Source organism: Saccopteryx bilineata, chromosome 1 (genome assembly GCF_036850765.1).
Source record: "Saccopteryx bilineata isolate mSacBil1 chromosome 1, mSacBil1_pri_phased_curated, whole genome shotgun sequence".
In the NCBI taxonomy this organism is placed as follows: Eukaryota; Metazoa; Chordata; class Mammalia; order Chiroptera; family Emballonuridae; genus Saccopteryx; species Saccopteryx bilineata.
Window position 1 is genome coordinate 308,575,364 of NC_089490.1, and position 71,881 is coordinate 308,647,244.

At 43.2% G+C, this 71,881-nt stretch overlaps 1 protein-coding gene and 1 pseudogene across 1 annotated transcript; one reads left to right on the forward strand and one right to left on the reverse strand.

Annotated features, from left to right (window-relative positions):
• Positions 1 to 3,446: 3,446 nt before the first annotated feature.
• BTG4 (BTG anti-proliferation factor 4) lies at positions 3,447 to 52,115 on the forward strand. The gene is made up of 8 exons (XM_066253649.1): positions 3,447 to 3,520; positions 8,596 to 8,796; positions 9,249 to 9,386; positions 9,944 to 10,139; positions 11,843 to 11,997; positions 31,079 to 31,209; positions 51,813 to 51,914; positions 52,084 to 52,115. The coding sequence occupies exons 2-6, from the start codon at positions 8,624 to 8,626 to the stop codon at positions 31,086 to 31,088; spliced, it is 672 nt and encodes a 223-aa protein (XP_066109746.1). The 5' UTR covers positions 3,447 to 3,520; positions 8,596 to 8,623; the 3' UTR covers positions 31,089 to 31,209; positions 51,813 to 51,914; positions 52,084 to 52,115.
• LOC136337745 (U3 small nucleolar RNA-associated protein 4 homolog pseudogene) lies at positions 16,374 to 18,437 on the reverse strand (annotated as a pseudogene).
• Positions 52,116 to 71,881: the final 19,766 nt, after the last annotated feature.

The window sequence follows — 71,881 nt, forward strand, 5'->3', positions numbered from 1 at the left end:
AATTCACATTATCTTTCTCCTCTCAGCTCATCTATAGCTTGTTTAAATCTCATGCTCAAATCCTATTTCTTGGGGGTAAAATTTTCCTTGGTGCCTTTAGCTCATCTTGATCTTTTCCTCCTCTAATTCCTTTTGTCTTTAGTCTATTTACTCTGCGATTAGTATCTTCCATTAGCAAGGGAGCATTATTCTTCAATATCTAATTGTATTTTGAAAGAAAGCATTTGTAATAGTAGAGTGCGCTGGTATATATAACACACAATTATTATATTAGCACAGCATATTGTCTATACATTTTCTTACACCCTGAATTCTTTTTAGTGGACTACCTTTCTTTTCATATTGATGCACACAATGCCATTTACGTTATGAGTGCTCAATAATTCACACAGAAGATTCAAATAGTCAGAAAAATGCTTACCATAAATAAAGCACTGTATGGTAATTTTATGAGAAAGAAGGATTGTGTAGTTTAAGGTTCATTTATCATTATGAGTTTCACTTAGATTTGGCAGCTCTACTTTAATTTCTTTTGGGTTCAAGTCAACATTGCCTGACTGTACAATTTTACTAGGTAACATTTGGGTGTATGGATTTTGTTTCAATAATTAATGTAACTTCCTTAATATGTGATTTGAACACAATGGGATTGAGTTTATGCATGGGTTGCAGAATATTTCATCACTATATAAAATAGTGTTACTTAGTTGCTTTAATCAAAAAATACATTTTTCTGTCTGAAATAAGATTTTTGCTAAAACATCTGCATTTTTTCTCTCATTAGCAATGACACGCACTTGCAAATGGGTGGATGAGCCTAGGGATATAATTTACAACTTAAGGAAGGGAAGCTAATGAAATCAGAGGTCTGATTATAAGACTAGTTATGATAATCAAAAGTCCAGTGAATCTAATGTTTAATTTTTAGATGACATTTTAAATTATTTTTTATTTTTTTAGTGAGAGCGAGAGAAAGAGGGACTGACAGGGACAGACAGACAGAAAAGGAAGATGATGAAAAGTATTAACTTTGTTGTGGCACTTTAGTTGTTCATTGATTAGTTTCTCATATGTGCCTTGACCAGGGGCTCCAGCTGAGCCAGTGACCCCTTGCTCAAGCCAGTGCCATCTGGGCTCATGTCAGCAACCTTGGGCTTCAAATCAGTGACCTTTGGGCTCAAACCAGTGACCCTGGAATTATGTGTATGATCCCACACTCAAGCTGGTGACCTGGCACTTGAGCCAGGTAAGCTTGTGCTCAAGCTGGGTTTTCAAACCTGGGCCCTCAGCATCCCAGATCGATGCTCTATCCACTGCACCACCATCTGGTCAGGCTATTTTGTCTATTTTTAACTGTTATGTGCAAAAATATTTTCATTTTATAGCTGAAGTTTAGATAAAGCCAAGAAGGCAAATGTGGAATGAAATTTTCAAGGTTTAACCTTTATTGATGAATCTTGTGGGGCTTGAAGATAGGTTTGCAGTCAAATTGAATTCATATTAAAATAAAGAAATGCAATTCTAAAAACTGTTACTTGTACAAGGTCATTCTGGTCACTTTCATGTTTTATACCATTTGATTTTTTGTTACAGGAGGTAGAATGCCTTTGATACTCCCCTTGGTTCTGTTCTTCATCTTCACTCCGAATGGCCAGAGAGATCCCATGTTTCTCGTTTTCTATGGTGCCTCCTGCCTCCACCAGAGTTCCTCCCCTCTTCTCAACATCTCCAGAAACAGCATGATCCTTTCATTCTATTATGGATAACTCATTTGACACTTCCAAAAGGAAATCCTGAAAAGACAATGTTAATCAAGGGAATAAATGTCTTATAATCAGACTATTTGGCCTCACATAAAAATGGTGGAAAGCTATTTTCCTTGTTCAAATTTTAGCAGCCATTGGCTATTCTATCTGTATATAAGGCTGGCTTAGGCTGGCTCAGGCTAGACATTATGCTAAATTCTAATATTTAGCATAATGGACATTTTTTTCAATGGACATCACTACCTAGATGTTTCATTGCCATTGAACACTCAGTATACCTTAATCTGAACCAACCATTGTTCTTTTTATCTTGGCTCTTCTTCTGAATTTGATTATTTCAGTGATAACATTATTGTCTTGGTTACTAATGCTTGAAACTTGGAGTAATTTTTGAGTATTGGATTTCTCAAACTCCATATTCAAAAGCTGCTGTGTGCATATCTGATTTCCTTCTCTAGATTATAAACCTCTTAAAAGGCAGATATATATTTTTTCAACTCTATAGCACTTAGCAGAGTCTAGTATGTGGTTAATGGTCAGTAAATAGTCACTGAGTAAAGGTTAATTATAACAGAAGGGTTGGTTGTCACTAATGTGTAAGAGGTGATTTAAATAAAGTGTTTAAAATCATCATAAACAAGTAACTGAAGGAAGTCTTGTGTTACGTTTAGTTTCTCTTTGCTTGTTCTTCCCTGAAATCTAAGTGCATTGTTATCCTACTTCCTATTTCTACTTCCAAGGCCTGCCTGGGCCTGTTCAGAAAATAATGGTAGGAGAGTGTTCAAAAGCTTATCAGCTAATGTGATTCACTAACTCAAAGTACAATAGAACAGTATGGCATCTGGGAAGGGGAAAGAATAAAAGAAATATTAAATATTTGACACAATTTAAATATTATCCATGCAAACACGAATCATTTGAAACAGAAGAATGTATGTGCTAGTGTAGATGTTGCCTTGATTTCTGAAGCAAATTATATTTAAGCAATATATGAGTAGCCTTGACTTTCAATTTTGTTATTTCCAATATAAATTTAAAAAGTCTCTTAGCAAAAGTGATCCTAGCAAAGGTGTGGATAAAAAGAGAAGATGCAAATTTTTTATAATAATATTTGTTAGGCTTATGGCATTACTAAGCAATCAAAAGTATAAAGTAATTCAATTTTTTTTTGACAGCTGGGAGAGCTCTAGCTTAACAATATTTTACCTTTGCTGCACATTAGAACTACATGGGGAGTTTTTAAAATCCTGATGCCCAGGCTACACTTTAACCCAGTTAAATCAGAATGTCTGGGAGTAGGACTCAGGCATCAGTATTTTAAAAAGATATTTAGGTGATTTCAAATTGCAATTTGGGAACCCAGGCACCTGAGGAAGGGGAGCAAGTAATATATCATGGAAAGCTGAAATAAGATGCTATGAAAGGGGAAGATCAAAAAGGCCTTAGTCACACACTTGTTTTTGTTTTATATGTCCTGGGTATATAGTACTTAAACACTTACTGAATTGAACTTGCCATATTAAGTCATGTCATTATTTGATGACAGCCACTGTGTTTCTATAGTCCATATATTATCATTTTTCTTAAACATTCAAGCTATTACACTAGCCAATGCACCCCCTAGTATCTGTATTTTGTTTTCATCACTGATGAGAGTTTTAACACTTACATTACCACTCCAGCATGTTGGGAGCCATCCATATCCATTCACACTCTACTACCATGAGCAGTGAGGTTTTTATTCCAGCCAGCAGGTGAGTAATCCAGCTCCCAAATCCCATATTAGTGCCAGCTTTCTTAAGACATTCCCAGTACAAACTGTATTAGATTGGGTTTCATAGAAACAAACTCTGAGATCAGCGTTGCATGCAGAGGTTTACTGGGGAGTTTTCTTGAGAGATATACCTATGAATAAGTGAGAAAGAGAAGATTGAGTAGAGGGAGAGATGGACCAGTGGTTGCAATGAAAGCCTTAGCCTATTTTATGAAGAGCTCTGGAAATGAATGGCCCTTCAGAATTGTTGCAAGCTGAAGCAAGAGGACCAGGTTTCTGTTTGTCTTTGTTAGTTGGTCAATGGCTGCAGGCTACCCCTTGGGAGAGGGGCAGATAACTTTACTCTGAGGTAGTTTCTCTGAGCCATGCCCTAGGAGGTGGCAGCTAAGAGCCAACAGTATCTGTTAGTTCCATCTGCTGGAAGATGGTTGTGTTGACCCTGAAGAGGGGAACTGTTATAAAGTTCAAAATGACTTATCTTTGGCAAAAGGGAGTGCTTCCTTTTTGGGTTCTTGTGTCTTCTGACACTATCCTTTGGTTTTGTATAGCTTCCTTGCTTTCTGGTTTAAAATTTGCCAGGTTCTTCTAGTATATTACCTGCACTAGAACTGGAATCAGCTATTTCTCCAAGGACTTATTTTTTAAGAGGTATTTAGAGACCACCAAAATAAATGTTAGGATTCATTAATTTTAGACCTTCCCAATGGACAGAACTAAAAAAAAAATTTTTTTTTTAAAGAAAAATCAGAAGTTCATATTCATATTGCCATCTCAAATTTAACATTATGGGATTTTTATTTAATTTCTTTGATTTTATACTTTAAAAAAGGATTTTATTGTTCAATTCCCAGCCAGGGCTCACAGGAGAAGTGTCCATCTGCTTCTCCACCCTTCCCCCTCTTTTTTTCTCTCTATCTCTCTCTTCCCCTCTGCAGCCAAAGCTCCACTGGAGCAAAGTTGGCCTAGGCTCTGAGGATGGCTCCATGCCCGTTGCCTCAGGTGCTAGAACGGCTCCAGTTGCAACGAGCAATGCCCCAGATGGGCAGAGCATCACCCCCTAGTGGGCATGCTGGATGGATTTCTGGTTAGGTGCATATGGGAGTCTGTCTCTCTGCCTCCCAGCTTCTCACCTCAGAAAAATTAAAAAAAAATAAGATTTTATTTATTGATTTTGCAGAGAGAGGAGAGAGAGGGACAGGAAACAAGGAGTATCAACTCACAGTTGTTTCACTTCAGTTGTTTATTGATTGATTGCTTTTTGTATGTATTTTGATGGCACAAGCTCAGGGCTTTGAACCGGCAACCTGAGCATTTCAAGTCGATGCTTTATCCACTGCACCACTACAAGTCAGGCTGATTTTATACTTTTTATCTTCCTTTCCTTCTATTAAAAATCTTTGTTCATAATATTAAATATTTGTATTTCCTTATTCTCTCCCATCTCATATATGTTTCAAAAAAGTAATGCTGCTATTCCTGTAAACAACTAGTCTACAAAATAACTTTAAAAAAATAACCCTTGCAGCTATCTCTAGAATATGTTCCAATGGGTTTTAGAGTCACTAGATTGTGTGAAAGCACTCTGCTTGATTTTATCCTCTTCAGTTTTTTTTTTTTTCTTTTTTTTTTCATTTTTCTGAAGCTGGAAATGGGGAGAGACAGTCTGACAGACTCCCGCATGCGCCCGACCGGGATCCACCCGGCACGCCCACCAGGGGCGACGCTCTGCCCACCAGGGGGCGATGCTCTGCCCATCCTGGGCGTCACCATGTTGCGACCAGAGCCACTCTAGCGCCTGGGGCAGAGGCCACAGAGCCATCCCCAGCGCCCGGGCCATCTTTGCTCCAATGGAGCCTTGGCTGCGGGAGGGGAAGAGAGAGACAGAGAGGAAAGCGCGGCGGAGGGGTGGAGAAGCAAATGGGCGCTTCTCCTGTGTGCCCTGGCTGGGAATCGAACCCGGGTCCTCCGCACGCTAGGCCGACGCTCTACCGCTGAGCCAACCGGCCAGGGCCTCTTCAGTTTTTTAATTCATTATTTGTAGCAGGACACATTCTTGTCAAATTTACAAAACAGGCAGCCAAAAAGATAAAAGAATTTATTAGAAGACAAAAATGAGGGTCACAGATAATATGGATTCTTTTTACTGATGGTCTAAATTTAGTTCAATGAGATATGATAGGTTTAACTGCATTTAGGTAGTTTTATACTCCACTTAATCCACAAAGCATTGGAAAAGACCTATAATAAAATGATAAACAAATTTATTGAAAAGAAAGGCTACCACTCTTTGAGAACATACTATATGCCAGACACTCTGCTAAATGCTTCATATAATTTTTAAATTTAATATTGGTGAGAACCTCATAAGGCAATAGCAGTAGTATGAACACTAAACTATACTACAACTAGTAGTAATGTCTAGCATTTGCAGATTATTTCTTGAGTACCAGGTGCTGTTTGAGGCAGTTTATACTTCAACAACCACACAGATTGGGTACTATTGTTATTTCCTTTATATAGATTAGAAAATTGAGGCACAGAGAAGTTAAAAATCTTGCTAAGATCACACAGTATATTGAGTTAGGATCCAAATCCAGCAGTTGGATTCTGTGGCCTTAAGTATACCTCTTTCATGAGAAACGATGACAGTATCATTTACAACAACATGGCTGGACCTTGAGAACATTATACTGAGTGAAATATGTAAATCATAAAAAGCTAAGAATTGTATGATTCCACACATAGGTGGGATATAAAACTGAGACTCATGGACATAGATAAGAGTGCAGTGGTTACCAGGGGGAGGGGGAAGGGAGAAGAAAGAGAGGGATGGGGAGGGGTGGGCATAATGAGGGACAAATATAAGGTGACAGAGGATGATTTGATTTTGGATGATGGGTTTAAAAGATAATCAACTGTCCAAATGATGTGGAGTGTTTGCCCAAAATCTATGTACTCTTGTTGACCAATGTCACCCTGTTAAATTTAATCATCTAAATTAAAAAAAAAAGGTATACTTCTTCCCCCTCTTATAGATGAGATTCTGAAGATTAGAGAGGTTGAGAAATTCCACGAAGCCTCTTGTAAACTCAAGATTGGGATTAAATTCCCTGGCACTTGATTGAACAGCTGGTTTCTTAACTGCTCCACTGTAATGCCTTCCTAAAACTATGAGGTAACTAGTAGTTACAGCAGGTGCTTCGACTATTATTGGTTCTAATCTTGATAACAACCCTAGAAGGTTACTATTTCATGGACAGGAAACTGAAAGGCCAGGAGGTTAAGTTGCTCCAGGTGACAGTTGTTAAGTTTATATCAAGGTCTGACTCCAAAGCCCATATTCTTAAACATTATACTGTGCAGGAAGATACAAATGTAATTAAATAATAGCTTTAGTAAAAAAGACTACTTGCAAGTTCAATGTGAGGCAGTGGTATGATGCTACTGCCACCAAGGTATTCAGAGCAAGAGAGGAGACAGTCCCACTCTATTCTGTAATGGCAGAGCACACCTGGAGTATTGTCTGTGATTCTGGGCTCCACATTTTAAAAGCTTCACTGACACGCCTGAAACACAGCCAGAAGTGAGTGCTGAGCGTGGTGAAGGCTTTGTAACATCTAGAAGAAGAACTGTTAAAAAGCTGAGAATAGGTCCCAAAGAGGAGATTCAGAGAAGGCTGAAGAGCTAGTATTTCAAGTGTCTTTATGAAGCAGAGGATTAGATACAACCCAGAGGAACAAACTGGGCTGCATATATAATCAAAGAGTGGATTTGGCTCCTCATAGATTGTTTGGAGCTTTGTAGAGATGAAGTAGGCTTCCTGGTCAGAGAATGAATTCTTTTTCATCGACAAGAACCTGAATGACCACTTACTGTGGGTGTTAAAGACTTAGATGTCAGGTGCAATAGTTCTTCAATTTTAGGGCATATACAAATCAACAGGGGAAGGAACTTGTTAAATGCTGATTTCCAGGCCTCACTTTTAGAAGTATTGACTCAGTAGATCTGGGATAACGTCCAAGAATCTGCCCTTTTAACAAGTAGCCTGCTGGATCCAAACCAGGTGGTCAGTGACCGCCTACACTTTGAGAACCAGTGAGACTAGATAAACTCTGACATCTCTTCCACTTAATTTGCAAATAAACATTTTTTAGTAAAAAATATGTGTTGTCAACTTATAACTTTTCAAAGAAAGCTGTAAGTTTCATCAGGATTCAAGACAAAATTCTTTAATATGTTAGTTATAATTAGAAACAAAATTTTGGGGATGTGGGATATAATATTAGGATATGAAAAGAGAATGCTTGATTCTCAACCTGTCAAAAATATGACTTTGAAAGTAAAATAGAAGATACAAATCCAGTTTGATAATCTTTTAAAAAAAAAACCCAGCTACATCCAACAAGGAGCAATTCATGAGGAACTTTAAAAAACTAATTATCCTAAATGACAGCACCTGAGTAAGGTTAAAATCTACCAGGCTTTGGGGCCCACGCTTATATAAATTTCAGCCTGAAACTAACAAAACTGATGTGGGTGAAAGTTAGAAACTTAAAACATAGCTGGTTTCTAACTTGCCCTCTTTTTGTTGGGGCTAAAGAATTTTTGCTTGCAGGTATAGTTTATTTAATTAATCTTAACTTCTACTTAAAGCATGCAACCTGAGAGGCACATTTTAAAACTATACTGTATCCTGAATGGTTTTTTGCTCTCTGTAAATATGTTTTTAAAAAGTGTAATTACTGTCCTCTATAAGGGCTTTTCCTTTTACTTATGTTGTGAAATAATGTTTTATTTGTTTCTTAAGAGTATTAAAGTTAAAAAAAGATGTATTTCCTTTGAAAATTGTTAAAAAAAACTGGCTAGTTGAGGAAGTGCTGCTTTGGGCTGTTTTGTTGATTGATAGTATTAATGTGCTTATTTAGTTTATTAAAACTGGCGAATAATTTCTGTTTTAAATTTAAGGTGCATAAAATTTCTGAATAACAATGACAGGTCGGTAAGTTAGGCCCTTGTTTCTATTTAATTGCTTCTTCTTCCTTTCAATGGTTGCAGACCTCCTCGTAGACTTTTTTCTTGAATCATGAGAGATGAAATTGCAACAGCAGTCTTTTTTGTCACAAGATTGGTGAAAAAGCATAACAAATTGAGTAAGCAACAGATAGAAAACTTTGCAGAAAAGCTGATGACTATTTTGTTTGAAACATATAGAAGTCACTGGCACTCTGATTGCCCTTCTAAAGGGCAAGCCTTCAGGTGAGATCTAGTGTGTGGCATGGCAAAGGGAGGTGACAAGTATCGGCAATGATTTTGTTGGCAGTTTGTGGGATGTAAGCTTTATGGACTCAAATTTATTAGTTTCAGTAGGGACTTGAAAGAGTTGCATAGGTAATAGAGCAGTTGATTATTATAGCACAAACCCTCTAATGTGAGGTGGATGAAGCAGTTTCTAACTTGTGTTTATGAAAGCTAATGCAGTGAACCTTTGGTGAACTAATTGTGTGGCTTAGTGATGCAACTCACATTCTGAGTTGCTGTGAGAAAAGTTGATGATTCACTCTTATTTGTACAACTGTGGAAGGCGAGGAAGGGGTGGGGGAAGACTGGGGTGAGGTGAGAGCTGTGTGTATGGCAGCAGTGTGCCTACAGCAGGATTCTGCTAAAGCTCCTGTCACCGTGCCTTTGTTCCCCTACCCTTGTTTTTAAAGGTGTATCAGGATAAACAATAACCAGAATAAAGATCCCATTCTACAAAGGGCTTGTGCTGAAAGTAATGTGGAATTTTCTCACCTGGGACTTCCAAAAGAGATGACCTTATGGGTAGATCCCTTTGAAGTTTGCTGTAGGTGAGTAATCTAATTGGAAGTAAGAGTTTGTGTTCTCTCTGACAACTGGAAACTTTAGGTTTATGAAAGGTGATGCTCCCAAACCCCAGGTTAGCAGGGAGGGCAATGGTTGGTTAAGACTTTAGATGCAAACTTTATTAGATAACACAGACTTCCAGCAGGAGTGGGAAGTACAAAGATTTGGCATATTTTAACTTGATTTTCATCCCTGCACCCTATTGCCAATAGTAGATTATAATGTTTAAGTATTACAGGCAGTATCAAGGGGGAAGGAGACTTATCTACCATGGGGCAATTCAGTCCGTTAGCTGAATCAAAAGAAATTAGCCTTTGTCTTTTTCTGAGCGATTAACCAGGATAGCTCTTACAGAATACCCAATAACTATAAGTGTAGTAGTTGAAGGTCTCTCAAATGGCTTTGCTCTCAAGTTATTTCAATTTGTTTCTCAAAAGCAATTCTTTTCTTTAAGTTAGTGAGTGGTTTCCAGAAAAGCTGAGAGATAAAACTGAGAGACCTTGAATCTCAAACAGATACTTTATTTTCCTTTCCTACTTAGGTATGGTGAGAAAAATCATCCATTTACAGTTGCTTCTTTCAAAGGCAGATGGAAGGAACGGGAGATCTCCCAACAGATCTTTCATGCTGTCAGTAGAGCCACACTAGACTATTCCAGCACTTCCTCGGGTGAAGAAAGTTGTAGCAAAGAACCTCAGACAATTCCTAAAGTCAGCAATCCAAAGAGTGTTTACCAGGTAAAGTGTGTTTCAGTTTTTCTGTATATTTTTATTCCTATTCTAATTCTACCAAGGATATGTCCACTGTAAAAGCAAAGAAACAACAGTTGGAAAACATGGAAAAAACAGAACTAACTACAAAGATTAAAGTCACAATATTTAATATGGTGACAAAATGTTTTTTGTTTTCTTCTATATGTGATTCCTCTACTTGGCTGAGTGCTCAGGATCGAACCATCTTTCGCAGTCACATTTTTCCATATAGTATGTGAAAGCTTCCTTTCACCTAAATTTCTTTAGAATTAATAGTAAAATTAGTGGGCTTTTTTGACAACAGAAAAATAACATACCACTTACAGGTAATTTGGAATACTAAGGAATAATCAAGGTCTGCAATCTCATCAGCAGAGCAGTTTTTATAAAAAAATATTTTTATTACCACAATCCATAGAAAGATAGGCACAGCTATATATTAGAAATAGGTTTCCTGAAACAGTACTTACCCTTAGTAGATACAGTGCTCCCAACACTTTGCATCAAGTTAATTGGATTAAATTCAACCACCTAAATTGATTTCATGACTCACTAATAGTGCAACTCACAGTTTGAAAAACACTGATCTAGAGAGATCTGTGTTGATGCTTTCTATGTATATACTTGTATGTTTTCTTAAAATAACCACTTAAGTATTAACATGTTAAAGCAATACTTAAAATTTTAGTATGCATTTGCTTTCCTATTAATTTACTTAGTTAATCTGCTATTGGCAGATGTCTAGACACTTTCTACATTGTTGTGATATAAAAAGGCTGATATGGTCCTGGCCGGTTGGCTCAGCGGTAGAGCGTCGGCCTGGCGTGCGGGGGACCCGGGTTCAATTCCCGGCCAGGGCACACAGGAGAAGCGCCCATTTGCTTCTCCACCGCCCCCCCCCCCTTCCTCTCTTTCTCTCTCTTCCCCTCCCGCAGCCGAGGCTCCATTGGAGCAAAGATGGCCCAGGCGCTGGGGATGGCTCCTTGGCCTCTGCCCCAGGCGCTAGAGTGGCTCTGGTCTCAAAAGAGCGACACCCCGGAGGGGCAGAGCATTGCCCCCTGGTGGGCAGAGCATCGCCCCTGGTGGGCGTGCCGGGTGGATCCCGGTCGGGCGCATGCGGGAGTCTGTCTCTCCCCGTTTCCAGCTTCAGAAAAATACAAAAAAAAAAAAAAAAAAAAAAAAAAAGGCTGATAATTTGTACAGCAATATTTGAATTTTAAATTATTTCTAGAGACTTGATTCTCAGACAAGTTCTTTCAAAGCAATATCCTTTCAAAGTATAGTCTGCAAAACATCTATATTGGTCATTTGAGATGTTTAGAATGGATATTTCTAGACATCAGCCTTAGAGATCATGATTAGACAATTTTGGGTTTGGCCAGTCAGATGGGGTGAGTTAGGGAGAAATTAAGAATCTATAGAAATTTGCATAAATGTGTTTTTCATGGTTTTAGTTTGATTGAATAATTAATTTTGTTAAAAGGTATGAAGTTGACTTACTTTATACCCCCAATAATGTTAGCCAATTTTCCAGAGATGATTATCCACTTTTATTTCTCTTCATTTGTATTTCTTATACTTTGAAAAGTTTAACTTCTGAGTTATTGGTTTTATTTCATCCATAAAGCTATCTTATTAGTTTCCAGAAGATCTTTATACCACGCCTTTTTCATTTTTTTTTTTTCCAGGTTGGAAAGTTGAAACGGCCCTTTCAATCTTGGTTCCAAATTCCTCACAAAAAATATATGGCAGATGGCCACCTGGGCCTCCTAGGAAGTGTTTATCACGTGTTGCCTAAGAACCCTAAAGGTCACAACCTCGCTTCTGGATGCCAGGTGGACAGGTACCACTGGTTCAACACAAACCGATAAAGTAGTGCTGGACACTCAGTGGGACAGAGCTCACAGGAGCCACTTTATTTTAACCAAAATGAAACTAATCTAAGATTGAAAGTCCCATGAAACAGAAAAAATACATTAGGAGCCAGTGTGCATGATGGTGAATCCTCTCACTCAAATTATAACTTTTCTGAGCTGTACTTTTAATTCTTATATAATTTTATATGAAGTTTTATGTAGCACTAAGTTTTTTATGTAATAGTTTTATGTATCACAAATGTACTCAATAAGGTAATAAAATGAAGATATTGAGGTATGATTAAGATTCAATGAATCATGAAAAGTAAGTTTAAATAAACATTATGTTTTTAATATATTCCTTGTTTATTTTGTTTTAAGAAAACTTTAAAAGTTTGTGTGTTTCTTCATTAGCCGTTTTAAAAAAAAGTAGATCTTTATTTCAGGAGGAGGAATCTTTATAATACAGTTTTCTAGTTTCTGTTTTGTACTGGCTGTTATTTTTATTTCATAAGGCCAATGAGAGCTTGTTTAAAAATTACTTAAGATACATACTTCCTTTTTTAAAAAATTGGTTTATTTCTAAACCTCTTAATAAACTTAATAATTATGATGATAATAATTAAGAGTGATACATGCTCACCATAAAGAATTTAAGCCAAGCAGAAAAACACAGCGCCAAGAAATTAAAAATCAATCACATCTAGCCAGAAATTACCATTATTAACATCAAATGGTGACCATTTTTCCAGCCATCCTCTTATACACACAGATGGAAGAATATACAGACAATTTGATAAGAAAACCACTCTACAGAAGCTGCTTGTTAAACAATAGATCTTAGCAAAATGAAGAAACCTAAACTGAAACAAAGAATTATTAAAATGGTCATGATTTTCTATCACAAAATATTTTATTTCCTGAAAGTTTTATTTTCATTTTTTAAAGGAAAACACCAAGAGGTTGCAACAGTATTTATTTATTTATTTATTTATTTATTTTTATTCTATTTTTGTATTTTTATGAAGTGAGAAGCAGGGAGGCAGAGGGACAGACTCCTGCATGTGCCCGACATGAATCTACCCAGCAAAACCACTAGGGGCAATACTCTTCCCATCTGGGGTGTTGCTCTGTTGCAACCAGAGCCATTCTAGCCCCTGAAGCGAGTTCATAGAGCTGTCCTCAGCACCCAGGCCAACTTTGCTCCAATGGAGCCTTAGCTGCAGAAAGGGAAGAGAGATAGGGAAGAAGAAGAGGGGGGAAGGGTAGAGAAGCAGATGGGTGCTTCTCCTGTGTGCTCTGACGGGGAATCGAACCTGAGACATCTGCATGCTGGGCCGATGCTCTACCACTAAGCCAACTGTCCAGGGCCTATGTAGCAGTCTTTAAAACTTAAATATTTTTATACAATATTGATTATTTATTGCTATGTAAGCTGTAGAAATTAGCACTCTTAATTTTTTCCTTGTCCCTTATTTCTCATGTCATTTTTTAAAACCGAGATGTAATTGACAGATAACATTATTTTCAGGTATACAACATGATTTGGATATTTGTATACCCTGTTAAATAATCACCACAATAAGTCTAGTTAAGATCCACCACCATACGTAGTTATAAAAGTTTATCTTCTGGTGAGAACTTTAAATATTTACTCTCTCGGAAACTTTCAAACATGTGACATTATTATTATTATTATTTAGTGAGAAAGATAGAGGGAGAGAGATGAGAAGCGTCAACTCGTAGTTGCGGCTCCCCAGTTGTTCATTGATTAATCTCTCATATGTGCTTTGACTGGGAGGCTACAGCAGACCGAGTGACCCCTTGTTTGAGTCAGCGACCTTGGGCTCAAACTGGTGAGCCTTGCTCAAACCAGATGAGACCATTCTTAAGCTGGCGACCTTGGGGACCCAAACCCGGGTCCTCCACATCTCAGTCCGACGCTCTATCCACACTGCGCCACTGCCTGGTCAGGCAATATTGATTCTTTAATCAGCATTTTGAAATTGTTAGCATGCAAATCCTATACAGTACTTGAGATTTATACCAAGAATTTCATTTTAGAGTAGTTAAAAGAGGTGTTATATTTTTACATTTTGGTATTTATCCATGTATTTACTGGTCATAGAGATAGAGATATGCTTATCTTTTATTTGGTCATCTTAATGAACTCATTAATTCCAAAAATTATTTTTAACTTTTTGTACATTCCATGGGATTTTCTATGTAGACAATAATGATATCTGTATATAGGGATAGATTTATTTCTTCCTTCTCAATCTGGATGTCCTTTCTTTTTCTTCCCTTGTTGTAGTGGCTAGAACTTCTAACACTGTGTTAAATGAGAGTAGTGGGGACATCCTTACCTTGTTCTAATCTTAGGGGAGAGCAGACAGTCTTTTACCATTATGTAGATTCTTACCAGTTTTGTAGATGTTCTTATATCACATTGAAGAAGTTTCCTTCTATTTCTATTTTTCTAACAGTTTTCAATATAAATGGGTCACATTTTGTCAAATACTTTTTCTGTATTCATTGTTATAAACTTGAGATTTTTCTGCCTTAACCTGTTGATATGTGAATTACATTGCTGCTTTTGAATATTGAACCAACTTTGCACCTATGGAATAAAGCCCACTTGATTGTGGTGGATAATTATTTTTATATATACATATGTTATAAATATATATAAATATAATATATACATACATTATAAAAACTTCACAATGTAATTTGGAGAGTGATCCCTCTTCTGTTTTCTGGAAAAGATTATGTACAATTTGTGTTAATTTCTGTTTTTAAATATTTGGTAGATTTATATGGTGAAGTCATCTGCACCTGGAAAATTCTTCTTTGGGAATTTTAAAATTATGAGTTTAAGTTTCTTAATAATTATAAGGCTATTCAAGTGATTTATTTTATGTTGGGTGAGTTGTAGTAGTTTGTTTTTTGATGAATTGGTCCGTATTATCTGTTGAATTATTTTTGTAGAGTTGTTGTTTGTTTCCTTATGATTTTTTAAATGTCTGTAGTAATACCTCTCCATTGATTCCTGATATTGGTATTTGTGTTTTCTCTCTCTTTTTCACTGTCAGTCTTGTTAGAGGTTTGTCAGTTTTATTGGCCTTTCTAATAAAAACAGATCTTTACTTTATTGAGTTTTTTCTTATTGTTTTTCTGTTTTCAATTACGTTGATTTCTGCTGTTTATTATTTTCTTCCTTCCACTTGTTTTTGGTTTATTTTGCTCTTCTTTTTCTAGGTTTTTGAGTTAAAAGCTTAGATTATTGATTTGAGAGTTTACCTGTTTCCTAATATATGTGCTATAAATTAGTGTTATATATTTTCCTCTCAGCAAACTTTGATATGTTCATTCTTCATTGTCATTCAATTCAATGAATTGAAACAAATGTTGAGATGACTTCCTTGACTCTTTGATTATTTAGAAGTGTATTGTTAAGTTTCTAAGTGTTTTGAGATTTACTTTTATTTTTCTGTTAGTGATTTCTAGCGTAATTCTATCCTGGTAGGAAAATACACAATTTACATCTTCAATTCTTTCAAATTTGTTTTATACCTCAGGATATCTTGATACATGTTTATTGGGCATGTATAAAGAATGTATTTGGATGTTGTTGTAGGACAGAGTTCCAGAAGTGTTAATTAGTACTATTGGTTGATAGATTGTATTGAGTTCTTCTATATTCTTGATGATTTTTCTATGTAGTTTTATGAATTGTGGGGGGGAGGTGTTGAAAATTCCAACAATAATTGTAATATGTCTATTTCTCCTTTCACTTCTAGCTGTTTTTGTTTTACATATGGTATAGCTCTATTGTTTTATGTATACACATTTAAGACTGCTATGTCTTCTTTGTAGTTAATCCTTTTATCATTAATATCCCTCTTTGTCTCTGGTAATTTACTTTGCCCTGATGTCCTTTTACCTGATATTAATATAACCACTCTTGGTTTCTTTTTATTAATGAGCACATGGTATATCTTTTCCTTCTTTTTATTTGCAACTTGCTTATATTGTTATATTTAAAGTGAGTTTCTTACAGATAGCATACAGTTGAGTCATTCCTTGTCTTTCAGGTGGTGTATTTGGAATATTTATATTTATTATAGATATGTTAGGTCTTAAGTCTTATCATTTAATTTCTGTTTTCTGTTTGTTCTCTCTGTTTTTTTATTTGTTTTCTTTTCCTTGCCTTTCTGTGGGTTACTTGAACATTTGTTAGAATTACATTTTAGCTTATGTATACTATTTTTTCTTAAAGAAAAACTTTGTTTCATTATCATTATTTGTGAAAACAAACAAGGTAAAACAATTCAAGAAAGTACACAGGCAATGCCCTGTTTTAGGTCCCAAATTTCTTCTTTTTTGATGGGTGTAGGAGCTGAGCAATGATGTCAAGAGGTCTTCTGCTACCACCAATGTTCTTTCATCCAAAAGATCCAGGAAGAACAGAAGCTTATATATCTTAGAAATTTTAAAGGCAGGGACTGTGTGCCTCCTGATGACATCTGATTCATTTATGAGAGGAAGTAGATGGTAGAGCAGGTTTTGTCATTTGGAAGAGATAGTGACTTGATAATTCAGAATGTGTAGGCATCATGGAGAAGAATGTGCATTGATTTCTTGAAATAAAAATTGATGTATTTGGTGGGAGTATGCCTTTGAAGCCAAGAATGATGAAACACCTGCTTCTGGGTGGTCTGGCTCTACTCTGTATAGTGTTTGTCTAGGATGCTGTATTCAAATATCCACTGGTCAGAATGAGCAGTGACAAAGTTGTTGGTATTGGGGATGATGGTCAGAGCAGATACAGGGAAACTAACTGTAGGCAAGCACCTGACAATGAAGCTTTAGATGTTTTACATGCTCACATGGACTCCCCACTGGTACCTGATACGGCTAGCCAATTCCTACCTAGGCTGGCTGCCAAAAGACGCATGGACTCCACTGGCCCTGAGTAAAGCTGGAAAGTAGGCAGGTGTTTGAAGCATCATTCTAACAACTGAATCATGTGTAGAGACCCTTGATTTGATGGCATGAGAGCTTTGCTGAATCTTTTTTGTTTTTGTTGAAGCTTGAGAAAAAATCTGAAGGTCAGAGTAAAAGAACACTGGCATTTTGGAAACCCCTTTGGAGGCTTAAATTGTCGTGTTCATAATCCAATTGATAGAGAAAAAACTGAGAAGCTGTAGAATAGGCTATCCAACTTCTATGTGGGAAGATATTGCTACAGATAATGTTCTCAGGGTTCCTTTGTCTTGAGGTGCAATAAATGATCTGCATCTTTAGAGAGTGGAAGAGTATCCTCATGCTTTCCTGTTGCAACTGTAGATCCTAGTCACCAAAGACCCAAGAGATAAGAAAACTGGAAGAGGAGAGGCTGCCTCCTTTTTGAACAAGAAATGAAGTATCGATGGGGAAAAATGGTATTTCAGAGAGCAGCATCATCATAATTCTTCATCTTCATTTTCTCCAGGATAGGAAAAATGACTAAGTGGGTGTCAGCGCTTCCAGATGTCACTGCTGTAGGGCTGCAGGCCATGGTTTGAACATCTTGGGTAGGATGCTGGAATGTTTTTGCTCACTGTTTCTCACTGCTCTTGGAAGTCACAGAGACCACCTGATAATGAAATACTGTCCTTTCAGCTGTGCTCACCACAAAATTGTCTTCTTGATCAGTACTGCAATAGGCTGCATGTCAGCACTTGCAATGAGATGAATCTTCACAAGAGTCCCAGTAGCTGGCTCCCAGAACTGCACCTTTCCAGCAGAGTCCACACTTATGACAGTACCATCTGACAAGAAAGCAATGCCCTATTTGATACACTTCTGCTTAGATATACCCATGTGTTGCCTATCCAGAAGCATCTTATGAATAATGCTACCTGATTTGACGTCAAACACACTAATGTACTCTATGAGCCAGCGGCAATGTGGGTATGAGAGGGATGCCAGCTGAGACTCAGGATGTGAGTTTCCTATCAAAATTTCTTTCAAACTGGGTTTTGGATGATATGAAATAGTTTCACAGTACCATCTTCATAGTCAACCACTTTGGGTTGTGAGAGCCAGTGGGGCTGGAAGCTATGCTCCAAGTGGATCCTCCAAAGGCATCCACAGAATACTTGAGGTTTACTGCTTGCGATCCATATCCACCAATCTCTGTTTAACCTAGCACTAAAGAATTGCTGTCCTTTTGGCCAACACAGAGCTTCTGTAGCTCAAGACTCACAAGCTGGGAAATATTTCTCCTGAAAGTAGTTTACTGACAAGTTATAAATTTTCACAGTGCCATCTGTTCTTGAAACAGCCAATCTGTTTGACTGGTTATTGTAAGCCACACAGCAAATCCCTGATGAAACATAACTAAACAAACGTGATGGACAATAAATTCACCTATTTTCATGGATGGGTGTTCCCTTCTTTCTATCCTAGTCCTATGGGAGTGTGCTTTCCCATGGTCTTACCAGAAGTGCTCAGTGCCTATATATAGTATTTTTAAAAAAATTTAATTAATTGTGTTTACATAGATTCTAGGGTCACCCCGAATGCCTCCTCCATTCCCCCTTGCCCCCCTCCCTACAGCGCCCTCCCCCTTCCCTTCAGGTTTATCCCATCCTATCATCCCCTTTCCCTCTGTCCTCTTTTCCTCTGGTCTCTTTGATCCCTTCTCTGTCTCAATTCCGTTCCTCAGTTCTCATTATTCCTTGGATTCCTCAAATGAGTGAGGTCATATGATATTTTTCTTTCTCTGCCTGGCTTATTTCACTCAACATAATAGTTTCCAGGTACATTCATGTTATTGCAAAAGGTAATATTTCATTCTTTTTCATAGCCCCATAGTATTCCATTGTATATATGTACCACAGCTTTTTAATCCACTCGTCCACTGATGGACACTTGGGCTGTTTCCAGATCTTTGCTATTGTGAACAATGCTGCCATAAACATGGGGGTGCATTTTTTTTTCAGTCGGTGATATGGTGTCCTTGGGATATATTCCTAGTATATAAGTGAGATGGCTGGGGAAAACAGTATGGAGATTCCTCAAAAAATTAGATATTTATAGTATTTTTTAATATAGACTTTTGAGTCTCTTTGTATTGCTTTTATAGTGGTTGCTTTAGGTATTGCATTATTTACATGTCATGGGCCACCAGTGTAGTCATTTTATCAGTTCATGTGAAGTATTGAAACCTGAATCCCCTTATTGTTTTTTATCCTTCTCCCTTTCTAATATAATTGTATTAAATATTTCCTCTACATATATTTAGAGCCACATCAACAGTATTAAAATTTTTACTTCAGCTGTTAAACATAATTTAGAAGTCTATTATATTTATCCTTATTATTGCTTGCCATGATTTTCCTTCCTGGTGTTCCAACATTTTTTCTTTTGTTTCCTTTCTTTTTAAAGAATTTCCTTTAGCCTTCCTCTCAGGTTAGGTAGGGCTATAACATATTCTTCGTTTTTCTATACCTATAAATGTCTTGATTTTTCTCTTCATTCCTAAAGAATATTTTCATTGGATATAGAATTCTAGATTGATTGTTTCCTTTTTTTTTCAGTTCTAGAAAAATGTGCCACTTCTTCCTAGCTTCTATGGTTTCTAATAAAAAATATGTCATCAAAATTATTTTTGACTATAGGTAAGATGTCATACTTCTCTGGCTGCTTTCAAGATTTTTTTCTCTGCTTTTAGTTTTCGGAAGTTTGCGATACATTGTAGTGTGGATTGCTTTGGATTTATCCTGTTTGGAATTCAGTCAGCTCTTTGAATCTATATCTATAGATTTTTGTCTTTTCCCAAATTTTAGTAGTTTTCACCCACTTTCCTTGAGTACTTTTACAGCCTTCCTACTTTCTCTTCTCTTTCTGAGACTCTGATGACTTGAACACCAGACTATTATTTTATAGTATCATATGTTCCCAAGGCACTATACATTCTTTTGTCCAGTTTTTTTCTCTGTTTTTTGGAATGGTTAGTTTCTATTGTTCTATCTAAAAATCCACTGACTTCCCTTTCCCTACCCCCAATTCCTTCCATTTTACTGTTAAGCTTATCCAATGAACTTTTTATTTTGGTTTTTTTATTTTTCCATTTTCAATTTTTCATTTGGTTCTTCTTTGTTTTCTCCTTTGCTTGGGGATTTATAGTTCCTTGCTGAGACTTTTTATTTTTTAAATTTGTTTTGAGCATGTTCATAATTGCTTAATGAAACACTTCTATGATGGCTCCTTTTAAGTCATTGTCATATAATTCAATATACAGTGTGTCCGTAAAGTCATGGTGCACTTTGACTGGTCATAGGAAAGCAACAAAAGATGATAGAAATGTGAAATCTGCACCAAATAAAAGGAAAACTCTCCCAGTTTCATACCTATTCAGTGCAGTTCAATGTGAGCTCACGCACAGATGTTTTAGGGCTCCTTAGGTAGCTATCCCATATAGCCTCTACAGACTTGTCACTGCCCGATGGCCTACCGAAACGGGGTTTCTCCACCAAACTGCCGGTTTCCTTCAACTGCTTATCCCACCGAGTAATGTCATTCCTATGTGATGGCACTTCGTTATAAACGCACCAATATTCAAGTTGCACTTTGGTTACAGATTCTAATTTAGCGAGCCACAGAACACACTGAACTTTTCTCTGTACTGTCCACATCTCAACTGGCAGGGCTAGTGGGCTGCTCTGCTGTATACATGGTGTTATGTCATCATCTGTACATGCGCAAATGCTGCCACATCATCCTACAGAAACTGGGAGGGTTTTCCTTCTATTTCAGTGGTTCTATTTGGTGCAGATTTCACATTTCTATCGTCTTTTGTTGCTTTCCTGTGACCGGTCAAAAGTGCACCATGACTTTACGGACACACTGTATTTGTCATTTTTGTGTTGGTATCTATTTATTGTATTTTTTTCACTCATTTTATTTCTGGCTTTTAGTATGATAAATGATTATAAGATTTGAAATCTTATTTAAATTTTGTGTTGGCTAATTTCCTTTGACACCATTCCAATGTGGCATGTAGGGGGACCAGAGGGTGCTGCCTTGTTATTGCCTTGTAGAAGACAAAAGTCCAGGTTCTCCACTTGGCTTTCACTAATACTTTAGGAAGGCATTCTTCATATCTGTTAGATAGGTACAGTAGTTCCAGCTTCCCATGTGGTTTCCACTAATACAATGGTAAGGGTAGCCTTATTACCACTGGGCAATGGTAAAGTTCTAACTCTTCACTTGGTCTCTGATGATGTTACTCCAATGGGAAGGTGGTGGTGAGGGGACTTATTACTGCCATATGTTGGTAGCTGTCTAGATTTCCCACGTGTTCTCCAGTGGCATCATGGGGTGTACAGGGGTTTGTTACTGCCCTGTGGGATGAAAGGGTGAAAATTCCCAGCTCTCTGCTTGGTTTCTCTGGCATCACTACAGGAGAAAGTTGGGGTACCTGGTTATAGGCTGGCAAGAGGGAAAGTCTAGATTCCCCACTTAACTTTTGCTGGTGTGAGTGTAGACAGAGGTGTGTGTGTGTGTGTGTGTGTGTGTGTGTGTGATTGTTGGCTGGAGTAAAGCAGTCATTATCTAAAAATTTTCTGTCTTGCTAGGCAGCCCTTTTCTTAGTCCTTTTGCTAGAAAGAAAAGACTTTTGTGGAACTCTTTTGGTCTGTGCTCATTGGTTTGTTCATTTGTTTTAATTGCTAAGTCTGGAATACATAAAGAAAAAAGAGAATTTGTGAAATTTACTACCTTGTGTCCTGCCTTGTGTTCTGAGGTCCTGCCTTGTGTTCTGAGGTCCCAGGCTGTTCTGTTTCCTTCTGTACATCTTTCAGAACCTTCTTATTTGTTTTAATATATAATGTCTGGGAATTTGGGTTGTGTTTGGTGGGAGAAGTAAGAAAAAATATGACTACTCATCTTCTTGGAAACTGAAGTCTATGTACCATTTTTGAAATTAAAAACCAAATCTTCTTAAAATAACTAAGTATTATATTGTTGGGAAAGGGTTCTTTTTGTCAATAGTTGGTGAAATATGGCTTCTATATGCCTTGCGGGCACACATTCAATATTTATCATATTATCTCAAGGTACTGGAAAAATCCTTAATCCTATAAAGTTATGCATTGATTAGGGGGTGTGTTCTGTACAAGAAATTCTAGTTCATGGAGAAGACAGGAGAACAGCTGCCTAATAGACCATTTTATGTGTGTCTGTGCTGCAAAGGCAGTCAGTGATTTTAATGGAGATAGTAATTAAATAAAATATAAGGCTGATAAATTTGGTACTTACTTTGCCTAATGTCAAATCTAATAATTTAACCAGAATGGCTGCTTAAGATGACTAAGTAACCAACTTCTAGTAGCAAAGAAATGAGAACTCAAGGTCAGTATTTGATGGTAGAAATGAGAGAATTAGATGTAGTACATTGACTTTGAGCAGAAGTTCTTTATGGCTTGATTTAAAACTTTTTGATAACCTTAATTGCAAATCTTCTTGACTTATTGTCTCACAGTGTGTTTTAATTTATTTTCTCATTTAATTTATTATTAGTATTTTGGTTGAATTTAGAGTTAAATCTTTAGCCATGTGTGGACATATATTAATTATGACAAAGCCTGCAGAGCTAAAAAATGTTGCATTTGAACTGGATATTGCGTTCACTATTTAGTTATTATTTATTATCTACCCACATAGTATTTGTTTAAATTAAAGTTTTCTTTACTAGCCTGTCTTCCTTGGATTGTTTGAGATACTCAATAACAATTGTTATATTTAAAAATTAATTTAATTGTTATATTAAAAATATAATTATTAATTAATTGTTATATTTAAAAAAATCCCATTTAAAAAAAACTCTGAATGGGAATCATCGTGGAGCACGATAAAGGGAATTATCCTTGTGCAAAGCAGCTTAAATTGCTGGCATTGAATTTGTAATTTGAGCCCTGTTAGGATTTGGAATTTGTATTTGAAAACATTTTTTTTTGGCTTACATTGGTTCATGTGATGGTTTCATCTCTCCTGATGAGCACCCAAATACACCCTGAAACTGTGGTTTCTGATGACTGCTTCTCTCTCTGAGGTGTGCAACCAGGACCTCCAAAGTGAATTTTGTGTATGCCACATGGACTATATTTTATGTACTCTCTTAATCCTCATTACCAAATATTGTGCAAATATATCTAACTTCTTTGAGTGACTTGGCAACAGACAATTTTAGGTTAGTAGTCAGCTGGACAAATGATAATATATACAAATTTTACATTTCTAGAAAGAGATTCAGTCAGTATCTTTAATTAGTGAATACTTTAATGAAATACATGGTCTAATGATCTTTTAGTCATAGTGAAAATGTCAGCATGTTCTTTATCTTTTGGGCCAAATATTAGTCTCTGTTGTTTTATATCACCCAAGATTATAATATACATATATATGATTCACACACAAATGTTAGATTTTTTTTTTTTGTATTTTTCTGAAGCTGGAAACGGGAAGAGACAGTCAGACAGACTCCCGCATGCGCCCGACTGGGATCCACCCGGCACGCCCACCAGGGGGCGACGCTCTGCCCACCAGGGGGCGATGCTCTGCTCCTCCGGGGTGTCGCTCTGTTGCGACCAGAGCCACTCCAGCGCCTGGGGCAGAGGCCAAGGAGCCATCCCCAGTGCCTGGGCCATCTTTTGCTCCAATGGAGCCTCGGCTGTGGGAGGGGAAGAGAGAGACAGAGAGGAAGGAGAAGGGGAGGGGTGGAGAAGCAGATGGGCGCTTCTCCTGTGTGTCCTGGCCGGGACTTCCGCACGCCAGGCCAACACTCTACCACTGAGCCAACCGGCCAGGGCCCACAAATGTTAGATTTTTAAAAATTGTTTTATCAGCTTCATCAGATGTTGTATTGACATATTTAATACCATTTAATCATGCAGACTGAAATGAGGTCATCATTTTCTTTTTAGGTCTAAAACAAAAAAAAGAAACACATGTAGTTGTTTTTATTTATTATTATTATTATTATTATTATTATTTTTACAGAGACAGAGAGAGAGTCAGAGAGAGGGATAGACAGGGACAGACATACAGGAAAGGAGAGAGATGAGAAGCATCAATCATCAGTTTTTCGTTGCACGTTGCGACACCTTAGTTGTTCATTGATTGCTTTCTCATATGTGCCTTGACCGTGGGCCTTCAGGAGAGTGAGTAACCCTTTGCTGGAGCCAGTGTCCTTGGTCCAAGCTGGTGAGCTTTTTGCTTAAACCAGATGAACCCGTGCTCAAGCTGGTAACCTTGGGGTCTCGAACCTGGGTCCTTCCGCATCCCAGTCCGACACTCTATCGACTGCGCCACCGCCTGGTCAGGTTGTAGTTGTTTTTAATAAAAAGAATCCACAGAATGAAGTAAAATTGTTTCAGGATAAAGAATTTCTATCAATCAAGTAGGCAATCCAGTGGAAAATGAGCAAACAACTTGAATAGGCACTTTTCAAGAGAGGAAATTCAAATGATATACAAATATATGAAAGATGCTCAGGTTCACTGGCCACCAGGAAAGTGCAAATTAAAACCATACACCCAGCCTGACCAGGCGGTGGCGCAGTGGATAGAGCATTGGACTGGGATGCGGAGGACCTAGGTTCGAGACCCCAAGGTCTCCAGCTTGAGCATGCGCTCATCTGGTTTAAGCAAGGCTCACCAGCTTGTACCCAAGGTTGCTCGCCTGAGCAAGGGCTTACTTGGTCTGCTGTAGTCCCACGGTCAAGGCACATATGAGAAAGCAATCAATGAACAACTAAGGTGTTGCAACAAAAAACTAATGATTGATGCTTCTCATCTCTCTCTGTTCCTCTCTGTTCCTATCTCTCTCTCTCTGACTCTCTCTCTGTTTCTGTAAAAAAAACAAAAACAAAAAACAACACAACCCCCTCCCCCCAAAAAACCCCATACACCTAGAAGAGTGGATAAAATAAAAAAGATGGAAAATACTAAGCACTGGTAAAGATGAAGAGGTACCAGAATACTTATCCATTGATGGTGACAATATATACAGAGGTGGGAAAAAGTAGGTGTACAGTTGTAAGTACATGAAACACACATTTATTCTTGTATTATTATAATCATAACCTGTATATCTTTTTCCCATACAAACAACTGTAAACCTACTTTTGCCTACCCTTGTATTTAAACAATCACTTTAGAAGTCTGATTTGTAGTACCTACTAAAATTGATATCTCCATTTGTTGTTTGTCATTATATAACATTTTAAATGCTTATGATTGAAACAAACAACTTTTTATAAAACAGCAGTAGTTATTATTAGGGAGTACTAGAAAAATCCCTGAATGAGGAGGCAGTGGACCCAAGTTCTAATTACTTGTTGTCCTTTTTCAGCTGGTGGACTGGGACAAGTCTGAGTTTTAGTTTCTGCTTTCTAGAATTCATACTTCACCTGCCTAAAGGCAAAGGGAGAAACTCTTTGATTGCTTTGGTCCTATATATCTCTTAGATCTAAGATACAACATCTGCTTGTACTGGGAAAGCTCTTGAATGAAGTGTGGATATCTACCTATTCATACCACCATTAGTTTCCAATCCTTTGCTCTGCTTATGTGTTCAGTTATAAATATGGCCCCAAACACAATAAAAAGTGTCAGTGTATGTAGCAGAGCACAATCTTAATGCTAGATTATAAGGGCACCTTACCTTGTCTTCACTAACAAGCTGATCTCTTGGTTTTCTTGGGGTTTGTTGCTCTGCAGCAAGGATGCTTTTCAGGAAATGTTCCATATTGGTGAAGAGGAGAAGATCTTTGTTTTTCTTAATGTACTATAGAGAGTGTTGATGACAGAATTAATACTTTTGTTCCTGTTTATTTTAAGTACTTTTGGATCTTCTTTTTTAAAAAATTTTTATTTATTGATTTTAGTGAGAGAGCAGGGAGGAAAAGAGAGAGACAGGAACATCTATCTGTTCCTGTATGTACCCTGATCAGGGATTAAACCAGCAACCTCTGCATTTCAGGATAATGCTCCAACCAACTGAGCTATCTGGCCAGGGCCTTTTGGATCTTCTTAGCCAGAATGTAGACCTGAGAGTACTATATGTAATTCTGCTTTCAAAATAAAATAAGACTTCATTATATGTGGTGGTTGGAAGAAGACTAACAGTCCAGTTCCACAACTATCTCTTTATTGGAAAATTGTTTTTACACTTCGAAGCCTCAGTTTCCTCATCTGTAAGTTAGAAGTAAAAGTAGCATCTACCTTATAAGGGCATGAGGATGATCAAATTAGATAATGCATGTAAATAGCAGAACATTGGGCATGTGGCGAGTGTTGTAATAAATGTTTGCTATTATCTGTCTTGTAGTTAGCTTTGGTAGATTAGAATGTTTGATTATTTAGCATCAGGATTCATATAAGTCTATTTATTCATGAATATAATAAACATATCAGAAGCCTACTATGAGCCTGGTACATATCAGGAAAGAAAACAAACATCTCTCCCCCTTTGGAGCTTACATTTTAGTAGGGAAATAAAAGTAATAAACAATAAATATAAGTAAGTATGCTATACAGTATTTATGTTACTAATATTAGTATGCTAGGAAGTAATATGGAAAAGAGTAAAGTGGGGTAAAAAGAGTAAGGGCAAGCTGATGAACAAGGGGTAAAGAGGGCTTCAAATTAAGATAGGATTGGCAGTGTAAGCCTCATTGGGAAGGTAACACTTGAACAAAGACATGATGGCATGCTCTGACTCCTGAGACCAGGGTTTCTCAACCTCAGCACTACTGGCATTTGGGGATGGACAACTTTTTTTTTTTTTTTTATTGTTGTGAGAGCTATCCCCTGCATTGTAGCAGTATCCCGGTCCCCTATCTGATAGTTGACAGTGGCAGCTTCCTCTCCTGAGTCAGGACAATCAAAATGTCTCCAGACATTACCAAATGTCTTCTGGGGAAAACATTGCTCCTGGTTAAGGACCACTGCATTAAAGGAAAGAGTTTTGCAGGCAGAGGGAACCCTTAAGAAGGGAGTGAATGTACCTGGTGGCTCTAAAGAACAGCAAGGAGGAAAGTGTGATTGGAGTGGAGTGAATGGGAGGAAGAGTAGCAGGTAAAGATGTGGGAGCCAAGGGCTGGGGCTTCTTTTGGCTTTACTCTAAGTGAAATAGGCACAGCAAGATTTTGAGCATGTCAGTTTTAATTTTTAAAGGGTCCCACTGACTACTGTGTTGAGACTAGACTAAAAAGGCAAGGTTCGACTCAGGGAGACCAGGGAGTAAGTGTGTAAGTATTATAGTAATCCAGGCAAAGGTTGATGGTGACTTGCACCAGGCTGGTAACAGTGTAAGTGATGAGAAGTGCTCAGATTCTGGATATATTCTGAAGGTAGAGCAACAGGGCTTCCTGATGCATTGGTCGTGGGCTATACACAACACAGGGAGAGGTTTCAAGGAAGGCTTTGGCCTGAAAAACCAGAAGAATAAAGTTGCTGTTAACTGAAACCAGGAAGGTTTTGTGATGGAGCAGGTATAAGTTGAGGCATGCTGAGTTTGAGATATTTATTAGATATCCATATGTACATGGCTAGTAAGCATTCGGATACATGAGAGCTTGTTTGGGGCTAGAAATAAAAATTTGGGAGTCATTGACCTGTGGATGGGATTTAAAGCTGAGGGCTGGATGAGATTCTCCCAGGGAGTGAGTACAGACAAAGAAGAGGACAAGACTTAATGCTGGTCCTTCAACATTAAGAGGCTGAGGAGGGATCAGTAAAGGAGATGGAGAAAGACCAGCTAGAGAGGCAGGAAGAAAACCAGAGGAGGCACAGTGAAGAAAATGTACCGAGGAAGAAGTCATTGGATGTGTCCAATGCTGTTATTAGATGAGGACAGAGAATTGACCATTCTCTGTAATTTGTGGGAGTTAGGATGTAACAAAATTCTGTGATCTCAGTGATCTAAATCACCATCACCAGCAACAACCACAAAATAAATCTCTGACCCAGTAACTAATGGAGATTTGATTACAGAGAAATGTATATGGAATATTTGCTTATACATTCAGGAGATCTACAATCCCTATACATGATTTAAAGATCCAGGTACCCACCATCTTCCCTGTAGAATATAAGATATTAAAAATATTGTCTGGCCCTGGCCGTTGGCTCAGCAGTAGAATGTTGGACTGGCGTGTGGAAGTCCTGCATTTGATTCCCAATCAGGGCACACAGGAGAAGCAATCATCTGCTTCTCCATCCTTCCCCCTCCTCCTTCTCTCTTCTCCCTCCTCTTCCTCTCTCTCTCACTCTCACTTTTCCTCTCCCACAGCCATGGCTCGAATGGTGCAAGAAAGTTGGCCCTGGGTGCTGAGGATGGCTCCATGACCTTGCCTCAGGTGCTAAAAGAGCCCCAGAGGAGTAAAGCATCACCCCGTAAAGAGCTTGCCAAGTGGACCCCAGTTGGGACACTAGCAGGGGTCTGTCTCTCTGCCTCCCCACTTCCCATGTAATAATAAAAAAATAAAAAAATTAAAAATAGTGTCAGGTATAGTTTGAGAAGCAGGCTAAGTGTCAAAGCAATGTGCCCCCTAGGGAGGTCAGAGATATTTGAAAAGGTCATGCACTGAAGCATTTACTCTGTAATGGAGTCAATTTTTAATCAAGACCATATGCTACACAAGTTAAACTTAGTTACCTCTTCTAATGACTCTGGCTCCAAGTGAGACTCACACTTCCTTTCAGTGAGTTTAGAGAGAATATCTCTTCCTCTTTCAGAGATGGGCTGCTCTTCCAGTAGACTAGCACTTATGCTTTGGGCCAGCTTACTGTCCTGGGAAGCTGCTGACATCTCCAGTGTGATAGAGAATGCTTCCCTGAAATAGGTCTTCAGCCCCTGATCACAGAAAAGGTTAAGGGGGCAGTTTAGTGCTTCTTCTAGGCAATTGCTATTAAAGCTTTAAAATAATAGTTGAAAGAAAAATGGGGCTTGAGATTTATCTTTACATTATGGGTTACTATTGTCATTTGCAATTAGCGTGAGCTTATATGTTGACAATGAAATATCCATGGACAGCTGTTCTCATAGGAAGACCACTTCTGTCCAGAATTCTTACAGAATGGTGCATGCATTTTGTCACATGTCACCATGGCAAATTTGATCAGGAAGATCTTTCTGGCCTGGCAGTAGGAACCAAAGGCTACTAATAGGACTTAAGTAGATTTGAAATGTTGCAAAGCTTATAGCATTTATTATCCCAGGAAATGGGGACTGAGTCACAAAGAAAGAGAAGCAAAAAGCCCTGTGCATGTTATAAATACCTTGTAGAATGACCTCAGAAAGGCGGGACTGGAGTCCTGGTGGAAGTCCTCAGAGGTGATATGGGCCAGGCAGTGAACCAACAGCAGAATGAAGGTCCCCACACATTCCAGACACTCTCTCCCAATGAACAGCGTGTTTTTAGCACTCTGAGTGGAGAAAATGCCCAGACACAGAGATGTCGACCTCGGGGAACATTTTCACTGCTTCTGTGTTTTTCCAGTTTTCTATCTTTTAAAATAACTTTTGAAATCATAAAGTCAGAGACTCCCTGGGCTTAATGGAAATGTACTGAAGTGAAGATTCAGAAGACAAAGGAAAAACAATTATTTTAGTTAAAGTCTCTGAATAAATCATTTTCTCCACTGTCTCCCAATTTTTTTTTTTTTTACTTAACAAACTATTGGAAATTCAGAAGCCTCTGTGGTTTTCTGTTTTTTTTTTTAATTTATTATTATTTTTTAACAAGCTTCTTTAGTCAGTGTTTCCTTATGCAATGGTTCTCAAACTTAAGTACGAATGAGAATCATATGGGAGCAATTCTATTTTGGGGGCCCACCTCATAATTTCTGGTTCAGTGGGATGTAGGTGGGTCCTTGGCATTTCCACTTTTACCAAGCCCCCGAAGTGGTTGATGCAGAAGGTCCGAAGATGACAGTGTGAGAGTCTTGTGTCCAAGGGCTCTCAGGCTCTCTCTGTCTTTCATGCCCTTATTGCCATTGGGTTCTCAGATATCCTATATTGCCTAATTGATTCGAAATGACTCCCCCCATTCATTCTCTTAAGAGACAATATTTGGAATGGAATGGCCTTAGGTAATCTGGAATCAGACAGTCTGAAATCTGTCTCTGGAATCATCTGTGGGCAGTAGCAGCACAGACTAGGGGTGAAAAAAATGAGTTTGGGTCACATACAGCTGGGCTCTTGTCAGCTCTTGCTGACACTGTAATCTTGCACAAGTTCTGGGCCTCAGTTTCCTAGTTCATAAAATAAAAGTAACAAGAGTACCCACCCCTTAAGGTTGGTTGCTGTAAGTTGCAAATGAGGTAAATGCATGTAGGCACATAGCCAGTGCATGCTACACAGCACTCAATTGATCCCATCAGTAAAATGGAATTAAAATCTTGCCTTCTTCATAGATTGCTTTGAGGATTACATGAAATAGTGCCTGAAGAGTACTATAGAGGAATAATTTTTGGTCTTATTAAATCCCCTAACAGCCTACTAGTCAAGTATAAACCATTTCCTAGTCCTCTAATATTGATGAGCGGTTCCTCCTCTCACAATCCTTGTTTACCAATGTACTGTCATCAGTGTTTAAGGTCTATATACACTGGCTTAGAGTCTCCACAAGGACACTACCATCTACATATTTGAGGAACTACCAGAACAGGGACAATTTAGTTCTCTTTCTGTAGAAAGATGCTGATTATACAGATTTCCTGATGATGGAACTATAACTCTTACAGGAAATGTGAGTCTGGAACCACTGACTTTGACAATGATAGAGATTCATTAACAGGCAAAAAGCCATTCTTACTCACTGGGAATAAGCCAGGACATAGTCAATTCACTGATTAGAGAAAGCTCTTACATAGTGATATTCATTATGCCTTAGCTAAATGACTTATTACTAAGGGGAAATTACAATATGTCAAGACTTGAGAGAGAAAAATGTTTTCTTTTTTGTTGTTGTTGTTTGTTTGTTTTGATTCTATCTTTACTATGCCCTAGAATTCTATAACCCCACATCTGGGACTCAACTTGCAGCACCTGATAGAAGAAGGAACCATGGAAGGCATTGTCTGAGGTGTCCATGGCAGGAAGACAAGAAGCAATCTTCAGGGTGATTTCTGGAGCCTGATGTGAGTAAAAGACAAAAGAAACAAAAATTAAACCCCTCCTCTTGCTAAAGAATTATCATGAAGCTCAGTTATATAGCACAACCAAATTCATGGGAAGTAAATGCATGGGAACATCAATTTAAAATGTAATAGGGTAAGTCGATTTAGTATACACTACAGGAAAGTGGAAAGAATATTTATGTGTTTGATATTTATGCTGACTGCAAGCATAAATTTACTGCTTTTCTAAACAGAAGTAGGCTAGGGTGGCTTCAGGGCTTTCCAGCTGTGATGCCTGGATTTCCACCTGGCTCTAATGGTTTGGTTGTATGATTTGGGTAGGTTGATTCAACGACTGTAGCTTTCCTCCTCAATTTTAAAATGAGGGGAAAAAAATAGCATCTACAACATAGGTTTTTGTGAAGATTAAAAAAGTTAATTCATGCAAATTATTAGAATATTTTCTGGCATGTACAAGATGCCTAATTCATTCTACTTATAATTAATAACATTAAAAATTTTTTAAAAATTATTTATTGATTTCAGTGAGAGGGGAAGGGGGAGAGAGAGATAAGAACATGGAAAAGCTCCTATACGTGCCCTGACTGGGAATCAAACCGACAACCTTTATGCTTTGGGATGATACTCTAACCAATCAAACTATTTGGCCAGGGCATTATTAATAACATTTTAGACATTAGACTTTATAATAGTAAAATGACTCCTATCAGTCCCCTTAAAGGAGAGACTAGAAAGTTCCCTGCTCTCAACACTTAATCCTCTGAAATACCCACCACCCTAAAACCTCCTTCCTGGTTACACTGATCTTTTTGGCTGCTCCAGAGAGAGGCCAGAAACAAAACGTACATGAAGCTTGGGGATGAGAAGGTGTAGAATGGAGAGGCCATACTGGTAAACCACAAACTCCCTGGCAGAAAGGTCTGTGGATTGCACAGTTATCAACTCTTCCTTCTGCCTTGTCTGAGGTTTTGGGAGATGCAGCAAAGGGCTTTTCAGGGCTATAGAGATCAAGAAAAAGCAGGAATTATTTCACTGAATTTTCTGTAGAGTAATGACCTATTAACAACAACACAACTCAGCTTGGAAAAAGGTCTTTATTCATCCACCCACCCGCCCAACCATCATCCCACGCTAGATACGCACTCTGCCTCAGGCTCTCCTGCCCATCTTCATGGAAAAGCAACCGAGTCTCAGTCAATAAGAACAGTGGAGCCAGAACAACAAAATGAGAGTGCCAAAAAGATGGCAACAGATTTCCTTCTATTGCATAAGGTAGTCTGGGAGCACTAAAGGTATTGTATTCAGAACAGTGTCTGGTGCACAGTGAGTACGCAGTAAATGTTAGATGTATTAGCAGTCTTCCCCACAAAATTGTCTCTAATGGGCCTTAACTCTTTAAAATTTTCTATTGTCAAAAAAAATTTTTTTTTCTATTGTCATTTTGTTCTTGAGAAGACAATGACAAAAGGCTTGGTAAGATGGTGTAGGAAAGAATGGTGAACTATCAGTCAGAAGACCTAAGTTTTGGCCTAGCTTCTATAAGACCCTGAGAAAGCCACTTCTTTGAGCATCGGTTCTTTATCTATATTAAAAAAATAAGTTAATAATCTTTCTTACACTATCTTATAAACCTTCTAAGTGAAAACAAGACAGTGTATTTAAAATTTTTCAACATTATAAAGTCAATGTAATTATAAGACAAAAAAAGTTAAGGTAGTTGTGGGAGCTCTCAAAAGAGAGTCTACCTCTGTCCATCATCTGCTTAGTGTCCCCCAAGGGTGGGCAGAATTAATACTAAGATTGGTCAAGTTCTGGGGGCAGCAAAATTTGTCTGTAAAGGGTTGGAGAGTAGATATATTAGGCTGTGCTAGCCAAGAGGCAAAACTGGGATTTAATTTTATTGTTCCCTCTCATCATGTGACCTCATTCTCCTACAAAGTCTTCCCTTGCTTCTCTGGCACGCAGTGATATACCTTCCTGGAAACTCACCAGAGCATCTCCTTTTTGGCACTGCCTTTATAACATTAGGTAATTTTTCATATGGAGAGGCAGGCTGAGAATACAGTCTCTAGGGTAAGATTCCCTGGGATTGAATTGCCGCTGAACTCCTCACTAATTTAATTATGAACTCCTCCATATAATTTTGACTACTTACTTGACCTATTCAGAAGCTTCACTTTCCTTATCTATAAAATGAGTAGTATACCTAGTTCACTGGGTTGTTGTAAGGGTCAAATGTGGTAACATATCCAAAGATTTAGAATAGATAACACCTATTGTACAGCACCCATAGAAATGTTATTCTTCTGACATCTTTTTGCAATTATACACAAATGTAAAATTATTTTTAGCTTGTGGACCACGCAAGAACAGATGGCAGTTTAAAGTTGGTCTGTAAATCATAGTTTGTTAATCCTTGGTCACATTCAAGCATGTTCATGGAACTGCGCTCACTAGTGGCCTGCATCCTAGTCAACGGAAAGGACTGCACTCATTTTCTATTACTCCTCTTCCACTTGGAAGATGGGCAGGTTGAAATAGACCTGACTCTTCAGGGCAGGCCAGCCACATTCTGTTTTGACTCACAATTCCAAGTGATGCTATTGGTAATGTGATCTGGGGTCCCTTTTGAGAGGGGGGCAAGGTCTTCTCTTTCTTTGTCTCTTTGGTCTTTCTCCTTGTGTCTCACTTTTTTGTTTTTACATTAATGGTTTTGTGACATGTGACTAGCCAGTACAGGGTTAAATCCCAAGATTTAGACTCAGTGTTTAGTGAGGCCGTAATGGGCCTTTAGGAATTTCCTTTGGGAAACTGGCCAAGTTATTATTACAGTGGGACTTTGATTTGTACTTGTTATTCCTTACATGGAAAAATCCCTTGGGAATCCTAGGGCTGGGGTGGGGAGAAAGGGATGATTGGCAAGTCAGGATTCTGACATTCTTAGTCCCTGGGTGTTAAACCACTGAATACCTTTGGTGCACCACGATCCTTCCAGACAGGGGCTGCCAGGGAAGGGCAGGTACCTGGTTTGTGATGTACTTGTCCTTGCAGTTCAGCTCCCTCCTTAGAGGCTTGGGACCAGATGTCTACTTTCTTCAGGATAGAAAAGGGTAGTAAGGTCCCCATGATGCCAACTTTATCTGCATCTGAAGAGAGGGGAAGAAAATAATTGTTGAAATAAGGGCATAGAACTGTGGCCAAAGTCAAATAGAGCTGGACATAGCATCAGGTATGACAGACAGCCTCTAAGATGGCCCTTGACATCCACATGTACATCCATGTTTTGGTGTAATCCCCTCTCCATGAATGTGGGTTGGGTCTAGTGATTCGCTTCTAATGAACAGAAGAATAAGGCAAAGGTGACGAGATCAGTATATAAGATATAGCTTCTATTTTTAAAATTTGCCTCCTCTTGCTTGCTAAAGGAAGCCAGCTGCCACACTGTGAGCTGCCCTATGAAGTCCACGTGGCAAGGAATTGACATCTGTGGCCAACAGCCAGTGAGGATTTGAGGTCTGCCAACAGTCACAAGGGTGAACATGGGCTCCCCAGTTAAGCCTTGCGAGCCTGCATTATGGCTCGACGTGATGCAGTTCTATTGAGACCCACAGCCAGAAGCCCCCACTAAGCTGTACCCAGATTCTTGACCCACAGAAACTGAAATAATAAATGTCTGTTGTTCTGAGCCACAAAAATTTGAATTACCCTGGCCGGTTGGCTCAGTGGTAGAGCGTCGGCCTGGCGTGCGGGGGATCCGGGTTCGATTCCCGGCCAGGGCACATAGGAGAAGTGCCCATTTGCTTCTCCACCCCCACCCCCCCTCCTTCCTCTCTGTCTCTCTCTTCCCCTCCCACAGCCAAGGCTGCATTGGAGCAAAGATGGCCCAGGCACTGGGATGGCTCCTTGGCCTCTGCCCCAGGCGCTAGAGTGGCTCTGGTCGCGGCAGAGCGACGCCCCGGAGGGGCAGAGCATCGCCCCCTGGTGGGCAGAGCGTCACCCCTGGTGGGCGTACCGGGTGGATCCTGGTCGGGCGCATGCGGGAGTCTGTCTGACTGTCTCTCCCCATTTCCAGCTTCAGAAAAATACAAAAAAAAAAAATTGAATTAATTTGCTATGTAGCAGTGTATAACTAATACATTGAGTTTCTCTATGGTCTTCCTAAAGAACCTACCATGGCCACACTTTTATGGTGCCTGAGCCCTTATTGTGGTATTAGAACTTGTGACCGAGATTGGCAGCAGTAGGGAACATGGGACCAGTGAGCAGCCTTACCTGTGCCTGGCGCCCAGCCCTCCAGTCCTCGGCCTTGGCCTTGAGCGCCCACTAGCGCTTCAGTAAGGCTCTTCAGGAATGGGACCAACAGTGGGCAGGCAGCAGCCTTGTCCCTGAGAGAAGTGGTGACTGTCCCATAAAATCTGTTTCCGGGGTAATTCTCCAGACACACAGGGGTTCCTGAGGCAACAATCTAAGATGAAACAGAATCTAGTTCCATGCTTGGTTCACACCTGTCCCACATAGCTTCTTTGGGAGTTTCCCTCTGAAGCCTCCATCAGAGAGGGACATACAGATCTTCTTGTCCATGTGCAAAGGTCAGTACCTGGGTGTGCAAGAGGTGGAGGCGGCTCAGCTCACGTTGGTACTGCAGTTGACTGAGGGCCCTATCCAGGAAGCTCTGTCTCTCCCTCACCACCGCCTGAAGCTCATCAGTGAGATGCTGAACCACCTAGAACTCAGGAAATGTGATGCCCAAGCTAAAGCTGAGCTTCTTCATCCTTCCTCCTGTTCTCCTCCCAGCCCACATCCCTGAGTCTTAGACTGCCCTGAAGAGTTACATCCTATGGTGTGGGAGGGTGTGCTCTTCCCACATGGGTCCTGCTGTGAGTCTCTGAGCCTCACCTTCCTGGGACGGGTCCAAGGCTGTGGGCCGTGCTGTAGCCAGACCTCCTTCTCTTGGCCCCGCAGCTGGCCAGCTGCATGTCTGAGCTTTTCTGTGGCCTGTCCTAAACTCTGCAGGACTTTGCACATGCCCAGCACCACCTGTGCCTCCTGTTCCCACTCCTCTCTGTCTGCTGCAAGGGGCAGAAAAAAAGGGCTACGTGGTAGTGGCCACTTCTGGGGATAGGGAGAAGAAGCAAAGACAGTGGTTTATTGGAGCCAGGAGAGCCTGCCAGGTGAGAGCCAAGGCCTGGCTGGGAGCTGGGGACATGAGCACATTTGGAGGGCAGGAGGGATGCCTCCCTGGGCAGCTGTGGGTCATAGCATCACTCCCAGAAGACTCTGCCTTAGGGATCTGGGCCCAGGAGACAATTTTGTACCTTGGGAGAGCAGGCGCCGCTCCGGGCCGGTCTGGGTGCTCAGGGCCCTGGCTCTCCTCTCTGTCTCCTGTAGGCAGTGGGACTCCAGGGCTGCGCAGGCATCCTCGACAGCCCTCAGCTACACAGGACAGAAAGCACAAAGGAATGGGCCGTGGGAGGGAAGGCAGAAGCTTCAGGCTGGCTGGTTCATCTCATGGTGGTCCCTTCCGTCCTCAGTCCTGCTGAGACACTTAGGTGTGACTGAACTCTAAGACCTGGAGCTGGGGAACCGTGGGGCTTGTCTGCCCTGAGATGGGTTCCATGCCTGTGGTCAGGGGGAGACGAGGGCTTTACGCTGCCACGGGAAACATGCAGTCTGGGCTGACGGGTGGTGGTGCTCCTGGGCCTCACCTGCTGCCTGGTGTCTTTGCCTGCAGCGGAGAGGAGCTCCCGGCCCAGGTCCCCCAGATGCTCTGCTAGTCGCGCCTCTTCCTGCTCCTGCTGGTGCCAGTACTGCTCCCGGGCTTTCAGCTCCCTCTCTAGGGTGTCCACCTACCACAGCCAGCTTGCTTAGTTCTCATAAACTGTTCCCTCTCACAGCCCCATGTGGCCAGGCTAAAGGTCCCCAAAGCTGCTGAAGACATGCCCCCCCCCCCCGGGCGTCAATGACCAAGCTTGGTGAGGCAGTTGACTTGTTTGTAAATGGAAAAATGATAACCATGCACCTTCTTCAGGCTCCCAGTCCCCCCTTCCCTCCTTCTACCGCTGGGCTCTGCAGTCGCCTGTGCCCCTGCTCTCCTCTGGACTATGCAGTCGCCTGTGCCCCTGCTCTCCTCTGGGCTCTGCAGTCGCCTGTGCCCCTGCTCTCCTCTGGGCTCTGCAGTCGCCTGTGCCCCTGCTCTCCTCTGGGCTCTGCAGTCGCCTGTGCCCCTGCTCTCCTCTGGGCTCTGCAGTCGCCTGTGCCCCTGCTCTCCTCTGGGCTCTGCAGTCGCCTGTGCCCCTGCTCTCCTCGCACCTTTCTCTCGGGAGGCCGGGGAGACAGGCACACACACTGGGCAACTGTTCTCACCTCCTCACATCACACATTCATGTTCATCTGTGAAACTGAGTTGGAGCTAGAACTTAAATTCTTTGGCTTTTAACGAGACCTTTTACAACATATCTTCTTTGTCTCTGAAGCATTAACCAGATGGGAATGTGTGGGAGGACCTTAAATCATTTTCATTTCCTGGAGCTCCGCCAAGGGCTGAATTACAGTCACCTCCTGATGGGGCTTCCTGCTCCAGTCTGGCCCTGCTCCCGTCCATCCTCTGCACAGCTGCCAGAGGGAACTCTCCAGAATGCTGATTCATGAGTAATTTATTTTCACTTTGTATCGTTCCCTACTTTCCAAATTTAAAGTTCTTAAAAATATTCATCTCTGATCGTATCCCACGCCTGCTTGGGTCCTTCAATAGCGCCCATGGCTTTCATGATAAGTCATACTCAGTAGCCTCAGCCGAGCCCACAGGCTATTTCTGATTGGTTTCCTGCCTTCCTCATTGGCTTCACATGCGGCCTTTGCCTCTACACCTTCCTCATTCTCCCGGAACATCTGTGGTCTCACACCTGCCACTTTGGCACTTGCTGGCCCCTGAGGCTTTTCTCTGGTGCCTTCTTCAGGTTTCAGCCCAGATGTTGCCTCGTTAGGGCGTCTTCCTTGGACTCGCCTCCATGTGATCTAGACGGCCCTCATTTGTGTTCCCTTAACACCTTTGGAAACCACGTAACTGCATTCACGGAAGGAACCTATGGCCAGTCAGCTCCCTGAGGACAGGAGCCCTGTCTAGCTGTCTTGACACCTCAGCACCAAACACAGTGCTGGAACATAGAAAGTTCTTAATATGTAGTTTCTAAGTGAATAGATCAAACTTTTCCTACATACCAGCACAGGGTCTCTCACTCCCCGAGGCAGGGCCTCCAGCAGCTGGACAACGGGCACCACCACTCTGGCAGAGGGATCCGTTTGAGCGCCAATGACAGGACCAGTTTTCCCAGTCAAGGGGTCTATGGCTTGAGCCCCAATTGAGATTGGGACAAGACCTGTGGGATACCAAGCCCACCACCGGCTTTAGTAACCAGTGATGGGGAAAGAAGGAAGGGGAGTCATGGGAAGAAAGAAACATGCTGGAAGGGTACTAAAGCCTTAGAACCCCTTTTATTCTCAGAGGGGCTCTGAGCTGGATTGGAGGGCTTCCTGGTGACCATAGACCCTGAGGGCAGGCTGGGTGGAAGTTTCTGAAGGGCTGATCTTTTAAAGGACCTGTTGGTTTTCTCAGTGGGGGATTAATGACCTGGGGTCCTGTGATTCTAGAATCTGAACATGTTAATCTTGGGTTTTAGTGGCCCTAGTAGAAGCAGCAGAATGACCCTATTCCGTGGCTCATGAGGGACTAGACTGGGTGTACCCTTTCTGCGATTTACCAGGTTTTCTGTCCCAGCACTAAGTCACATTGCACGAGCTTCTGGAGGCCCCAACTTTCCTCCTACCTTTGCCATTGGCATCTTCCATTGACCCTGCCAGGGGTGTGGCATCAGTAGCATTTCCATCACATTCAATGCCCAGGATGGGCACCATGAGCCCCGAGCCCTCAGGGTCTGGAATCTCCATCCCGTACAGGACTGGGACCCACAGCTCTGACCCAGGATAGCACATCACTCCTAACACAGAGGGCAGGGCACAGGAGGGAGAAGTTGAGGGTCAAGCGCCACATGAAGGGTTTGTCTAGGCTCACACAGCTACATCCCTAACCTGAGAGGCTTCCTGCAAAGATAGCATTTGTTTCCTTTGGGGCCCAGCTAAGCAGTTTAAATTTGGAAGAGAAGAACTGAGTGGAATCAGGATCTTTTGAGAAGCTGAAAACAATTTCTAGGCCACACTGAAAAGGTGGAAGAGGACAGACATTCATAAGCATCTGCCAGGTGCCAAAACCTGAGACAAGAACTCTATATTAATTGTATTTTCTTTGGTCCCACAACTAAATCTCTGAAGCATGTACTATTTTAATCCTCATTTCAAAGATGCTAAAACAGAGACAAGATGAGGTTTAGTAACTTGCCCAAGGTCAAAGTTAATCATCAGTGGGGCAGGTCATCAAACTCAAGCCAGTTCTGACCCAAAACCCTGGGTCTTTTTTGTCATGCCCTGGGCAGAAGGAAGCTTCTAGAGAAAGAAAGCAAAGTATGCGCTGGGAAGATGCCACCCCTAGTCCCTCTCAGTAGCCTTCCTTGTGTTAGTGCTGAGGGAGAGCTGGCAGTGTGATGGGCTTCTCTCTTGAGTTTGTTATAAAGTGAGGAATAATTGAGAAGACAGTTGAGGACTCAGGGGGCTCAAGCTTTAGGCCTGGCTGTGCTAACTGGACGTGGGACTGTGGCCGGGACAGTCACACGGATGTCCTGAAGTTCAGTTTCCTCACTGTAAAATGAGTATCGTAGCCCCTGTAATGGTATTTGGGGAGCCTATGAAATCAGAGAATATACACTTTACAAACATAAAGTGTGAGACCAAACGGAATTGGCACAAGATGAAATGACAGGGCCTCAGCCAAGTATTCATGAGGTCAGGGCACCAAGTCATTAAGTTTCCCTTTTCCTGCCTAGTGTGGGTCATGGGTGTGCAGGGCTGCAGTCCGTCCCTGAGCTTATAGGCTGAGGGTCCCTGAAGCACTAGGTCATTCTGGAACTAGGATTTCAGGGCCTGAGAACGTTTTACCAATGTACCTATTCTGCCGCCACTGGCCTCGATGCCATGCGCTGCCTCCAGCTGTCTCTCTAGCCTCCGAGTCTGCTGCAGGACGTGGTGTAGACTCAAGGCCAGGGCCTGTCTCATGTCCTTGATGGCAGCCTCCAGAAGCTCCTGCGTTCTAGGTGCTGTCCTCTGCTGGTACTGCCGCAACACCGCAATCACCTGCCTCTGGGCCACCAGCACATTGGCGTCCAGCAGGGCCTGTGACCCTCCCGCGTGGGGCAATGTCCGGCCATCTTGTTGGTAAGCCCCCTGGAGCCGGACTGTCTTCCCGCTCAGCGGCTCCACAAAGCTGTCGCCAGGCAGCATGATGTTCCCCGAGGCATCTCGCAGCCCGCCCAGTGCCAACACCTGACCTGAAAGTGGGACCCATGAGGCTGAGGTGGAAAGGGTGTGCCACAGAGACGCAGGCAGATGAGGCACGAGGGAGAGTAAGAGCGAGGGAGAGAGCAGGCGGATAGTCCACAGTGGTGGCAGGAAGGGCAATGATGCCCCTTCTTGGTTGAAAACACCCACTTATTGTCCATACAGAACCAGCTCAGTTCCCTTCTTCCTCCCTGGGGCGCTGTGCCTGAGATGGGGGAGGGGTGAGTGGAGTGGAAGGAGAGAGAAGGGGGGGATTAGAGGCAGAGGGAGACTAGTGAGTGGAAAGGCAGGGCTAGGAGTGGGGTTTCCAGCGTGGAGCAGGATCCTGAGGTCTCAGGGCTGAGGAGGGGTGGGAAGCCAGGCCAGCATGGAGGAGAGGTGGGAGGGCAGCACCCCGGCTGCAGAGACCTGTGTGTTCATCCAGTCCGACTCCCAGGATCGGTGAGATTCTGCCTGTGACGGGATCCTCCACAGGGCCCCCCAACTCTAGGGGGGCCAAGGTCTTGGTGAGGGGATTGAGGTACATCCCTCCAAGAGTGAGCCACTGCCTGGTGTGGGGGTGCGAAGTCACAGCCAGCACGGGCACCTCGATGCCAGTGGTAGGGTCTGTCATGAGAGCTCCCAGCTGTGAGGTCCTTCTTGGCTGCAGGACAGGCAGGCGGGGGACTGGGGCGGAGCCTGTGGCAGGACAGACTGGATAGGGCACATAGGGAAGGATGGGAGCTTCCGATGTTCGAACACCATCTGGATGGGGAGACAGGAAAGCATTGATACCCTTGACATGCCAGCCTTCTTCCCTTGCCCTGCGGAGCGGGGGCAGAGAGCGGCCTTGGACACCTGTTTCTTTCATCTCTCAGTTCCCCCCAGTGTGGCACCCTCTGCAGCAAGAATGTTAAAGTAAAGGAGGAAGAGAAGGAGTTCGCTGTTCTGTCGGTCACCAAGCCCCACTGTGCAAAACCCCTTCTTACTGGGCTGTGCCCCTAGGGATTCATTCCAGAGGGCCCCAGTGAGCCCTGGGTGGGCTGGGGGCTACTTACTGGTCAGGGTCTCACCAGAACTGAAGTCAGTGGTAGACACCAGGGTAGCTGTCTGCAGATCATATCCCAGATTTCCAGCCTCGGGGAGCACCCGCCCAGTGTCAGGGTGGACAAAATAGCCAGGAGGTATGGCCCCTATGTGACCACTGGCTGGAATCATTGTGCAGTTAGGGCCAGGGACCATCAGCTTGGTGACGGGATTCACAGTGATGTCATCGGCACCCCCTTCAGAGCGTGCTGAAGCTGCAGGACAGCAAAAGGCTGCTCAGCTGCCTGTTGGAGGGCAAGAGAGCAGGCCGGGGGCTCTCCAGGCTGGGGTGGGGACGGGAGCAGTGGGCAGGGAGCCCCCATGGCCCCCATGGCCCCGACAGTAGGTGCTCTTCAAGGGCCCAGAACCTTGTCTTTTGCTGAGTCCAGGTCAGAACTCCACATTCAAAACATGACACTGTGGCCTCAGATGGCAGGCTGGAAGGGCCTGGAAAAGCCTTGGGAGACGGTGGTGACAGCTGGGACTGGAGGACCACCTGGACTCACCATGCCCATGAAGTTCACAAGGGGATCGGTCCTTCTCCCATTCTTCCTTTCCAGGCCAGTCTAACATTTTGCAAATGCTGCCATTTGCATTCACCTGTCAGGCTTTTGCTCTCCCTTAGTGTTACCTTATAATGTAAAGCTGCACTTTGTGGTGGTTTTGCTTGTTTCCTTCTCTGGCCCTCCCATTCTGAGGCTCCCTCCCACTTCTGTGAGGCAGACACTTGCCCAGAACATTGCACAGGAAGCCTCTCCCGACCTACTTTGTTTGTTCCCTTCCTCCCTTCTTCCTCTGAAGAGTGCCTTGGGCCCAGCGCCCTGGTTTCAGGGCCAGGCTTTCTGGGGCCCTGGCTGAGGCAAGCAGGGCTCACCTGGCCGCTGCAGCTCCGCCCCCGTGCCTGTGCCCAGGACACCCCAGGCCTTCATGCGGTGACCCTCCTTCAACAGGGTCCAGGAAAGATGGCCCAACACAGTATCCAGCTGGGGGATTTCCCTGCATTGACATGGAGGGGGTGTCGTCAAGCGGAGGTGCAATTTTGGGTGGGAAAAGTACACTGTGGTATGGTCACGTCCAGGACCCTGTGAAAACCACACTATTTCCTCTCCAGGCGCAGAGCTCACGGCAGTCTGACTCAGGTTCACCAGGTACATACCCTTCTGGGTCCTGCCGTGCCTGGGAGGACTTCGTGGGCCAGGGGTTGGTCCGTGCCTTCAGGAGCCGCCGTGCTGCCAGCAGTGCTGAGCAGAACGAGGCCCACTGCTCCCGCCTGGCACCGAGGTCTTGGTGAAGGAGCTTCAGCTGGTGATGAAGGCTTGTTGCATACTCGCCTGCCAGGTGCCGCCTCCGTCTGGCCTCTTCCTCTGCAGCCCTGGCAGCTGCTTCAGCAGCCTGGGGGCAGAGACAGCCTGGCAGGCTTACCTGCAGAGGCTGCAGCCACCGGGGACCGCAGCTGCAGGGACTGGACACCCAGCTTCTCCTGGGAGCTCAGAGCATTGTGGGCAGGCATGGTGGCAGTGGCGCAGGGGGTGAGAAATCCCCAGGGGTCAGTGTGGGTGTGAAGTTAAAAACCCTGGGGCCGGGGAGCCTGAATGGTGGGAGAGGTGCTGGGGCAAGAAACCTGGCCTCAGGGGGGGAGGGATGGTCGTATCTGGGCACAGGGAGCAGCTGGGAAGGAGTGGAGACAAACCGACCTGTGGATGCTCCTGCTCGGGGCTGCCCAGATGCTGGCCAGTGGAACCCAGAGGGCCCTGCTCAGCGCCCCACAGCTGCCGGAGAGAGCGGACTTCGCTCACAAGTTTGAGGCAGAGGAGTTTGAGCTGTCAGAGAGGGAGGCACAGCCTGTGGACTCCTGGGCTACCCAGCAACGTTCACTGCTGTGGTCGCACCGCCCCCTGCTGCCAGTCTGTGGAGGGACCCCAGAGGACAGAGCGCAGGAGAGGCTGGGAAGGAACGGCTGAAGACCAGCTGGGGCAGGTCCCGGCACGTTCCAGCTTGCACCTTCTGCCTGCGGAACCCCTGGCCCAGTCTCTGTACTTGGACTTGTAGCATGTTCTTTTTGCTCCCAACATCTACCACCTACTGCCAGGAATTTGCTCACCCGTTCGGGCTACTGAAGACCAGGAGTGGGGAATCTAAGAAGAGACTCCGGAGACAGCATTGAGCTGAGGCCCTGAGTCTCATAGACTCCGTCTTACAGTTAATCTGAACTCTCTATCTTCCTCTCGTACACTCTCCTTTTTTCTGGTTCCTTATAAATAGACTGCGGATTTGTTTAGGTGCTGTGTCCCATGACCAGCTCTCCCAGAGGCGGTCTCCGCCTACCTCCTCCTTGGTCCGGCTGAGTTGGGTCGTCACTGACAGAGACTGGCTGCGCAGGATCCCGAAGAAGGTTTCTGTGTCAAACCACTCCAGATCCACCTGTTCCTCGGCCTCCCACATGCCCCCTGTGCAGAGACGGGAGCAGGATTATCCCCTGCAGTGCAGATGTGAACTTCCCTTCAGATCCTCAGTTAAGTCCAAGCACAGTCTTGCTACTAAAAGTGTGGTCCACTGAGGAACTCCTTAGAAATGCAGAATTCCAGGGTCCATCCCAAACCTGCTGCAGCAGAGACCCCTGGGTAATTCACAATGACTCGGAAGTCTGAGACAAACAGATTCCAGGCTGCTCCCCAAGGTATGTACACTGAGTAGCAAGGGTAGAAGGTGAAAACACCCCAGCATGACGCTGTCTGCCTTCTGCAGTTTGTTCCTTTTGGCCATTTCTGAACTTGGTTACCGTATTTCCTCATGTATAGGACACACATTGTTTCAAAAAATTTGGGGTCTAAAAACTGGATGCGTCTTATATAGTGGTTGTGGCATTTCAACTGCCATAGATGGAACTGAGGATGGGGCAATATATGAAGACAGTGATCCGTCATCAGACACAGATGAGGACAAGCTAATGGATAGGAGTTTTGACATTGATGTGGAGTTGTATGAATTTTATGATGAATAAAACTTGAGTTCACTAACTTTATGTAATACATTTCTTTTTTTTTTCTTTCAAATTTTGGGCCCCAAAATTAAGGTACATCTTGGCCCTGGCCGGTTGGCTCAGCGGTAGAGCGTTGGCCTGGCGTGCGGGGGACCTGGGTTCGATTCCTAGCCAGGGCACATAGGGGAAGCGCCCATTTGCTTCTCCACCTCACCCCCCTCCTTCCTCTCTGTCTCTCTCTTCCCCTCCTGCAGCCAAGGCTCCATTGGAGCAAAGATGGCCCGGGCACTGGGGATGGCTCCTTGGCCTCTGCCCCAGGCGCTAGGGTGGCTCTGGTCGCGGTGGAGCGACACCCCGGAGGGGCAGAGCATCGCCCCCTGGTGAGCAGAGCATCACCCCTGGTGGGCGTGCCGGGTGGATCTCTGTTGGGCGCATGCGGGAGTCTGTCTGACTGTCTCTCCCCGTTTCCAGCTTCAGAGAAATACAAAAAAAAAAAAAAAAAATTAAGGTACATCTTATACATGGGAGCATCCTATACGTGTAGTATACATGGGGAAATATGATATACTTTGTACATGGTTATATCACTTTCTTATTGAAAAGTTTGTATTTGAATGTCTTTATCCCCCTCTATACTGTGCACTTCTAAAATCTGGCAGTGTCTGGCACTCAATATTTATTGAGCAAATGAGTGAATGCAGAACACTGGAACAACAGGTAATCTAAGAGGATGAACATAGGAAGCAGGAGCTGGCTTTGGGTTTGGGGGCCTCTCTGGGATTCTAGAGCAAGACTGACACTCACCATGACCTCCTTCAACACTGGGGAAGCCAGTGTCTTGGTGAGATCGGCCCCTCCTCACTGCTGTCATCCCAGTTCTTGGATAAGTGTAGGCATCCAGATTGTATCCTTGCTGATGCTTCCTGAAAATGGGGTGGGGAGCGGCCTTTCGGGCCCAGCTCAGGCGGTGACACTGAATCTGCAGGATACATAATGGCGTAATGTGAGGGGAAGGGGGAGTGAGGAGAAACCTCCTTCTGAATCTTAGAGGAGGAAGATCCCCCCTTGGCTGTGGTTAGGGAGCACCTCATTGTCTCTTATGTGGACCATTTTAACAGTTGACATATCTCTTTTTGGCTTTCTCGTCTCTAGTTCATCTCAGTCCTGCACCTTATTGCTAGAGTAAAAATAAAAGTCTTACTGGGTTTCTCCCTTACTCAAAATTCTTAATGGATTCCTAATGCCTAGAGGATAAAGTCCAAACTTCTTAGCAGGGCCCACGAGACCATACTCAGTTTGCACTCCCATTTCCAACCCCATTCCTGTGCTTGCACCTTAAGCTGCAGTCCCAGGGGACCATGTTTGGCTTTCCAGAACAGGTGAATGCTGTGTCATGCTTCTGTGCCTTTGTTCATAATACTCCCCTTTTCTCCCAAGTGCATTACCTCCCGACCCACTCACCAACGCCTTGTTAGTGTAGGGACTGCATTCTTATATTCTCATATTTCAAGCCTCTTTCAGGGGAGCTCCTCTTCTGGAAAGTCTGTTTTGACCTCCCAGGAAGAAGAGTCAACTCCCTCCTTTGTGTAGCAGGGCGCTCGGGACACACTTTCGCCATAGCTCCACAACCCTTGTTGACATTTGTTTCCTTGTCTGAATCCTCCCTACTCAACTTTGCTCACTGGAGGCCTGAGCCTATACTGTACCTTCATCACTTTGGCATCTTAGCAATTATCGAAGTGCTAACTGCAAAAGGGGACAGGAAGACCGATTTATATGGGATTGGAGAAGTAGTCTGGAATAGTGGTTAAGATGTTACCTGGCCAGCTTTACTCACCAAAAGAAGCAGGCAGAGCCCCAAGAGCAGGACAATCTCTCCTAGGACTCCCGGCCAGTCAGACCTCCTCAGGGGCCGGGGGATCCTGGCGATGCCGGTCTGGATGAGATACCTGGGAGTTGTGAAGGCAAAGGGCCCTTCCCCAAAGCACTGGCCCCCTGGTGGGAGGGTGCGGAGGTACTGTATGGAAAGAAGTCTGTTTAGCCTTTGTCCCCCTGTTTGCTGGAGACTGGCCAAGGGGCAGAGTGGGAACCTAGGCCTGTCAACACTGAATGAATAGTTCAGATCTTTGTGCAAACTTGAGGGGAGCAGGAGCTGGGATTTCCCTGGGAAATGAACTCACGTCTGATTACTATCTGTCTGGAGAGCTGTCTGCATGTTCCTGGGTGAGGTCAGCACAACCTCTCTCAGACATTGTGCTGACAGGTTGAGATACTAAATCTTGCCTGTGACCAAGACAGAGCACCTGGATAAGTGGTGGCATCATCAACAGGTCACACAGGAGAGAGCTTGTGTTGATGGGCTAGAGATACGTCCCCTCAGGACGAAAGAAGGTGGGGAAAAGGAAACGAGACGGAGGGCTGGGAAAGATGAGCAGATGTTCTGAGTCCTTAGCTACACATTGCATTATTATCCTCACAGCCTTCCCTTTTCCATACATCAAAGGTTGGGCTGCTATGGTGTGTCCCCTTGTCATCCCCAGAAGCATTTGTTAGGACTGAGACTTGGGGATGTATCCAGGGCACCTCCTTCGCTGAAGGTCTGTCTGGGATTGTGATGAGGCAGTGTTTTTTAGAGAGAAAAGAGATGGTGGGATAATGTCTTAAATTAAGCAGATCATCATAGACAAACCATCTTCCTATGCCGGTTGCTGCTCAGGCGAAAGACATAGACCCCGGGCTGCTGAAACTGCTGAAGAAAGAGGAAGGGGCTTTGATCATGAAGTGGGGCTTCCTCTGCCAGAGCCCGGAAGCGCCCCCAGTCAAACTTCCCCAGTGTGTTATAGAAGTGGCCCCTGGGGATAGAAAAAGGAAGGAGCGTGTCATCTCCTGCAGGGGGTTGCAGGCCTGGGCGCATTTCCCCTCCAAGGCCGTGGTGATTGGCGCGGCCATGTCCTGGAGACACTCACAGGTCATACTCGGGGTAATGCTGACGGGTCACCAGGAAGGCCAGTGTATCATTGATTTGGAGGCAGACTGTGGGGTTTGGGATGCCCAGCTCTGGGTGTGACAGATTCCCAAGGCATGTGGAGTTGAGGCTCAGTGATGAAGGAGGGATCAGGTGTCCTTCCCTTGACTTTCCTGAGCAAGATTCAGAACATGAAGAGAGCACCACCCTTCAGATGGATTTGTGCTGGGACCTGAGGAGGATGGAGGAGGGAGACAAGAGGCAACAGGTGACATCAGGGATACTCACCTGCTTCCTGGCCCGGGAGGCTGGGCTTCCTGAGAGTGGGGCTGAGGATGAGCAGCAGTTCACAACCTGGTCTGGTTAGGCCCAGGAAGCCAGTCCCTAGAACAAATAATACAGGGCTCTCCTGAGCCTGCAGGACCCTGGGAGAGGTTTTCTGGTGCATGGATACAACTCACACTGTCCACCCCTGATCTGCACTTAGAAGGATTCAACTCTCTAAACACCAAGAGTCATATGCAGTTCTTGGGGACCCTCATGCGGGGGATGTTGCCCGTCACCCCAGCTCCTGCTTGTAGGGACAACACTTACAGTAGACACAGACAAGGCTTGCCCACATGTGGTTTTGAGCCGTGAGCTTCCTTGGGGCCTCCCTCCGTCCAGCTTTCTTACCATCCATCCTGACCACATACAGAGGGACAGGCTTCTGCCTTTGGTCCAAGCTGCAGGGGTGGCCCACCTCACGTGGTGAGGAAGGTCTGTTCAGAACGTAAAATTCCTGGGAACAGGGAGGTTCAGTGTCAGCTCTTCCCTGAGGACACTGTGAGCAGCACACTGGCCAGCAGAGAGGTAAGGACAGCACAGGCTGTGTCCTGAGCGTCCTGTTGGAGGGAGGTGCGAGAGGGCTAGATCTAAAAGCTCCACGGGGCAGGGACAACCTGGAGTCAGGACTCTGGGTACATCTCTTGCTATTGTGGGAAGATTTCCATGAGAGTTTCCCCCTCTTTAATGGACACAATGACTTCTTCAAGGAGTTTGATAGAATGAAATTAAATCAACAATGGGACTATTTTTCTGGTACCAGAGATTGTGCCAGTGATGTGGGTCAGTGAGCAGGACCTGGACCTTGTGCTGGGTCTACACTCTCAGCAGTGGCCCAGCTCAGCATGGGGCTGGACCTCAGGACACACTGTACCTGGCTCCCGGTGTCTTCAGTGGTAGAAATCTGTGGGATGCCCTCCGAACAGCTGAGCTGTAGCACATGTCTCTGTTCCTCTGGGCACAGGGCGCCACACATTCCACTTGAGTGCTGTCCCCAGCACAGACAGAGCCCCAGGCCTGGGTCATAGCCACGGGCATCTCCCGGTGTGACACACACCTGCACAAAGACTCTAGCTTCTTGGAGACACATTCCCGAGGGGAAGTTCCTCCCAGTTCTCCCCAGCTTCAGCATGTAGAGCACAGGTCTCTATGTTTCTAGACAGGGGTCAGTGGACCAAGCCCAGAGCATGGAGGTTGGGCACGTGAACAGTTGGGCACGTGAGCAGAGGGCCCAGAGTAAAAAGTGCAATATATCAGCAGCAGCCTACCTCGTGGGCACAGTGGTCATTCCACTGATCCTTGGTCAGACACAGCCCTTCCTGGTTCCAGGTGGTTCCATCCTTGCAGTGCTTGTGTTCCCGCCGGACACAGCCCCTTGGCTCTCCAGCATCTTGGTAGCCTGGGAGGCAGGGGCACTGTCCGTCACTGGGCTGGGGGAGGAGGAGGGAGTAAATGTAAATGCAGTTTCGGGTTGCCTGCAGTGAGCCACACAGCTTCTTGGCTGTGGCCCTGACTGAGGTGGGTCAGAAGATAAGGTGGGGGGCAAGTGAGAACTCAGCATGGCTGGATAGGAGTCGGCCCAGAGGGGAAGATTCCTAGCATGTGCTGGTTAGGGTCCATTTCAGTCAGACAGACTTGGGACTTACAGGAAAGGAAGAATGCACAGGTATCTTTGTTGGCTTGGAGGAAAAGTTCAGGTTGGCAGGGGTTGGGCCAGTGTGTATTTTGGGAGTGGTCGTAGAGGAGACTAACAAAGTATCCATTTAAACTGCCCTTTCCTCCAAGTAAGGTTGCCAGATTTAGCAAATAATAAACAAGGTACCCATTTAAACTGAATTTCAGATAAATAATGAATAATTTATTAGTATAAGTATGTCCCATTCAATATTTGAGACATACTTATACTAAGAAATTATCCATAATTTATATGAAATTCAAGTGTAACTGGGCATACCCTATTTTATATGGCAACCCTATCTCTAAGTCATTTGGAAACTTGAGCTCATCCCAGTCAGGTAAACCTGAACTGAACTTGACTAGAGACCAAAACAGTCCTGGAAATGCAGTCTGCCCTTGGGTCCCACTACCAGAGGATGTACCTGGAACACTCGGCCAGGCCCTGAGCAGATGCACGTGTCCTTGCCCTCTTCTGGCTGGGTGGCTTCCGAGCCGCAGGGAAAACAGGCATCTTGGCCAGACCAGGGGTTGAAGAATCCCCGAGGGCAGGAGTGGCAGAAGGAGGTGTTGTGGGGACTCATTCTGGAGAGGAAAGTTCCAGGGGGACAGGGAGCAGGTAGTCGTCCAGGACAGGGCCTGCCTGTGGAGCAACAAGGCACAACAATTAGGGCTAATACTAAGCTACCTGGGGAGCTGTGGGTCCCCAGGTCATTTCCGCAGAAGCCCTGGGTGCATCCCTAACTGTTCTCTTCCTGCTCAGGGGCCTTCTGACAGCCCGGGTGTCTCCTCTCTCCTCAGCACCTCTCCTTAGAGCTGGGTTTTTTTTGTTGTTGTTGTTTTTTACCTACTCCTCAACTTTATCCCCCAAGTCCTTCAGAACACATTCAGCCCCAGCCCCTACCCTCTGGACACCCTGACTGGTCCGGCTCCTCTTCTGTGCAGGACATCTCATCCCCGCAGTCCCGTGGATTCTCCTTGTTCAGACATGCGGATCTCTGGAGGGCAAAGCAGAAGGTCACTGCACAGGCCCATGTTCCACAGGGGAAAATCCTCATCTTCTGGGCAGAGGTGACAGTGACAGGGAGAGAGGCAGACATGAAGGTGTGTGTGTGTGTGTGGGGGGCTAGGACAGACACAGGGAAAGAACTCTGGGCACCTCTGGGGTCCAGATAGAGAGAGAGGAGCAGAAGATAGATACAGTGACAGAGCAACCCCAGGAGAGGGCAAGATCGGTCGGGATGGGAGAGGCACAGAGAGATCCGGGCCGGAAACTGGACTCAGAGAGAAATGCCAGGGATGCCAGCCTGTGCTTCTCAGAAGCTCTAGGAAGCACTCAATGAATATTTCATGAAGGTGAAATGAGAGCTATGGCCCCTTTGGGTAGCTTTGGCTCATACAATTTAAATACCACCCCTCCCCCTTTTCTCTCTCCATACACCTTTCCTTCTTTTTTTAATTTTTTGGGTTTATTTTTATTTTTATTTTTGTATTTTTTCAAAGTTACTAGTAGGGAGGCAGAGAGACAGACTCCCACATGTGCCTGACCGGGATCCACCCGGCATGTCCACCAGGGGGCGATGCTCTACCCATCTGGGCTGTTGCTCCATTGTGGCTGGAGCCATTCTCGCACCTGAGGTGGAGGCCATCAAGCTGTCTTCAGTGCTGGGCTGACTTTTGCTCCAATGAAGCCTTGGCTGCGGGAGAGGAAGAGAGAGATAGAGAGGAAGGAGAGGAGGAAGGGTGGAGAAGCAGATGAGTGCTTCTCCTGTGTGCCCTGACCGGGAATCAAACCCAGGACTTCCACACACCGGGCCGACGCTCTACCACTGAGCCAACTGGCCAGGGCCGACACACCTTTTTTTCTTAGAGCAAGTGATGTGTGTGTGTGTGTGTGTGTGTGTGTGTGTGTGTGTGTGGTTCCAAGGGGCATTCCAACTTCCTCCATTTGCAAGGCAAAGCTGGTCAAACTCATTTAAGTACTCTGCGTATGCAACATTCTGCAAGAGAGGAACAACAACAACAGAAAAGATGAACATAAGGGTCTGGCTTTGCGGTACATTCAGCTAAATTTTTGAGGTCCGTGTGATTTTAGCATTAGAAAGGACTTTAGAGATTACAGGTATTGAATTATATCTTCCCAATTTACAGATCAGAAGACTGAGACCAGGATGATGGAAAGTTTTACAAATGCGCACAACCAAATGCTCTTAAAGACTATGTACACAGAAATGCCTGGAAACTGAAAAGCCAGTGAGTCCTTGGAATAACCAGATGATGCAATCATAGATGAAGCATTCAGCAGGTGGAGAGAAAAGCATGTGTTCCTATCCTTGTGGTTAATTATCTTTGAAATTTTGTTAATCAGTTTACTTATCACTTGTAAAAATGTGATAATAATGCTACTTGGTTTACTTCACAGCAGTTGTGAAAATCAATCAAGTAAGAGGTAAGATAGTACTGCACTTGGAAATCCGCAAAGTGCTAACAGAAGTAAGTACTAATGGATGGGGTGTGGCTGTGAGGGAAAGGGCATGGGGCTCTGGAACCTTCAAGGCCACCCAGCTTGCATGTGCAACTAAGAATTTGTAAAAGAGACTTCTGACTCTAAGCTTTAATAGTAGGGGGTTGGGAGAGCCTTAAGAAAACTTGTATGACTATGCTCAGGTGTTGGTTTTAAAAATAATAAATGTATCCGATCTGATTTTTCCCATGTAATTCTCCAAATTATTCTCCTCTGAATGACTTATGATTTGGTTGTTTCTGAAAAGAGACCCACCCATTCAGGACAAGTTGTCCTCTACTTGAGGGCACTTCATTCATTCATTCTACAGATATTTATTGTACACTTACTATGCACCAAGCTCTCTTCTGGAGCTGGTGAGACCTGCAAGAATGTGCCACAAGCCCTGCAGGATTATTGGAAGCTGTTTGTGGAGCTGAAGCCTGATGAAGAATTATTGGGTGTAGAAGTAAAGGCTCCCTCTAGAGACATATTTGAAGGGGAAGAAATTAAGATCCCTGGGAACCTATACACTGAATAAAATGTAGTTTGCATTGATGTTGTCTAATAGAAATATAATGTGAGTCACATGTAACTTAAAATTTTCTATTAGCTACACTTATAGGAAAAAGTAAAAAGAAGTAAAAAGAAGCAGATGGAATTAATTTTAATGTTTTATTTAACCCAATGTAGCTAAAATATTATTGTAACGTGATCAATATACAAAAAAGTAATATAATATTTTACACTCTCTTTTTCATAACAAGTCTTTGAAATTCATTTTATCATTACAACTCATCTGAGTTTGGTCTAGCTGCATTTCAGGTGCTCAGCAGCCCTATGTGGATAGTGAGTGCCATATTGGACAGCACAGGGTGTCAGTCTCCGGCAAAGCCACTTCTCTGTAGGCTCTGCAACACCTGTGAGTGCCCCCCTGCTCCTCATGTCATCTCTGATGCCTACTTTGTTCTTTTGACTGACTCAGTTGTCTTGCCCTTGTCTTTCCAAAAGGCGGCACTGTGAGCTTGCAGGAAACAGTGGTGGTTGGTGATAGTGGTGGGGTTCTGATGAAGGGAGAAGAGGAAATGTAGTTGCAAGGAACTCTGTGTGTGTGTGTGAATTAGTATCATTACCTTAATTATTTTGTTAGAAATTAAGATTAATATCTGTGTAATGTTTCATAACCATTCTCTTAAAACTGTACTGTCCTTACCAATCACCTGCAGATCTTCTATTTTTAAAATTTTTGTTTTCTCCTTTAGTTATGGATTTTTAAAGACAAAATATGTACATATTTAAGGTATGCAGTGTGACGATTTGATTACATATTCAGTGAAATGGTTACTACAATCCAGCTAATTAACATATTTTTGCACATGGTCCCCTTGTTTCTGTGATGAGAGCACCTGAAATGTACTCTCTGAGCCTATTTCCAGTGTTCCCGGGCACTGTGCACTAGCTCTCCAGATTTGTTCATCCTACACAGCGGAAAGTTTGTATCCTTTTACAAACATCTTCTTATTTTTCCCAGCCCCTCAGGCCCCAGTAAACATTCTACTCTCAGCTTCTGTAAGTTCAACTTCCTTTTTTCTGTTTCCAAATTCCACATATAAGTGACACCATACAGTATTTGTCTTGCCTGTCTGGTTTATTTCATTTAGCTCCAGTTTCATCTATGTTGTCACAAATGGCAGGATCTCCTTCCTCATGGCTGAGCAATATTCCATTAAATATATCATCCTTATCCATCCTCTGTTCATGGACATTTGGGTTGTTTCTATAACTTGGTTATTGTGAATAATGCTGCAGTGAACATGGGAGTGTAGATGCCTCTTTAATATACTGATTCTATTTCCTTTTGATAAATACCCAGAAGTGGAATCATATGATAGTTGTATTTTTAATTTTCTGAGGAACTTTCATACTGTTTTGCATAATGCACCCGTACCAATTTACATTCCCACCAACAGTGCTGAAGGGTTCTTTTTTCCTCTGAATCCTTGTCAATACTTGTTATCTTTTGTCTTTTTGATGATACTCATTCTAACATGTGTCAGATGTTAGCTCATTGTGGTTTTGATTTGCATTTCCCTAATGATTAGTGATATTGAGCATCTTTTCAAATATCTGATGGCAATTTGTATGTTTTCTTTTGAGAAATGTCTATTTGAGTCCTTTCCCTCTTTTTAAACTGGGTTGTTTTCTTGTTATTGATTGTTTTGAGTTTCTAAATGGAAGATTTTGATTCAACACTAAAGGTGGTCTAGTGTGGGGCCTGAGATTCTGCGTTTTTAACAAGCTCTCAGATAAAACCATAGTCACCATGTTTTATGTAGCAAAGTTTTGTAAGGAACTTTGACACACATCATCCTTTTTGATACGATATTGGGTGACAGACATTGCAGTTAACCCCATCTTATCAGCTAAGAAATAGAGGCTCAGTGAGGTTGAGTTACTTGCTTAAGATCATACTGTTAATAGAAAGTGAGGTCAAGGGTAGAACCCAGGTATTCTGGCTCCCAAGCCTGTCCTTTTTGCATCGATTACATACATTTTGCAAGTGGTAGAATGTGGGTTCATCTCATCAACCTTCTTCCTCTGTGAGAAGATAGGTGAACTTCTTGCTCTGAGGGAAATTCTGTAGCCTTTTGAACTCTCTTCCCCTTGTGCTTATTGCAGTCACTGCCAGGAATTCTCCTCATTCCTCTTCCTGCAGTCAAGTCAATCTCAACCATTATTTCTACCTAGTGAATGGGACTGTGAGTTATACTTGGCTGGTAAGAGTTCCGATGGCCTACATAGAATCAGATTACTTCAGTGGGTAGAGAGGGTTCCAGGTGAATGGGTTATGTCCCGCAACCTCCTTATTTTGCAGATGAGGAAACTGAGGCCCTGGAGACGGAAGGTGCCATTTCTTCGGTCAACACAAGACGAGATGGCAAATTCCTGTAAGGACACTGGAAATTTCTAGAAATAAGAAACTGAAGAAGAGAAAAAAAGTTCAGATTACTCCTCGGATCAAAGTTTGAATAAAAAAAATCAATCCTATTTTTGTTTTACTCGGCTGTCTGGACTTAGAGTCTTTAGCCAATGAGGATATTTTGGGTCTAAAATGTGGCAAAGTTTTTTTTTCTTTTTCTTTTTTTTGGTGACAGAGACAGAGAGAGAGACAGAGAGATGGGCAAATAGGAATAGACAGGCAGGAAGTGAGAGAGATAGAAGCATCAGTTCTTCATTGCGACTCCTTCATTGTTCATTGATTGCTTTCTCATATGTGCCTTGACTGTGGGGCTACAGCAGAGCAGAGTCACCCCTTGCTCAAGCCAGCAACTTTGGGCTCAAGCCAGTGACCTTGGGCTTCAAGCCAGCAACCTTTGGGCTCAAGCCAGCAACCATGGGGTCATGTCTATGATCCCACGTTCAAGACAGCAACCCCGTGCTAAAGCTGGTGAGCCCATACTCAAGCTGGATGAGCCCACGCTCAAGTCAGTGACCTCAGTGTTTTGAACCTAGGTCCTCCGCATCCCAGTCCAACACTCTATCCACTGCGCCACCACCTGGTCAGACTACATTGTGGCAAAGTCTTGAATGAGCTCCTTCCTTGGCCCAGTCCTGTGAGAATATAGATGAAGCACCAGACATGAATGGATGCTGCCCTCACAGGCTGTACATATGACAAAAGAGGACACAATAAAAGACACAGATGGGACCTGACCTATGGTGGCACAGTGGATAAAGCGTCGACCTGGAAATGCTGAGGTCGCCGGTTCAAAACCCTGGGCTTGCCTGGTCAAGGCACATATGGGAGTTGATGCTTCCAGCTCCTCCCCCCTTCTCTCTCTCTGTCTGTCTCTCCTCTCTCTCCCTCTCTGTCTCTCTCCTCTCTAAAAATGAATAAATAAAATAAAATAAAAATTAAAAGACACAGATGGGTGATAAGGTGTGTGGGGGACTTTACATGCTGAAGGGACACAGAGAAAAGGTTCCCTGGACTTTGTTGGCATAATAAGCTACGGGAATTGGAGAGTGAATGATAAAGACCACAGTGTGACACCGGCCACTGCCACTAGTCTTCCTCCCTGTGTTAACTCACAAATTGCGTTAACTGGTGGAATCAAAGCAGGGAGCATAGACATTTGGCCCCAATCCCTCATTTTACAGAGGAGGAAACTGAGGCTTAGAGAGGATAAGGGGTTTTCACAAGGTCACACACATAACAGGGTGAGGGCAGACTGAGAGAGGCGCCCAAACTGCCATCAGCACATTTCTCACAATGTCATGACTGGAGCCTAATTAAGCTTTCCTTCAGGCCGACAGTCTCTCTTATCCTTAACACCAACCCTTATTTATTTATTTAATCACGCTCAGCTCATGGCACATTTTCGTTCATGTGCTGGGCAGGAACCCTCTCTGATTGTGTCCATTTATTTTTCCCATTTCCCCCCTCATTTTCACATCCCCATAGACAATCATTTTAATTCATTTAACATGTGTTTGTTAGTGTCATTGCAACAAGAGTACTGTCCATGCAATGCACTTTTTAAATGAATGTCGAGGTTGCTGTGCAAACTCATCTTGGCTTTTACTTTTCTCAGTGCTATTTCACAAACTCCCCTGTGTTTAGTGTGTGCCTGGTTCGAGGCTTCTAACTGCGGCTCAGGGCTTCACTCCATCTTTTTGTCTGTCCCTAAAGACCACACTTCTCAGAGCCTGTCTACATTTGTTGCTTCTAGGTTCTTGGACTGTCTCCCCTAGCTCTCTGCCTTCTATATTCACCATCTTCCAACACTGCCCTCGCCAAGACCCCCTGCAGTGCCTGCTGACTGGCATAGATGTATTAGTGCTGATTTTAACTGGGTCTGACAGGCTGAGGACTTTTTAACTTCCATGATTCTGAAGACCCCTCAGTCTCTCATTCTTTCTCTCCTAAATGTAGTGCTATTTTAGTTTTTCCTGAAACATACTGATTTTTATTTTTGATAACATTTTTCAAACAATAGTTTTAGATTTACAAAAAATTGCAGAGTTCCATATACCTCACACCTAGTTTCCCCTATAACTGACATCTTATATTAATATGGTACACTTGTTATAATTAATAGATCAATATATTATTATTAACCAAGGTCCATACTCTGTTTAGATTTTCTTAGTTTTTACCTAATGTCCTTTTCTGTGCCAGGATCTCATATTATATATAATTGTCATGTCTCCTGAGGCTACTCTTGGCTGTGACATTTTCTCAGGTGTTTGTTGTTTTTGGTGACACTGACAGTCGTAAGGAGTAGTGGTGGGGTATATTTATTGTAGGATATCCCTCTATTGGGATTTGCCTGGGGATTTTCTATCGATTAGACTAGTGTTAAGGGTTTTGGGGAAGAAGGCCACAGAGAAAGTGCTGTTTTCATCACTTCACATTAAGAGTACATGCTATCATGTGAGGTATCACTGTTGATGTTGACCTTGATAAACTGAAAGTAGTGCTTGTCAGGTTTTCTCCACTGTGACATTATTCTTTTATTTTTCTCCTTTTTGTCTCCTGTACTCCTTGGAAGGAAGTCACTGTGTACAGTCCACACTTAAGAAGAGGAAAGCTATGCTCCACCTCTTTGAGGGTGGAGTACCTGCATAAAGTATATGGAATTCTTCTGCATGAGAAATTTGTCTCTTCTCCCTGTTTATTTATTCAGTTATTTATTTATATAGTATGGACTCTTAGCTATTAATTTCATACTTTGGTGGTCTTTCTTTCTTTTCTTTTTCTCTAAATGATCCAGCATTGATCACTGGAAGCTCTTTCAGTTGGCTCCTGGATTCTTTGACATAACCTTTATTATGGGTTTAAGTATATATATATTTCCTTACTTTCTGGCACTATGCTCTCCTTGTATATTTCCTGCCCCAGTCTTACAATGAGCCATTTCTCCAGGGAGTTCTGATTCCTTTAATGAGAGAAAGTTATTAGAAACTAAGTTCTGGATGCTAATTGTGCTCTGGTCAATTATTTTTCAACCCACTGTTTCTTTCCCTTTTTCAGTTAAGTTTCCTTTTCCTTGCCTATTGACCATGCAGGTTTTTCAAGAATTAATTACACATTCAAGCATTCAAGTCAGCAACAAAGAGTGAGTCCTGCCTCTGCACAAGGACTCTGTGAGAGATCGAAAGTGAATAATGCACCATCATGAAGTTCACAGTCAAGTGTGGGGGCTCGAGGGATATATAATAGAAACATCAGAGTCAACCTCTAAGGAATCCCAAAGGAAGTAGAGCTTAATTCAGACAGTGGGATCTGGGACGTCTTTGAGCTGGGAGTTAAAGGAAGGACTATTCTACCTTTGCAATAGTCTGTTCCCAGACTCTTATAAAGTCTCCCTTCACTGGGGCCCCAATAAGTGATTCTTCTCTGGATGGAGCAGCAACTGCTGGTGCTGAGGTTAGCTGCCCTCTTCCCTAGCAATGCTTCTCCCCTTCCTGTTTGAAAATAAGCAGACCCCCTCCTGTCCCCATCTCTGTAGAACCTTGTAAAGACGTGTGGCATAGGGAACGTCAACACTGTTGGTAACATTTTATTTCTTAAGGTACGGGGTTTGTGCATGGATGTTAGTTTTTGCAGTCATCATTCCTTTTTGCATGACTTAAATATTCCATAATAATATCTGAGACATATAAATGAAGACAATAAAAAAGACCTGTGTGTTTCCCTGACTTATGTGACCCTGAACCCTTGCTCCTGGAGCAAAACGGCTCTGCCAGCCGCTCGCCACTCCTAGCCTGGAGCCAGGAGAAATGCAGCTGGTTTGGGCCAGATGGGTCTGCTGAAGCCTGTTTGACCAGTGTCGCTCAGCGTGGAGGTTACTCAATACCTAAGTGTTGGCAGATAGAAACTTACACTCCACCTTTCATTTTCCTTGCTCCCTCATCCTCAAGTTACACGTCTGACTCCCAGAAAGCCCAGAGCATGACATAGTGACAACCTTTTTCCTCAGCAGAGACATGTTGCTGGAGCAATTCTGTAAGGACTGGGATGAGATTTGAGGTCTGGAGCATTAACTTATTTAGTTTGTGGTAGCATCTTTGCCTCTGCAAAAAATGGACTCAGACTTTCTTATCTCTTATCTAAAGCTATCTGTGAACAAACACTTGAAAAGGGTAGCTCTAGGGGGGAGGGGGTGGGGGACGGTAGAGGAGGATATAGGGACAGAGATGACCGGGGCGTTGAACACACCATACAGTGTACAGATGATGTGTTGTAGAATTGTTCACCCGACCTGTATAATTTTGTTCACCAGTGTCACCCCAATAAATTCAATAAGAAAGGAAAAGTAAAATTAAAAAGAAAAGAAAAAGGAAAGGGCAGCTCTAGTTCTGGCAGCAGCCAATAAAAACCAAAGACCTTGCTCATAGGCCAAGCAGTGGGTCAACTGGGAACGCCGCCTTAGGACGGAGATAGAATGTTTGTTTGAGACTTGGGGACAGAAGGAGCATGATGCCAGCACCTAGAGCATGTGTGCTGGTAGCTGTGATGTCCTATCTGCAAGGTGAGGCTACTCAGCCTTTGGGTCCTTCAGGACATTGCTCTGTATGGGTTATAGGGGTTGCTGGCTCCTGACAAGACTGTTGTAGGGGGTGTGGTAGGCAAAGATATCTGTACATCCATTCCTCTTGAACCTGCATGACCAATAGAATGTGGCAGAAGTGAGATACATGAAGCCATGCAGATTCTGCCCAGTTCTTTGGGAACTTTCTGTCAGGCAGCCTTGATCTGTTATACAAGGAATTTCAATGTCCTGAGACCGTCAAGCTGAAGAGACCACATGTGAGCCCTTTGGTCAACAGTCCCAGCTGAGCCAAGCCATTCAGCCATGCCTATTAAGGTGTAACACCTGAAAGAGAATCTATCTCTGACTCCCTGGATCAGCCCATCTGCCAGCAGCTGAATGACACAGAGTACTACCCATTGATGCCACATACAGAAGAATTGCTCTGAATAAGTCTCCGAACAGTAACATTGTGAGGTATAATAAAATAACTGTCATTTTATACTTTTAGGTTTTAAGGTTGTCTATTACAAACCAGTAGATAACTGAAACAGCCAAGGTACCCCCATCCAGGCCATCTGTCTATCAAATTCCATATCCTGTATCAAAATGAGAGACAGGGGATCATGGTTCATTCACAGAATGCTCTGCAGGGCTGGAGACGAGACTTAAGCATCTCTTTGGAATAGTGCCCCTAGCGGCTCTCTGCTTGGGCCAACCCAATGAGTCCTAGGGGAGAAGTGCTGAAGTAAACAGAACAGTGGACCTACCCAGTGCATAAAAGGCGAGCTGAGTGAGTGGGGAGGGCAACAGGAGGGGGCTGGACACTGTTTGGAAGAGAAAAAGGGTCAACTCAGAAGTCCAGTAAAGAAAGATCTGGATTTTGGGTGGAGGGTATGAGAGTGAGTGAAGGGGAAACGGGATGGTGGAGTGGGGGGGGGACAGGACGTTGTGGGAGTGTGGGAAGCCTAGAGCTGGTGTCCTGCCAGGCCTGGGTTCAAGTAGCTCCTGGGATGGTGCCTTCTCCCCGCTGCTGTGCTTGACTCCCTTTAAAAGGCTCTGTGGGTGCGGGTGACCTCACGCCAACGGTGCAGGTGCAGGCCTGGCCTGCAAACCACAACAGCCCGGGCCTGTGCTGCCACAGGCAAAGATCCCGGAGGGGGATAAAGGGCAACTATTTGTTTAGCATCATTAGCTCGAGTCCCAGAACCCGTCCAAAACAAAGCAGAAACTTTTGAATTAAGGAGATTAAACCTTAAACTCAGCTAAGAAGGCTCTGCTGTGTGGAGTGGCTTTGTTGTGCCCGGCATTGCATGTGATTATATGCAAATAAGAGGGAGGCCTCACTGGGGTCCTGACCACAGAGGCTTAGCTGCTGGCTGGGGTGGGTGTTTAGGAGAGGGGGCAGCTGTGTGCACTGGCCAGGCAGCACCCAGCACCCCAGGCAAGGGGAGCCTGTTTGTTCTGAAGTTTGGGAATTGGGGTTGTAAAAAAGTATTTAATATTTTAACGAGAGGATTCAGATGGATGGTAGGAGTGTAGGGGCAGAAGTGCCGCAGGAAAAGTATAACCAGAAATTCAGGACAAGGTCCAAGAAGGACGGAGAAGGTTCTTACATCTAGGGACTCTTTGATCTTATCACCCAAGACATTCTCTAGCATTTCTCTTTGGAAATTTTGAGTATTATATATGGTTGCCAAGGAAACGGAGACCTGTTGGTTCTCCTTCAACCATTAGCCAGGATCTCTAGTGGTCAATCAGGAGGACCTGGGGGTATTATCCTGAACTTATTGATCCAGAAAAGGCTAATGTCTGCGCTGTGGAAGGTACAGTGTTAGGCGCTAGGGTTGGGGAGCAGTGGAAGGTCAGTGAGAACAGGGATGAATAAGTTAGTCTTGTTGTTCAGGAGTTGACAGATGTGTACCCAGATAACTAAAATGCCTGCTGGAACTTGGTAAGCGCTGGAAGAAATATCCTAAGAGGGTGCTTGGTTTCAATTAGGTAGAGGCCAGGCCTTGACGTTCTCGAGGCCAGAGCAGACAAGGGGGTGGGGCCACATGAGCCAAGCGGTGCATGTTGGAAAGCACAGGGTGCAGGCTGGCAATGTGCACTGGGTCACACTGTTCTTTAGCGACTAGGTAAAGTCATTCCTGCATATCAGGGCCCAAATTCTTTTTTTTTGTGCTAGAATTTGACTTGTACAAATAGGAATCAACAGTTTAACCCAGGAACTAGGAAGTCCCATCTAGGGAGTCTGGGACCCTGTGTCAGCATCTGTAGAACTGCCAGGGCATAGCCCTGGAGACCTCAGCTCCCTGCTTGCTGATTGCTTTGTGGGTGCCCTGACATGCTTCTTTGTCTTCTTCCCTGAACAGGATCTTTGGCTCCGTCTAGGTCCTTAATGACAGAGTCAGCTTGAACATATCTAAGGCCCTACTTCCAGGAAGGCATAAAATATTGTTCAGCAGGGGTCAGGAGCGATAGCCATCAGTTCCCCCTCCTGGGAGACTATGGGCCTATGTGGTGTTCTGCAGAGTTTAGCTCAGCATGAGGGTGAAATGAGCTGGGCATATAAGAGGTGTTGCTGATGGAGATCACCCAAGACATGACCAGGGCTGAAAAGAAAACCAGCTCATGGTTTGGCCATGGTCAGAGCTGGGTAGCCAAACCATCAAACTGAGAAACTGAGCAGAGTGGTAGAAGCAGGTAAGAGCACAGGATGAAAACTAGGTCATCTAGCCTTGTTTCCTGACCACTGGACAGTGGTAGGGGTGCAGGCAGGGTCACAGGCATTCACCAGTGACCCCCCTGGCTCAGGCACGGGCACTGGGAGGCTTGCCCGCCCGTGCTCCACAGTAACCGGGGCTCTCCCGGGCTGGTCCACTGTTTCCAGAGGGAGAGACACCAGTCCTCAAGCTGAGCACAGCTCTTGGGGGCCAGAAGGGAGCACCGAGATTTGGGAGTGCGAAACATTTGCTTTAGCAACACAGAAACTCCATCCTCTTCCATCACTCTTCCAGTCTAGTCCCTAGGGAAGCACCTGGCCTCCCTGTGGGCCCTTTCAGGGGCAGTAAAACTTGGAGGGTCACCGCGGGCCCTGCTACTGAGGTAAGTTCTAAGCACGGAGGATGAGGATTGTCTTCTGCCTTCCACAGATCAATACACTCCTCTACTTTTGCAGGAAGTTTCTGTGAACCTGGAGTCTCTGAGTTCTGAGGGGGTTGTAATGGATGAAAGCCAAAGAAAAGAAAACACTCCCTCCCCCCCCCCCCCCCCCCCCCCCGCCCCCCAGGCGCGCGCAACAAACCAAATTGCTCTTTGGAACTGCATGTCCTCTCGCCCGTTAAAGGAGCAGCTGTTTCTGTGAGGGCTGGGAGATGTTGGGGGATCCAGTCCGAATGGAAGCCAGGCAGGAAGAGCCCCAGATGACCAGATGATGGGGGAGTTGAAAGGAATTTTGTAAAGATATTGTCTGGTCTTAGGTTGGATGAAAGAGCCGGCAGATGGGGCTGTTCACGGGCTGGGCTTTTGTTTGGCCCTGCAGCGGCTGCTTTCCACACAGCCCTGGGGTGGGGTGCCTGAGGGAGGGCACGCTGTCTGCCATCTGCAGGAGGAGTACAACAAACACCCACACGAGAGCCAACGGAAACTCTCAGCAAAACAAACAGCGCGGAGGGCGCCGGCCTGGGGTGTGCAGGACTGTCGGACGGGCGGGCAGAAGGGAAGGCGAGTGAGGGCGCCCTTCGCGGGCGGGAGGGGACTCTCTGCTTTGCTCACTGGCCTGGGCTGGCTGTCTTAGGGGTGCAGAGATCAGGGCACCTGTACCCACATCGGTTCTCCCCCGATCAGGCTGCCAGGTGACAGCCTCTCATTCATTCAGCTACCAGGTTGGGAAAGCTAGGGGTTAGCAAAATCAAAGTTATAACCGATTCTGTTCATCACCATTACCTGCGATCAGGCTGATAGATTTATAGCCACGAGTCAGTGTGAGATGTGCAGTTAGGGAGCTTGAGGTCAAACTTGACTTTGCTACCGCAGGAATACCTCTTTAAGCCTCTTGCTTTGCTCTCTGTGAAATGGGAATGCCCAACGTAGAAGGTTATTTGAAGGATGAAAATAATAATGTCTGTAAAAAGTACTTTGTAAATTGCAGAATACTGCAGGAATGCTGGTTATTAGCATTTTACTTCTGTGGATGACCATTTGAGTCACAGGTGCTTGCTCCTAGTTAGTGACACACAGAACACATAGGTAAGTATACATCAATGGGAAAGGCCCACCACCTAGGGCAGCCGCCTGCAACTTTATGGGGTTTATGGGGAAGAAATACTGGACCTGTAGCAGGGTCTGGGTCCCGGGTTAGTGAGGGGAGTGGGAGCTGAGATGGCATGGTACAGAGTTACATCTGATAACATTAAATGTTGGGCCTGGGTCTTGCTCTGGGAATTGGGGCTGGACTAGAGATCTTGGCCAGTACCCCTGCTTTCTGCTCTCTGGGGATCAGCTTCCCTCCCCTTCCCCCACATCCACACCTCAGTGCACTGAGTGACAGCTGGCGGCCAGTGTCTACAAACCTGTTGGGACTAGGCAGCTTGTTTGCTCTTCCCAGGGCCAAGCCTGGTAGGCTGGACCCAGAGGTATTGTGTTACTTACGAAAGAATTCCTTTCCTTGCCTTCCCCGTTCATGAAGGGGAAGTTAAACCCTGAGATATGTGCTCTCTTGGCCCCAAGCCAGGTCCTCAAGTGCCATTTCTGGGGAGCTGCTCTTTCCACGATGAGGTGCAGCCTCCAGGAAAACAAGAGCCCTTCTTCCCCTGCCCACTTGTGGTGGTGGTTGGCCTCCTCCAGTCCCTCTCACCCCCAGGAGGCCCTGTGTTCTCCAACACTACCCTAGAATATGTTCCTTATCCCAGGTCTCAGCCCTTGAGAACAGAGTAGGGCTTGGAGCTTCCCTTCGTCTGGTAGAAACCAGAGCTGGGTTGCTGGGTGGTGCTGGTAATAATGCTTCCGAGCCAAGAGAACCAGCAAAGAGGTCTTTGCCATTGTCTGTGGCCTGGTGCCCTCACGTCTGTTTGCTTTGAGACACCAATATGGTTTTAGAGCCTCCAGGGCATGTTCTACACACCTCAGAGTTCTGGTCAGAACTCAGCAGCCCCGAGGAAGCCTGCACCAGCTTTCTCAGTTGCATCTTCCTGGAGACTCCCAGGACCAGGGGAAGTCTGAACTTTAGAGACCTGCTGGGTGAGCTCTCTTATTCTGCATCCAGAATTGCAATGGCTGATGGAAGAAGAGTGAGGCAGGGAGAGCAATAGGTGAGGGGAGTCATCAAAGATATTGTCCAGGACTTGGGCTGGGAGGGCCTTAAATATCCTTTGCCTCCCTAAGCCTTCCTGCACAGATGCTCTTTTTTCTATCTGGAAGAAGAGGGATGGCTAGGAAACTTGGATTTGAGTCTGCTGATGCTACTAATTAACCATGGCAAAAACATTTATATCCAATGCCTAAGTTTCTTCATTTGGAAAATAAAAAAAATCAGACTGGATTGTTCTGACAGTCCCTTCTAACTTTGCTGTACATTTTATGACTGTTTTATATCCCTGACCTGATGCAAACAATAAATGCTAGTTTATAAATGAATTCTGGGTACCATCTCCTTCCTGCCTCACCTCCTGGGAAGTCTACCTGGCTTGGTCTAGCTGAGATGACACGGCTTATAGAACTGCTCTTAGGAGGGACAGACCTATTACTTCAAAAGTAGCAGTAATAAGATTTGGTTTCTGAGGAATATGAAAGTTTAATTTTTTTAAAATAGTCTCCAAAAATGTTCCTATCTCTTCCACCTGGCAGGACAAATCTTTATTTTCTCTTGTCTGTTACTTTCTTTACATCTTACTTAAATATTGAATTGCAATTTAGCTTGCCATGTGTTTGTTTAGTATCCACAGCCCAGCTTTGAGTGATTTGGGTGTAGGGATCATGATCTTTATTCTTTTTGGTCACCCTCAGGGAGGTGTCTTATTCAGAAGCATTCCTCAAGAGTGTCAGTGCCCTGAGAGCTGGGCTTTACCTCTACCTGGAGCTCTTTCTTTAGTTCTAGGAACAGAGCCTGGCATGGAGTAATAATGAATATTTTTTGAATGACAAAAATGTCAAAGGTATTAAGAATAAGTATTTCTAAATGCTTACGGACGGGCCGCCACCCTCTGACTAGCTTGTTACACTCCCCTGGCCTCTGACAGGGTCCCCTTGGCACCACTCTCAGTGTTCCTTGGCACTCAGTTCTCTGCCCTCTGCTCCAACCCTTCTCTGTGTCCTCCATTGGGGACCCCGGCCACTTTTGCAACAGCATCTACTTCTTTTGTGCTACTGGCTATCAATATGTGTTCTCAGCTCTGAACTTGGCTAGAGGTGGCTTTTTACATCTTCTGTTGACCATAAGGCAATCAGCAGAATCACAGAATGTCAGCGTTGAAAGGAAACTTAGATGTCACTGAATTAGGTATCTTCCTGAAACTTCCTATGCTTTTACCCTTCTCCCATCAGCTCCCTCACAATGCAGCCCATTTCGTTGTTGCCCAGCCCTGCTGTTTGCCTGCAGCCTGCTTCTTTCCCTTGTTTTGTCCTCTTGCCTAAGCTGTAAGGCTGTTGACAGCAGTGGTCATGTCTTATATGAATCAACTAACACCTGCTTATAAGTAGTGAATATTTTATAATATGAAGACATGTAATATTTGAACTTAGCTGTCCTCTAAATAGGTCTTGGAGGTTTTTCCCTTCTCTTTGATTTTGGGATCAGTCCTGTGTTCAAATTCTAACACTACTACTTAGTAGCTAGGAACTAACTGTTAGGAAACTAACTTCTCTGAGTCTTGATTTCCCCATCCATAATGCAGTGATAATAGCAGTATCTACCTTGTAGGTTTGGCACGTGGACTCATGAGATGTGTAAATTCAGTGATTAGTACAGGGGCTGGCACATAGCGGAGACTAAAAGTGATGGGAGTTGTTATTATTATTAGGCTGATATTAACCTTGAGCCTGAGGTCTAGGCAACCACAAAACAGTGTGTAGCCCTTGCCCTACACTTTCTTTCCTCCAGTTCACCTTGCAGTACATTACCTCTGGGTCCATGGGTAAGGATCAGTCCTCCCTTCAGATAAGTAGCCCATTAATTTCTGCTTCTGCATTTGAAACCATTTTGTCACTGACATAGACACTATGGGTGCACTGACAGGCACTATGGGCACTCCTGTGTGCGTGTGAGGCCCTGTGCTGCTCTTCTACCACGGCACCTTCCCTTGAAGTGCTTGCAATGCAGTGGGAAGGAAAGGCCATATGTGTAGAATATGTGTAGAATAATTAGGGATCAATATTAGCTCCATATTATGAAAGGCTACATTGTGATGGCCAGACTCAGCTGGGAGGTCCTTTCATACAATGGTTAAGGGATTAAGTTCTGGAATCACAAAGACCAGATTCTAATCTTGGTTCTTCTACTAGTGCTTATGTGACTTTGAGTAAGTTTCTGAACCTCTCTGGGTCTCAGTTTCCTCATCTGGGTTCTGTAGTGAGGATTAAGTGAAATCTTGTGCTGAAAAGTGCTCAGCATAATGCCCAAGACATAACAAAGGCTGAGTGTAAACTGCTATTGTTATCATGTGTTTTCTGAATTCAGAAGAAAGCTCACTGAGGCCCGTGCTAATCAGCAAGGATTGGATTTAGATAAATTAAGAGGGGAGAATGCACTGTAGGTGGAAAACCAAACCAAACGGCAGCAGCGCAGAGCCAGGAAAGACTGTTTAATGACTGTAGGCTGCACCTCAGGGCTTGAACGGAGATCATAATCTGGGGAGAAATGAGAGATTAAGTGGGAGCAGCTGAAGGAGAAGTGGCGTAGGAGGCCGCTTCTTTGTACTGGAGAATACACATGGCACCTCACTCAGCAAATGCTTAGTATTTGTCACAGAAATTCTTGGCCTTATTAGGTAGGCTCATGTCTCTTTATTTATTTATTTATTTATTTTATTTTTTATTTTTTTTTTATTTTTATAATTTTATTTTTTTAATGGGGTGACATCAATAAATCAGGATACATATATTCAAAGATAACAAGTCCAGGTTATCTTGTCGTTCAATTATGTTGCATACCCACCACCCAAAGTCAGATTGTCCTCTGTCACCCTCTATCTTGTTCTCTCTGTGCCCCTCCCCCTCCCCCTTTCCCTCCCCCATTCCCCCCTCCCCCCCGTAACCACCACACTCTTATCAATGTCTCTTAGTTTCACTATTATGTCCCACCTACGTATGGAATAATACAGTTCCTGGTTTTTTCTGATTTACTTATTTCGCTTCGTATCATGTTATCAAGATCCCACCATTTTGCTGTAAATGTTCCGATGTCATCATTTCTTATGGCTGAGTAGTATTCCATAGTGTATATGTGCCACATCTTCTTTATCCAGTCATCTATTGATGGGCTTTTTGGTTGTTTCCATGTCCTGGCCACTGTGAACAATGCTGCAATAAACATGGGGCTGCATGTGTCTTTACGTATCAATGTTTCTGAGTTTTGGGGATATATACCCAGTAGAGGAATTGCTGGGTCATAAGGTAGTTCTATTTTCAGTTTTTTGAGGAACCACCATACTTTCTTCCATAATGGTTGTACTACTTTACATTCCCACCAACAGTGGATGAGGGTTCCTTTATCTCCACAGCCTCTCCAACATTTGCTATTACCTGACTTGCTAATAACAGCTAATCGAACAGGTGTGAGGTGGTATCTCATTGCCGTTTTGATTTGCATTTCTCTAATAGCTAAAGAAGATGAGCATCTTTTCATATATCTGTTGGCCATTTGTATTTCTTCCTGGGAGAAGTGTCTATTCATATCCTCTTCCCATTTTTTTATTGGATTGTTTGTTTGTTTGTTGTTGAGTTTTATGAGTTCTTTGTATATTTTGGATATTAAGCCCTTATCTGAGCTGTTGTTTGAAAATATCATTTCCCATTTAGTTGGCTTTCTGTTTATTTTGTTATCAGTTTCTCTTGCTGAGCAAAAACTTCTTAGTCTGATGTAGTCCCATTCATTAATTTTTGCCTTCACTTCTCTTGCCATTGGAGTCAAATTCATAAAATGCTCTTTAAAACCCAGGTCCATGAGTTGAGTACCTATGTCTTCTTCTATGTACTTAATTGTTTCAGGTCTTATGTTTAGATCTTTGATCCATTTTGAGTTAATTTTTGTACAGGGGGAGAGACTGTAGTCCAGTTTCATTCTTTTGCATGTGGCTTTCCAGTTTTCCCAGCACCATTTATTGAAGAGGCTTTCTTTTCTCCATTGTGTGTTGTTGGCCCCTTTATCAAAAATTATTTGACTATATATATGTGGTTTTATTTCTGGACTTTCTATTCTGTTCCATTGGTCTGAGTGTCTATTTTTCTGCCAATACCATGCTGTTTTGATTGTCGTGGCCCTATAATAGAGTTTGAAGTCAGGTATTGTTATGCCCCCAGCTTCATTCTTTTTCTTTAGGATTGCTTTGGCTATTCGGGGTTTTTTATAGTTCCATATAAATCTGATGATTTTTTGCTCTATTTCTTTAAAAAATGTCATTGGAAGTTTGATGGGAATTGCATTAAATTTGTATATTGCTTTGGGTAATATAGCCATCTTGATTATATTTATTCTTCCTAGCCAAGAACAAGGTATATTCTTCCATCTCATTATATCTTTTTCAATTTCCCTTAACAATGGTTTATAGTTTTCATTATATAAGTCCTTTACATTCTTTGTTATGTTTATTCCTAAGTATTTTATTTTTTTTGTTGCAATCGTGAAGGGGATTATTCTTTTGAGTTCCTTCTCAGTTGTTTCATTGTTGGCATATAGAAAGGCTATTGACTTCTGTATGTTAATTTTGTATCCTGCGACCTTACTGTATTGGCTTATTGTTTCTAGTAGTCTTTTTGTGGATTCTTTGGGGTTTTCGATGTATAGGATCATATCATCTGCAAAAAGTGATACCTTTACTTCTTCTTTTCCGATATGGATGCCTTTTATTTCTTTGTCTTGTCTGATTGCTCTGGCTAGAACCTCTAGTACCACATTAAATAACAGTGGAGAGAGTGGACAACCCTGTCTTGTTCCTGATTTAAGGGGGAAAGCCTTCAGTTTAGTGCCATTTAATATGATGTTAGCTGATGGTTTATCATATATGGCCTTTATCATGTTGAGATATTTTCCTTCTATACCCATTTTGTTGAGAGTCTTAAACATAAAATTGTGTTGTATTTTATTGAAAGCCTTTTCTGCATCTATTGATGAGATCATGTGGTTTTTGTTCTTTGTTTTGTTGATATGGTGTATTACATTAACCGTTTTGCGTATGTTGAACCATCCTTGAGATTCTGGGATGAATCCCACTTGATCATGATGTATTATTTTTTTAATATGTTGTTGTATTCGATTTGCTAGTATTTTGTTTAGTATTTTAGCATCTGTATTCATTAGAGATATTGGTCTGTAGTTTTCTTTTTTTGTGCCATCCTTGCCTGGTTTTGGTATGAGGGTTATGTTGGCCTCATAAAATGTGTTTGGAAGTATTGCTTCTTCTTCAATTTTTTGGAAGACTTTGAGTAGAATAGCAACCAAGTCTTCTTTGAATGTTTGATAAAATTCGCTGGTATAGCCGTCAAGGCCTGGACTTTTATTTTGGGGGAGGTTTTTAATGGTTTTTTCTATTTCTTCTCTACTGATAGGTCTGTTTAGGCTTTCTGCTTCTTCTTGTCTCAGTCTAGGAAGGTTGTATTTTTCTAGGAATTTATCCATTTCTTCTAGGTTGTTGAATTTAGTGGCATAAAGTTTTTCATAGTATTCTACAATAATTCTTTGTATATCTACGGTGTCCGTGGTGATTTCTCCTCTTTCATTTTGGATTTTGTTTATATGAGTTCTTTCTCTTTTTTCCTTGGTAAGTCTTGCCAAGGGTTTGTCAATTTTGTTGATCTTTTCAAAGAACCAGCTCCTTGTTCTATTAATTTTTTCTATAGTTTTTCTGTTCTCTAATTCATTTATTTCTGCTCTGATTTTTATTATCTCCTTTCTTCGGCTGGTTTTGGGTTGTCTTTGTTCTTCTTTTTCTAGTTCCTTAAGGTGAGAAGTTAAGTGGTTCACTTGGGCTCTCTCTTGTTTGTTCATATATGCCTGAAGCGATATGAACTTCCCTCTTATCACTGCTTTTGCTGCATCCCATAGATTCTGATATGTCATATTGTCATTTTCATTAGTCTGTATATATCTTTTGATCTCTGCACTTATTTCTTCTTTGACCCATTCATTTTTTAAAAGTATGTTGTTTAGTTTCCACATTTTTGTGGGATTTTTTTCCTCTTTTTTGCAGTTGAATTCTAGTTTCAAGGCTTTATGATCAGAAAATATGCTTGGTACAACTTCAATTTTTCTGAATTTGCTGATGTTGTTTTTGTGGCCCAACATATGGTCAATTCTTGAGAATGATCCATGTACACTGGAGAAAAATGTATACTCAGTCACTTTGGGATGAAATGTCCTGTAGATGTCTATCATATCCAGGTGCTCTAGTGTTTTGTTTAAGGCCACTATGTCTTTGTTGATTCTCTGTTTGGATGACCGATCTAGAGCCGTCAGCGGTGTATTGAGGTCTCCAAGTATGATTGTATTTTTGTCAGTTTTTGTTTTAAGATCAATAAGTAGCTGTCTTATATATTTTGGTGCTCCTTGGTTTGGTGCATATATATTAAGAATTGTTATGTCTTCTTGATTCAGTGTCCCCTTAGCCATTATGAAATGGCCATTTTTGTCTCTGAGTACTTTTCCTGTCTTGTAGTCAGCATTATCCGATATGAGTATTGCTACACCTGCTTTTTTTTGGATGTTATTTGCTTGGAGTATTGTTTTCCAGCCTTTCACTTTGAATTTGTTTTTATCCTTGTTACTTAGATGAGTTTCCTGTAGGCAGCATACAGTTGGATTTTCTTTTTTAATCCATTCTGCTACTCTGTGCCTTTTTATTGGTGAGTTTAATCCGTTTACATTTAGTGTAATTATTGATACTTGTGAGTTCCCTATTGCCATTTTATATCTTGCTTTCTGTTAGTTTTGTGTCTTGTCTGATCCTTCTCTTTCGTTTTTCTATCTT

Bases quoted from the DNA above. Each gene is read 5' to 3' on its own strand.
- BTG4 (XM_066253649.1), top strand. From the start codon at position 8,624: ATGAGAGATGAAATTGCAACAGCAGTCTTTTTTGTCACAAGATTGGTG. The intron at 9,387-9,943 runs GTGAGTAATCTA...TTTCCTACTTAG, and splicing joins CCCTTTGAAGTTTGCTGTAG to GTATGGTGAGAAAAATCATC. The intron at 10,140-11,842 runs GTAAAGTGTGTT...TTTTTTTTCCAG, and splicing joins ATCCAAAGAGTGTTTACCAG to GTTGGAAAGTTGAAACGGCC.